Genomic DNA, 72,089 nt, shown 5'->3' on the forward strand with positions numbered 1-72,089 from the left:
ACAGTACAAATGCACACGAGGCCCATGCTTGAGAGAGGGTCACTCTGTGACCAGCAACTTTTATTCCAGCACTGAAGTGATGAAGGTGGATGGAGCTTCCCCTTTTATACCTGAAAGACCAGGTTAGGAGTGTCTCCCACAAGTTCACCACCTAGTGGTCAATGTTCTCACAGTGTACAACTAGTCAGTTTACACATGGGTTACAATGACAGTTAAATACATGACATCAGCTCCCCCCCAAAGTCTTATTGGGATCAGAGGTTAAGTCTCTCTGGTTGTTTACACTCCCTTGTAGAGCGCCTGAGTTGTGGCTCCGGTTGTTGGGCGCTGGCCTGAGTGTCTGCTGTTTGCGGTGCCTCAGGCCTGTCCGGACTGCCCACAGTGACTGGGCTCTCCTCCACTTGGTTCCGGTGTTCGGCCATCCGTGGAGGAGTGAACTCTACATCGTGTTCTTCCTCTGCTACTTCTATGGGGTTGAACCTCCTTTTTGTTTGATCCACATGTTTGCGGCAGATTTGTCCATTGGTAAGTTTAACTATCAGAATCCTATTCCCTTCTTTGGCAATCATAGTGTCTGTGAGCCATTTAGGCCCTGCAGTGTAGTTGAGAACAAAGACAGGGTCATTGACATCAATACATCGCGCCCTCGCATTCCCGTCGTGGTAGTCACATTGTGACTGGCGCCTGCTCTCAACAATTTCTTTCATGGTGGGGTGTATAAGGGATAACCTTTTCATTAGCAGCTCTGCGGGTGGGACCCCTGTGAGCGAGTGTGGTCTGGATCTATTGGCCAACAGTGTAAATGTAGATTCTTTTCTCTCAATCGGGTTCAGCAAAATTACTGAAACGAATACCGTTTGTGCTTTAAACAAAGCAAGCTTTTATTTAAAAAGCAAATCCCGATCGGGGACCTTATCAGACAGAAGGAATGCAAGTCTGTTCGAACGCACCCACTTCCTACGGACAAAGTGATGTTACATTGTAAAGGGACGACGGTTATACATTTTCGGCAAAAGATAACAAGATAGGGCTAGAGTGACATCCTAGTTCAGCCTATCCTCTTAGATCCCTCTTTCCCTTTGTCCACTCATAAGCCGACTTAAGTATGGTCTGATTTTAAACAAAGACCTTCTGTTAATGTTTCAGGTTAATAACATGATTTAATAAGACCTTGAGGTTTTTCTGCAAACTGTGGGTTTTGTTTCAATATGTGTTAGTGTTGTAACATTTCGCAGTCTCGAGTCTGAGATGTCGTGGCTATTCCTCCATGAATTCTTTGTCAGCTTATACTGTCTCTATACATTTTTAAACATTCACATTCCCCCCCCTTTTATCATTCCATGATAACACATAGGATCATTCTAGGAGTATCGCATTCATCCGTTCACACTCTATTTCCTGAATCATATTGTTGTTAGTGTCGAGTAGTTCTTTAGTTCGTTGGATCATAACTCGGGAGCCCTTGACCACAAGAGGGTTTGCTAACCTTGCCATCATTACTTTACAACAAAGGTTAAGGCAACCAACAATTAGATAGGATCTCCAAGATCCATCTAATAGCCAATCAAACCCGCTAGATCCTTCTGCTGGTGTGGATAACTTCTTCACCTCCCTTCTTATGTGATCAGCGAGATTGGTTATGTTTTCTGAACTATCAGGAATGTAAGTGCAACATTCAGATCCTATCAGGGCACACGTTCCCCCTTTCTCAGCTAACAGGTAATTGAGGGCCATTCGGTTTTGTAATGCTACGGTCCTTATTGCTACCATTTCAGCTGTGATGCCCTCCAGAGCTTCAGCAGTATTGTTAGCTATCTGTTCCAATATCGTCTCTAGGTTCTGTACTTCGTCCATGAGACGTCTTATCCCGATTGGGAACATTATGACCCCAAAGAACTTGTCGGCGGGGGTGATGGCTCGCTTGTATCGGCTGGAGGCATGTGCTTCCGCCAGGGTACGTACTTGCCGCACAAATGGCACCACATATCCCAGATAACAGGACCCTGTCCATCGCCTAGGCAACCAAGGATATGCCTTATGACCGCACACGAAATACGTGCCGTTAAAAGCTGCTTTCTGATATATTGCTTCCGGGTCCCAGGACTGGGCCCACAAACCTCCACCTGTTTTATTCGGAAGGTGAGAGAGGATGGTGACTCGTGCACCTGTGGTGATGTTGAGACTGTTTGGGCATTTGCTGTACCCTATGATATGTCCCTTGTTACTGGTATCATTTCGGGTTAGACATATGTCCCCGGTTGGCCTCCCAATCCCCGAGGTATTGGTCAGGGCTAAGAATGGGGGTTCCATTCCACGGTCGTAGGTTGGTTGTTACCATCCCTGGAACGTCTGACTAATGGGGTCTCCAGCAGTCTCCCACTTGGTGACCTCCCCGTGGTCATTCATGTGGTAACGGTATGATACTCCTCCTGATCTCCGTGATCCCTCTTTTGACCCGCCTTTCCTCTCTCGTATTTGTATTGACCCCCCTCCTCTCTTGATAGTTTGGCTCTGAATCCATCTGACAGTCTCAGTTAGGGTTAGTGGAACGGGGCGCAAAGGAATTCCCCCTTTGGAATGTATAGGGAATGTATAGGGAATGTAAACACACCCAACATCTAGAAAAGTTCCCATTTTGCGCATAAACATAAGACATGTACAAAAAGGTGTTTACATGGAGCTCTTGTCTCTGTCTCCCCTCCCATGCGCCGAAACTGTCATATATCAACACTATTATACAGACTGTGGCATACAGACACAGTTTCATCTTATGGCTCAGGATTCAGATAAATAGTCCAATTATTTTGCTGATTAAAAGAGTTCAGTTTTCCCGTCTCTCTTCTCAGGTCACCGTCGGTGTAGCTGGCTGTCTATCACTATGGGTAAAAGTTCAAACTGGTCCACGTTCCAATTAGGATGCCAACGGCCTTGTTCAGCTATGGAGAAGAGGAAGTCTGGAACAGAAACAGGAGTTAGAATAACCAGTAAAATAGGCTCGTTAGAGGGTGGTGAGCTTGCAGTGGTGCAGGTGAACCCAGGCACTTTTCCCCTCAACCTTGGCTGCAGTGGGGGTAGTGAGTAACACTTGAAAAGGCCCCTCCCATCGTGGCTCCAATCCCTTCCGAATCCACCTCTTAATCAGGACATACTTCCCAGGTACCACGAGGGACAATTCGGGTAAAACTGGGAGGTCAAAGTGAGCCTCTCGAACCTGGTTGTGAGCTAGTCGCAGAGCCTGAGTTAGAGGAAGAATATAGGTGGTCATCAGTTGAGCTGAGATACCATATCTAGGAACAATTTCCCTCATTAACACCTTAACAACAGTTTGAGCCTTATTGTCCAGGGTAGGGTAGGCTTCAATCCATCTGCTAAACACATCTACTATTATTGACACATATTTGTAACACTGAACTTTTTTGCAACTCAATGTAGTCCAACTGAAATGTCTCAAAGGGACCTTCGGGTAGGGGCGTTTTACCCCAATCACAGGGGACTCCCTTCCCTGGATTATGTTGCTGGCAAACCAGGCAACGACTACTGATGTTCTGGGCGAGCGCCTGTAGTCTAGGGTGCCACCAAGTAGCCAAAAGTGTGTCACTCGTGGTCCTTGCTCCACAATGAGTAGCAAAATGCATACATTCAATAACCCATAGAGCCAACTCGTCAGACATGCAAGTCTGTTCCGCGGGAGTGGTCCAGAGTTTAGAAACATTGTCATAAGTACATCCATAATATTTCCACAACAGTTTATCTTTTTCAGGAGCGTCCTCCTGTGCTTTTATAACATCTTGGATGGTTGGCATTGGTTTTTCCGAGGCTAACTTATCCTTCGCAGGACTTTTAGTCTGACTCATCATTTTGGGCACTACCATCTGTTGGTCATGAGAGGCCTGTTTAGCCTCTTTGTCAGCACAGTGGTTCCCTATATCAACCGGGGATTTTTCGGTGGTGTGGGCGGTACATTTAACAACGGCAATGTGCTTGGGGAGCATGAGGGCTTGCAACAAATCAGATACTAGTTGCTTATGTGATATCTCATTCCCCTGTGAGGTTAGGAATCCCCTATTTTTCCATAATTGTCCGAAATCATGGGCCACCCCAAAGGCATACCTAGAGTCGGTATAGATATTGACTTTGAGATCTTTGGCCAAGATACAGGCTCGGGTGAGGGCGAATAGTTCAGCTTGTTGGGCAGAATAGGCGGTTTCAAAAGGCGATTCCAAGACCTGATTCTCCTGTTTTACTATGGCGTATCCTGAGATTCGTGTACCTTCTGGATTAATAGAAGAATTTCCGTCAACATACATAATACAGTCTGGATCTTCCATTGGTACATCAACTAAATCTTCCCTGACTGATGTGGCCTCTTAAATTAAAGATAAACAATCATGACTGGGTTCTTCCTCATCTTGGGGTGGCTCAGTAAGAAAACAGGCCGGATTAATGGCAGTACAGTGCCGAAAGGTCAGCTTAGGATTGCCTGTGATTTCAGTGGGTTCTGTCGGATAGAGGGCCAGTCCACATTGCCCTGCACTGGGATCTCAATCGGATCAATGGGAGTATAACCCACTTGGGAGGGGTCCTCTGCCCACACATGAGGATCCACATAGTCAGGTATGCCAGAGCCAGTATGATGCTGCAGAGTCGTTAAGACCTTCTCGGGGTCCCCGTGGAATTGGACTGTTCGGCCATGTTTTACAATTTGCACATCCCGGCTGGTAGGGTCAGCCTCGTCTATAGCCTGGCGCACCATAACTCCCAAATCTTTAGCGTGGTGGGGAGGTAATACTTCACGAGTAATATGTGGTGCCACCATTGGGGGCTGTCCATTTCCACAAAATCTGCCTTCCCTTCCGGTCCAGTCACTCTAGCCCTTAATAGAATTTCCTTCACTTCCCCTTCGTGATCCTGATAAAAGTTCTGCAGGTCCTGATTCTTTCCACTGGGATCGTATGACTTGTCCCAGGAATCCTGACAGTCCCTGTGTTTCAGTGAAGGCGGGGAGTTTAAGCTTTGATTGTACAGAAGACATGAAGGCTCCCGTATCTATCAAGAAGGGTTGCCACTCATTCCGAATTTTTAACAATATCATCGGTTCGTCATCCGGGGAGGGTCCCTGCACAATCAAGCTGCGTAGTCAATACGAATCGGGGGACGGTTGGCCAAAGGGGTTGTTCTGGGAGAAGTTAGTTAAGATCCCCGTCCTCTCCCCCCTTGCCCCCCTCCTCTTCCTTTTTCGTGCTGACGGGAGGGACAATTTCTATTCCAATGTCCTTCTTGCCCACAAATAAAGCATCCATCTCGTCTTTCCCAGCCCCGACCTCTTCCCATACCAGGTTGGGGACAGTAGGGCGGTCCGTAATTAGCAGGGCCCGGGCCATTTGGGTGTTTGATATAACCGTATCCCCGTTTATCCACCCAACCCTGCACACAATACTGCGGTTCCATCTGGTATCCCCTTGGGTCAGGTTTTGGTCCTTCCACCCGAGGCGGCTCCATACTGATGGGCTTCTGAAGGGTCGTGGTGAGAGCATTAAAGATAGCGTTTAGGCGATCCTGGACACCGTTAGGGTGAGCAACCACCAATGCATCATGAGTAGCACGTCCTAGGTGAGTTAGAAATCGGGCATGCTCAGTTGGGCTCAGGGTTTGCTTTACCACAGGTCCCTTGATTCTGCATTATATCCATGCATGTCGAGGTCACTCCGTGAAATCGGAGGTCAGGGTTAAGTTGGGTTTGTGGATCCCTTTCAGCTTATTTATCTTAGCCTTTTAACTCTTCAATTTGTTTTGTTTGAGTATCTATTTCTTTATTGTATCAGGCAAGTATTATTACATAAACTAGTTCTGTTTTTATTTTTATTCTGACTATCGCACCATTCCTCTGTTAGGTGAGTCTTTTTTCTATTAAGAAATCCAAATTGATAATGTTCAGTATGAAACGGCTTTCAATGGAAAGGGTTAACTCCTTTACAGGTTTGTAAGAAGACCTGATGTCATTACGTGACTTCACGTAACCATCTGAAAAAAATCTTTTCATCAGGAAAGACAGCATTTGATTAAACTCCAATATTTTTTTAACTTCTTATTCAAGTACTTGCCAAAGATATATTTTTTTAATTGATTTAAAACGAGACCACACATTTGTTTACTGAAATTCAATTTCGTCATCAGCCTCAGTCAACGCAAAGCCAACCATTTTAACTAAGTCTTCTATCGATACATTTCTCAGAGGTCCCAGTGGAACTCTGAGTACGTTTCTCGTGCGTGCACTCTTTAAGACGTCTACGGTTTTTAATATGTCCTCCTTCTGTCAATGAAAGTCTGTCCTCCTTCTGTCAATGAAAGTCCTAATTTAATGGAGTTTTTCTGCCAACTCGACAGGAGTGATTTTTTTTAGACTGCAGTGGAATTTTTCTCATAATTTAAAATCTCAGAACATTTTTTTTTTCTTTCAGCACCTATTTCGTACGTTACTTTTTTTTTGTCTTTTCCATAACTAGAGAGAAGTCTGGCACGTAGGCTGTGGACTGCTTTTCGTTATCTCAATTGTTCCAGCCTCAAGGTCGTGTTATTTAATATAATATTTTTTTTGAATCCTTTTGAATCCATCTCAGTTGTTTTGCTGTGCCTTCTCTGAATGTTTTCTTACGACAAGTAAGTGAGCATGTCAAATCCTTTTTTTTTACCACCGGGACCATGTATTTTTTTCTTTTTTTTTACTCAACAAACCTATCCTTTGTGCATTTCCTGGCTCCGTAACTTATCATCCGAATATACGTAATTCAATAAGGTTCACACACTTAAACTTCCCACATACAGGATAACACTACGAAGGGTTAAAAAAAACTTTCATTCTGTTTGAAAAAGTGGGTGGAGCTAAAACAAACCACAACTCCCCGGCTTTTTTTTTACACAGTAAAAATCACACAAGCATTTCTCATTTAAAACAAACATTCACAAGAGTCTCTTTTCTTTCCTATTAATTTTTGGATCCATGATTGATCATCTATCCCAATCTAGCTCTAACTATCCCTACTTTCCGTGTCGCCGCACGGATCTACTTGGGCCTCGAACCCACACAGACACTGGGCCTCGAACCCAGGCAGGCTCTGGGCCTCGAACCCAGGCAGACTTACCTATTCTAACCTATCTTTCCAAGTCGCCGCTTGGTTTGCGTCACCGCGCAATTTCCCTATCTCTATCCCTATTCTAAGTTTGAAAGGTATTCACCAGATTGTCCTGGATCTCGTTCAGACACTACCTGAGAACCAGCGAGTGGCTAAACTTTCCTCAGACTTTTGAAACCGGGGGAAACTGGAGCAGTATTGAAATCATACTCACTCCAGTGGCCACTTTCCCCTCGTCTCGTCCAAGGCTAGTCTGGCTCTTAATTCGCAAGTTTTCGGCAGTCGTCCGTTGAGATCCCACTTCTGACACCAAATGTTGATTTCTGGATTCTTTTACCTCAAAAGATAACAAGATAGGGCTAGAGTGACATCCTAGTTCAGCCTATCCTCTTAGATCCCTCTTTCCCTTTGTCCACTCATAAGCCGACCTAAGTATGGTCTGATTTTAAACAAAGACCTTCTGTTAATGTTTCAGGTTAATAACATGATTTAATAAGACCTTGAGGTTTTTCTGCAAGCTGTGGGTTTTGTTTCAATATGTGTCAGTGTTGTAACATTTCGCAGTCTCGAGTCTGAGATGTCGTGGCTATTCATCCATGAATTCTTTGTTAGCTTATACTGTCCCTATACAATTCCCACATTCTCAACTTCAATGTCTCTATACATTTTTAAACATTCACATTAGGAGGCGTGATAAGCGGCTTTGTAGGGAACTCCCTTGGATTCTGAGCATCCCCTGTTTGATTATCTGCACTGCTCGTTCTGCCTGGCCGTTTGAGGCCGGTTTGAATGGTGCCGTTCTGACATGGTTGATACCATTTCCTGCCATGAAGTCCTGGAATTCAATGCTTGTAAAGCACGGGCCATTGTCACTGACCAAGACGTCAGATAGACCGTGGGCGGCGAATATTGCCCGTAGACTTTCTACCGTGGCCGAGGATGTGCTTGAATTGAGAATGTCACACTCGATCCATTTGGAGTAGGCGTCTACTACAACCAAAAACATTTTTCCCATGAAAGGACCTGCGCAGTCCACATGGATGCGTGACCATGGTTTGGCGGGCCAGGACCAGGGCTAAGGGGGGCTTCCCTGGGCGCACGTGTTGCACCTGCGAACACAAAGTTCCAGGTCTGTAGCTATCCCTGGCCACCAAACGTGTGACCTGGCAATTGCCTTCATCATGACAATGCCCGGGTGCTCATTGTGGAGTTCTCTGATGAACACCTTTCTGCCCATCTGGGGCATAACTACTCGGTTTCCCCATAGTAGGCAATTGGCCTGAATCGAGAGTTCATCCTTGCGCCTGTGAAATGGTTTGAATTCCTCAGGGCATGCCCCGTATGTGGCTGCCCAGTCCCCATTCAGGACACATTTCTTGACTAAAGATAGTAGCGGGTCTCTATTTGTCCAGGCTTTGATCTGACGGGCTATCATGGGTGAGCCTTCACTTTCGAAAGCTTCCACAGTCATGATCATCTCAGCAGCATGCTCGGTTGCCCCCTCGGTGGTGGCTGGTGGGAGTCTGCTGAGTGCATCGGCGCAGTTTTCGGTGCCCGGTCTGTGCCGAATTTTATAGTCATAGGCGGCTAACGTGAATGCCCACCTCTGTATGCGAGCCGATGCACTTGCATTTATGGCCTTGTTGTTGGCCAAAAGGGACGTTAGGGGTTTGTGATCTGTCTCCAGCTCAAATTTCCTGCTGAACAGGTACTGGTGCATTTTTTTTTAAAAACAGTATATACACATGTAAGCGCTTCCTTTTCTACCATCCCGTAGCCCCGCTCTGCCTGGGACAGACTTCTGGAGGCATAAGCTACCAGCTGTAACTGACCCTTGGCATTAACATGCTGCAACACACACCCGAACCCATAGGACGACGCGTCGCACGTTGAAACAAGTTTCTTACATGGGTCATATAGCGTTAACAGATTGTTGGAACATAACAAATTTCATGCTCTATCAAAAGCCTTTTCTTGGCTGTCCCCCCAGACCCATTCGCGACCTTTGCATAGGAGCGTGTGCAGCGGCTCTAACAGCATGCTCAATTTGGGAAGAAAGTTACCAAGATAGTTCAGGAGCCCGAGGAACGAACGCAGCTCCGTCGTGTTATGGGGTCTGGGTGAACATAAGAATGTAGATGACACTAAGATTAGTGGGAAAGCGGGTTGTGTAGAGGACACAGAGAGGCTGCAAAGAGATTTGGATAGGTTAAGCAAATGGGCTAAGGTTTGGCAGATGGAATACAATGTCGGAAAGTGTGAGGTCATCAACCTTGGGGAAAAAAACAGTAAAAGGAAATATTATTCGAATGGGGAGAAATTACAACATGCTGAGGTGTAGAGGGACCTGGGGTCCTTGTGCATGAATCCCAAAATGTTAGTTTGCAGGTGCAGCAGGTAATCAGGAAGGTGAATGGAATGTTGGCCTTCATTGCGAGAGGGATGGAGTACAAAAGCAGGGAGGTCCTGCTGCAACTGTATAGGGTATTGGTAAGGCCGCACCTGGAGTACTGCGTGCAGTTTTGGTCACCTTACTTAAGGAAGGATATACTGGCTTTGGAGGGGGTACAGAGACGATTCACTAGGCTGATTCCGGAGATGAGGGGGTTACCTTATGATGATAGATTGAGTAGACTGGGTCTTTACTCGTTGGAGTTCAGAAGGATGAGGGGTGATCTTATAGAAACATTTAAAATAATGAAAGGGATAGACAAGATAGAGGCAGATAGGTTGTTTCCAATGGTAGGGGAGACTAGAACTAGGGGGCACAGCCTCAAAATATGGGGGAGCCAATTTAAAAATGAGTTGAGAAGGAATTTCTTCTCCCAGAGGGTTGTGAATCTGTGAAATTCTCTGCCCAAGGAAGCAGTTGAGGCTAGCTCATTGAATGTATTCAAGTCACCGATTTTTAACCAATAAGGGAATTAAGGGTTACGGGGAGAGGGTGGGTAAGTGGAGCTGAGTCCATGGCCAGATCAGCCATGATCTTATTGAATGGCGGAGCAGGCTCGAGGGGCTAGATGGCCTACTCCTGTTCCTAATTCTTATGTTTTTATGTTCTTATGGGTCATGTAAGCTGAGGTTAGGTCCAATTTTGAAAAAAGTTTGCCACCGGATAAAGTCGCGAAGAGGTCCTCCGCTCTCGGTAGTGGGTGCTGGCCTTGGAGTGACACCCGATTGATGGTGGCCTTGTAATCACCACATATCCTGACCGACCCATCCGCCTTGAACACCGGCACAATCGGACTCGCCCAGTCACTGAATTCGACTGGTGAGATGATGCCTTCCCTCAGCAGGCGGTCCAATTCGCCTTCTATCTTTTCCCGCATCACGTACAGCACCGCTCTGGCCTTGTGGTCTTCTGGCCTGGTGTCCAGGTTTATGTGAATCACTATCTTGGTCCCCATGAAAGTGCCAATGCCGGGCTGAAATAGTGAGTCAAATTTGCCCAGGACCTGTGAGCATATTCGCTCCGCAGAAGAAATTGCATTGACATTGCCCCATTTCCAGTTCATGACAGCCAGCCAACTCCTCCCCAGTAGTGCGGGATCATCCCCCGGAACAATCCAGAGTGGCAACCTGTTCTCCGAATCTTTGTGGGTCACGACCACCGTGACGCTGCCTAGCACCGGAATGATCTCCTTTGTGTATGTCCGTATCTGTGCATCAATTGGCAATAATTTTGGCCTCCCGGCCTTGGACGCCCACATCTTGTCGAACTGTTTGATACTCATCAGGGACTGGCTGGCCCTGTGTCTAGCTCCATTGATACTGAGATGCCATTGAGGAGCACTTTCATCATTATCGGTGGCGTCCTGGTGTATGAACTGTATATGTGCTTCACATATGTGTTTCACACTGTCACCCAGCTTAGTGTCATCTGCAAACTTGGAGATGTTACATTCAATTCCTTCGTCCAAATCATTAATGTGTATTGGGTTTGGGGACTACTTTATCCGGTGAAAGGTTGTGTTGTATTGCACACTCTTGTTTTGAGTTTCGAAGACCTTACTCATGGAAAATGTTACAAATTCGGCATGCAAATGATATAGACAGGTTAGGTGAATGGGCAATAAAGTGGCAGATGGAGTATAATGTTTGAAAATGTAAGGTTATTCACTTTGGTAGGAAAAATAGAAAAACAGAATATTTTTTAAATGGTGAGAAAATAATTAAATGTTGGTGTTCAGAGAGATTTGGGTGTCCTAATACAAGAAAGACAGTTAGCATGCATGCACAGCAAGTAATTAGGAAGGCAAATGGCATGTAGGCCTTTAATGCTAGAGCGTTGGAGTACAAGAGTAAGGAAGTCTCGCTACAATTGTATAGGGCTCTGGTGAGACCACACCTTAACCACTATGCATAGTTTTGGTCTCTTTATTTAAGGAAGGATATACTTGCTTAGAGGCAGTGCAATGAAGGTTCACTAGATTAATCCCTGGAATGAGAGGGTTGTCCTATGAATCCAGAGGAATTAAGGGATATGGGGATAGGACAGAAAATGGAGTTTAGGTTGAAGGTCAGCCATGATCTTATTGAATGGCGGAGCAGACTCGAGGGGACGGATGGCCTACTCCTGTTCCTAATTCTTATGAAATCACTGAACTTCAGCTTCCAGCTATTTCCCCCAGTGTCCATTTGGCCCCGTTGGGCTTACATCGGCCCAGTCCTCCTAGTACATCAACCTGGCTGCAGGCTTCCTGCACATACGCGCCAAGTGACTGCTGACGTTGCAATTTCTGCAGGTGTATTGCTGATACCTGTAAGCTCTGGCTGTGTGTTTGCCTCCATACCTATAACATGAGTCGTTGTTGGAAACAAAAGGCCCATTACCAGTCGATCGTCTCTGACTGTCTGTGTAACTGCTTTTAAGCACACCATTAACAGATGTTGATGGCTCCATTACTGGCCGCATTGTCCTTTGCGATGGCGTGAATCGCTGTTCAGCTAGCCATTGTCTCTGTTGAATTCCCCTTTTGGATTCGACTACATGCTCGGGCATGTCCGATTGCCACTATCTGCCTGGGGAACTGTGTGCCGCGTTAACAATGTTGACTCCCTGTTCATTTGCTGCATTTAAACCAAGAGTTTTGTCAAACATCATTCTGGTCTCTTGCTCCCCTGAGATAAATGTCTGCGCCATCAAAGCCGCTGTTTCCAGGGTCAAGTCTTTGGTCTCGATCAGTTTCCTAAAAAGCCCAGCGTGCCCGATGCCCTCAATAAAAAAGTCTCGCAGCATCTCCGCTCTGCCTGCATCTGGGAACTTACATAGGCTTGCCAGTCGCCGGAGGTCTGCCACGAAGTCTGGAACACTTTGCCCTTCTTGTCGCCGGTGCGTGTAAAACCGATGCCTCGCCATGTGCATGCTGCTCGCCGGTTTAAAGTGTTCCCCGATCAACTTACTGAGCTCTTCAAAAGTCTTGTCCGCCGGCTTCCCTGGCGCTAGAAGGTCCTTCATCAGGGAGTACGTCCTGGACCCACAAACCGTCAGGGGATGAGCCCTGCGTTTGTCGGACGAATCCTGTCCCAGCCATTCCTTAGTGACGAAGCTTTGCTGTAGTCTCTCAATAAAGTCGTCCCAATCATCACCACGCAGTACCTCTCGTCTGTGCTGCTAGTGGCCCTGCTCGCGTGGTTTAAATCCCAGTTTCTCGTCGCTAATGATATGTCCTTACTATACAGTACAAATGCACATGAGGCCCATGCTTGAGAGAAGGTCACTCTGTGACCAGCAACTTTTATTCCAGCACTGAAGTGATGAAGGTGGGTGGAGCTTCCCCTTTTATACCTGAAAGACCAGGTTAGGAGTGTCTCCCACAAGTTCACCACCTAGTGGTCAATGTTCTCTCAGTGTACAACTAGTCAGTTTATACATGGGTTACAATGACAGTTAAATACATGACAGTTACAATTCACTTCTGCACCTTCCCTCACCCTGACATAACTTATTGTTTTCTACACTTTAGCCACTGTCTTATCCATTTCCAAAATTTCTCTTGGAACCCCACAGTTTTAAGTGTAACTAATAGCCTTTTCTGTGGATCTTTATCTAATGCCTATTGTAAGTGATCATGTAACTACCGGATTGTCGGAAAAACCCAACTATTTCACTAATATCCTTTAGGGAAGGAAATCTGCTATTCTTACCCAGTCTGGCCTATATGTGACTCCAGACTCCAAGCAATGTGGTTGAATCTTAACTGCCCTCTGAAATGGCCTAGCAAGCCACCCAGTTAAGGGAAATTAGGAATGGTCGATAAAGAATGTGAATAAAGAAAAATAAAGTCTAGGTATGCATATCTTAATGTTTACACCGTCCAAGTAGGTTTTCACTTCCTCAAAGAAGTCAAGGAAGTCTGGTCTGATTACAATGCAAAAACAAATCAGGAGGGTGCAAAACCAGCTGTCGAGTTACACTACTGCCTAAGACCAAATTCCCCCCCACTGAGTCTACAGTTGCCATTGTCATTTATATCCTCGGATTCTACTTTCTTGGCATACTTTGAAGTTATAATCTGGGTTTCTTTTATCCATCTGTCCATTTTAACTTATGCTCCTCTAATCTTCCCTCATTGCTTATCCTTTTGGCTATGAGAACAGTTAAATGAGCTGAGTCAATTTGAACTCCTACAAGTGCCAGGCTTCATTATGCTGTTATGTGGCACGTCCTTTTAATTGATCCATTGTTATGTAGGGATGATTCTCAAATCACATGAGGCATCATAGTACAATTCTAGATAAATGTTAAGCAATTTCTCTTACACAACTTAAAGCAAAACAAATGGATATGGAATACTTATGGAATGAAGGATAAACACTTTCCCTGCAAAGAAGGATCTTGCTCCTCTATAACACATTTCATAATCTCAAGGTATCCCAAAGTGCTTTAAAACCAATAAAGTATTTTTCCTTTCAAGTGTAGTCACTTCCCTTTGCCTGAAGAAAACCAGGCCCTCAAAACTGCCACCAAGCTCATGGTCTGCAGGGCTGTAGTAATACCCGTCCTCCTCTATGGCTCAGAGACATGGACCATGTGCAGTAGACACCTCAAGTCACTGGAGAAATACCACCAACGATGCCTCCGCAAGATCCTACAAATCTCCTGGGAGGACAGACGCACCAACATTAGCATCCTCGATCAGGCCAACATCCCCAGCATTGAAGCACTGACCACACTTGATCAGCTCTGCTGGGCAAGCCACATCGGTCGCATGACAGACAGGAGACTCCCAAAGCAATTGCTCTACTCGGAACTCCTTCATGGCAAACGAGTCAAAGGTGGGCAGAGGAAATGTTACAGGGATACCCTGAAAGCCTCCCTAAAAAAGTGCAACATCCCCACTGACACCTGGGAGTCCCGGGCCAAAGACCGCCCTAAATGGAGGAAGTGCATCCGGGAGGGCGCTGAGCACCTCGAGTCTCATCGCCAAGAGCATGCAGAAATCAAGCGCAGGTAGTGAAAGAGCATGCGGCAAATCTGTCCCACTCACCCTTTCCCTCAACGACTATCTGTCCCACCTGTGACAGGGACTGTGGCTCTCGTATTGGACTGTTCAGCCATCTAAGGACTCATTTTAAGAGTGGAAGCAAGTCTTCCTCGATTCTGAGGGAATACCTATGATGATGATGAGTCACTGTTGTAATGTAGGAAATGTGGCAGCCAACCTATGCACAGCAAGATCTCACAAACAGCAATGAAATAAATGACCAGATCATCTGTTTTAGGTTGATGTTGTTGTATATGGAATTTCAAAAGGCGATTGATAAAATACCACGTATTAGGCTTGTTAACAAAATTGAAGCCCATGAAATAAAAGGGGCTGTAGCAGCATGGATACAAAATTGGCTAAGGGATAGAAACAGAGAATTGTGATGAATGGCTGTTTTTCAAACTGGAGGAAGGTATACGGTGGAGTTCCTCAAAGTTCAGTACTAGGTCCACTGCTGTGTATGACATACATTAATGACTTGGACTTTTGGATACAGGGCACAATTTAAAAATTTGCAGACGACACGAAACTTGGAAGTGTAGTAAACATTGAGGAAGATAGTAATAGACTTCAAGAAGACATAGACAGGCTGGTGGAATAGGCGGACACATGATAGATGAAATTCAATGCAGAAAAGCGTGAAGTGATACATTTTGGTAGGAAGAATGAGAAGAAACAATAGATGCTAAATGGTACAATTTTAAAGGGGGTGCGAGAAGAGAGAGACCTGGGAGTGCTTCTTACACAAATCTTTGAAGGTGGCAGGACAGGTTGAGCAGCCTGTTATAAAAAGCATATGGGATCCTTGGCTTTATTAATAGAGGCATAGAATACACAAGCCAGGAATTATGCTAAACCCAATAAAACCCTAGTTTGGCCCCAGCTGGAGTATTGTGTCCAATTCTGTGCACCACACTTTAGGAAGGACCTGAAGGCTTTGGGGTGGGTACAGAAGAGATTTACTCGAATGGTTCCAGGGATTAGGGATTACAATTACATGGATAAACTGGAGAAGCTGTTCTCCTTAAGAGTTGAGAAGGCTAAGAGGAGATTTGATAGAGGTGTTTAAAATCATGATGGGTTTAGATAGATTAAACAAAGAGAAATGGTGTCCAATGGCTGAAGTGTCAATAACCAGAGGGCACAGATTTAAAGTGATTGGCAAAAGAACTAGAGGCGACATGAGGCAAAACCTTTTTACGCAGCGAGTGGTTAGGATTTGGAATGCACTGCCTGATAGGGTGGTGGATGCAGATTCAATAATAGCCTTCAAAAGGGAATTGGAAAAAATCTTGAGGGAAAAAAAGGATGAAGAGATATGTGGAAAGAGCGGTGTATGAGACTAACTGGATTGTTTTTGTAAAGAGCCAACGCAGACTCGATGGGCCGAATGGCCCCCTTCCGTGTTGTGCTATTCTAATGTTCTATGATTCTCGGTGTTGATTTGAGGGATAAATGTTGACAAAGACTGCGAGAAAATTCTCCTGCTCTTCTTTACATGGTGCCCTTGGATCATATATGTCCACCTGAGAGGACAAACTGAGCTTCAGTTTAACATCTTAACTGAAAGACGGCACCTCCAATAGTTCCACTGAAGTCCCAGTCTAGATTACGTACTTAAGTCTCTGGAGTGGAGCTTGAACCCACAACCTTCTGACTCAGAGGAAAGAGTGCTACACTGTTTGTCTAAAAACACCCCAAGTTGATTCGAGGGCACAGTCAAAAAGACAGTAGCATTCCGTGAAGCTGCAGCTGACCTTTTCTTTTGGTCAGCCAGGTATCTGATACACACAAAAACTCATCAGCATACATGAGTGTTCCAACCAAACTGTCGAGAAATTCACATAATCCACAAGCTTTTGTTTGCTTGGTAATGCAATACAACCCTCTCTATAGCAATGACAAAATAAACATCTTGCCTTTCACAATATCAGCATATCCTCAAAATACTTCACAACAAATGAATTACTTTTTGTAGGTAAATATAGCAGCAAATTTGTACAGAGCAAGGCTCCACAAACAACAATCAGAAAAATGATTGTCACTTTAATTCCCTGCTCCACTCTCACTCCGACATCTCCATCCTCGGCCTCCTGCAATGAAGCTCAACACAAGCTCAAGGAACAGCACCTCATCTTTTGTTTAGGCACTTTACAGCCTTTTGGATTTAACATCGAGTTCAACATTTTCAGACAATATTATACTCCATGCTCTCCTTTTTTTAAACAATTCCCCCCCGCCATCTTATGGTAATTTTTTTCTCTCTGTCTCCAATGGCAGCTGGTAATTATCCCGCCATTCACACCCTATCTGGGCTAACCTTTTTCTAACTTCTGCCATTACCATCTCAAGTCGGCCCATCAACCCTTTTGTCTCTCTAATCTCTCCTGTCTTCCACCCTATCACAGACCTTCCCTTTTGTTCTTTCCTCCCCTCCCCCTTTCAGTGCTCCTTAAGAATCTGTTCATTTCAAACATTCGCCAGTTCTGATGAAGGGTCATCGACCTGAAACACTAACTTTGCTTCTCTCCACAGATGCTGCCTGACCCGCTGAGAGTTCCAGCACTTTCTGTTTTTATTTCAGATTCCAGCATCCGCAGTATTTTGCTTTTGTAGAAAAATGACCAATCTGTTTTGGTGGTATTGGTTGTGGGTCGAATGTTGGTCATGTAAAACTCCCTGCTCTTCTTCAAAGCTGGACACTCAAAATGGTTAAGCACCAAATCCTGGATGCATGAATACTTATCCTCATTCCTGGTAATACTTTCCAGGAGCTGTCTACTCAAGCCTCAGAATTTCTTCATCAGTTCCATGGCCTTCTTACTGAGAAAGTTAAAAGAATGGTAAACGATAATGATGAATCCTGCTATCAAGGAAAGGGCCATGAGAACTACTGATATTGAAACACCCCAATGATAAACTCAACCCACCTAAGAACAAAGCCACTCTCATTCAATTAAGCAGTTACTAGTTTATCACAAAAGCTTTTAGATGCTTTTCGTTGTCATGCTAAAAGGTCAATTAACTTCAAAATACTTCCAAATTCTGGAATTTCACTACATCTAGTTCATATAAAACAACTATGTATTCTGAATGCCAGGCAACAATTATGCAATAGATTACTGAAATGAGACATACTGCCATCTAACAATTTGCGGTTCACTAGAGTTTACAGATCTGTCTTTCACAGAATTCATGCAGCTGAGACGGATGTCTTGTTGGTTTTGAAAACGAAGATCACTGCTTGTGGCGACTGCACGCTATCGAGAACGCCCCTCTTATCAATAGCTTGCAAAGTAATTCTGCGTTTGTGAGGACGCTGAGAGAAAAATAATATTTAATGACAAGTCAATCATTAGCGATCTCCAGCAGCTGAATGGGCGTGATTTACAAGGCGCCACGTGATATCGCAGGAGCCCTGAAACAACTTAAAAGTCACCCTCAGCTTCGTCCTTGCACTACACAAAGGTTCCCTGCAGCTCTACCGGTTGATCGCTGCCACCATGACTGACATGACAGAAGCCGACAAAGGACACATCCGCATCATTTGGCAGAAGCTCTTCGTCGATCCCGAAGCAAACGGCAGGACAGTTGTGCTGAGGTAACGATCCAGCTATTTTCCCTAGTGCTGGCAGTACACGTGTATTCGCACCCCTCTCTCCGGGAATTAATGTCACTTCTTTCTGTCAGGACATAATTAATTTCGCAAAGTGCCCTCGGTGTCAAGATCTATTTTTAGAGGTGTGTTAAAGAGGACGCCTTGTAACCTCAGTAAAGGTATACAGCAACTACATTTGTCTAAAAACGATTGAGCTGACAGGTGTACTTTAGTATTCATTGGACTGTGCACAGTTTCTCACAAATAATAATTTTTGTTGAAAATATTTAGCAAATCACAAATACCCAGTGGTGCAAGAAGCAATACTGACTGTGCTGAAAAGGGCTAGAATGGGGATACAACAGGCTGTAACTTCAATGTGAGAAAGAAAGACTTGCATTTAGATAGTGCCTTTCAGGACGTCCCAAAGCGCTTTACAGCCAATGAAGTACTTTTGGAGTGTAGTCACTGTTGTAATGTGGGAAACGCGGCAGCCAATTTGCACACAAGCTCCCACAACTGCAATGTGATAATAATGAGATAAACTGTTTTTTGTTTTGTTGATATGTTAATATTTTATCTTGCTAAGGTAAAGGACACCAAAATATGTCCTGCCTTGCGGGGAGGTATTTACATTTTCATTTAACTTTTCTACGTCTGTGTAATCATGCCAGCGTGAGGCTCTATAGCAGGGGTGGCCAATTATTTGAGTTGGAGGGCCACGTAACAAGTTTTTGTGAGCTGTTGTGGGCCGCCCACTAATGTTCCCCTAAGGTGGCCGGGCACCAATCGCAAGGTCCCGCACACCAGCTCCTGTCGCTGGAAGCGATACCGTGCAGCAAATTTAAAGGGACGGCGTACATTGGTGAGAGGAAAGTGTAAAATTGATACATTTGAAACAAGCCAACTCATCGTGTTGATGATCAGTCCCATTTCTAGCCTCCGAATAATTTATAAACATAAATTCAGATAGCAGTCAAATACTAGCTTAAATACACAAAATGTAGTGTAAAATAGCAAAAACCTTCTGTCACTAAATGAATGAAATGATTGATCAAGCGATCGATTATATGTTGTACTGAAAGTCTACGTGACTGTTTGTTTGGCAGAGTTTACAGGGCCTCCGATGTGAGGTGTTCTCCTCCTTTTTAGTGTACTGAGTACGGGAGCCCAAGGCTTCGCAGTCCCTGAACTACAATCACGTTCCGCTACCTGGGGTCCTTTTGCTCCCTGATTGCAATGAGAAACCCCTGCTGTCATACTCTGGCTACCAGGAGAGGAAAGACATAGAGCTGGTCCCTTCCTTTGGTAAACGAGTCATCGAGATGAGCAGTCATGACTCGACTTTGACTAATGTGCAGCTCAAACTCCGGCTCGCATTTTATTTCTGTCCCGTCCAGCGAGCCGGTTAGAATGAACTAGTGGGCCATATTTTGCCCATCACTGGGGCGAGAAGCTCCCTCGGTCTTTACTGAGGAACTCCCAAACAGCAGGGACCCAACATAAATGGGTGTGTGTCAGAGCCCACTGGGAGACTGCAGAATTTTAAAAAAGACTTGCATTTATATAGCGCCCTTCAGGACCACTGAACGTCCCAAAGCGATTTACAAGTCAATGTAAGAAATGCGGCAGCCAATTTGCACACAACTCTTTTTGAGTAAACAAAAGAAACATTAGATCAAGTGCCCCCCGATCTGGGGGACACTACAAACATTTCACGGCCCTTTTTTTTTTGTGGTAATTTTTGTGTTTTTTTGGGGCATAAAATCATAGTTTTTTCTCCAAGTGCCCCCTATAAAAGGGGAGGGGGACACTAAAAACACCGGCAATTAAAACAAATTAAACTTTAAAACATAAAATCAAATTAAAATTTGGTTGCCGGGGTGATGATGCACTCCAGTCCCTCCGGCACCCACCTCTCGCGGAAGGCCGCGAGCGTACCGGTGGACACCGCGTGCTCCATCTCTAGGGACACCCTGGCCTGGATGTAGGCACGGAAGAGAGGCAGGCAGTCAGGCTGAATGACCCCCTCGACCGCCCGCTGCCTGGACCCAATTTGCACACAGCAAACTCGCACAAACAGCCATGTGATAATGATTAAATAATCTGTTTTAGTGATGTAGTTTGAGAGATAGCTATTGGCCAGGACACCGGTAATAACTTCCCTGCTCTTCTGCGAAATAGTGCCATAGGATCTTTTATGTCCACTTGATGAGCAGACAGGGCTTCAATTTAACGCCTCCTCCGACGGTGCAGCACTTCCTCAACACTGCACTGGCAGTGTCAGCCTAGATATTTGTGCCCTAGTCTCTGGAGTGGGTCTTGAACCCAGCCGCTTCTGACTCAGAAGCGAGAGTGCTACCCACTGAACCATAGCTGCCAACACCTTTCACCCAATTGCACCAATAAACAAAAATAATATTTTATAACTCACTAGAATAAAATCAAGCCGAGGACTAATTTTGAATTCGTCGCTTAAATTCCTTCAGGGACGAGCTGAGGCTTAAAAACTCGCTTTTTAAAAAGTTCCAAATAAACAATCTTCCAATTGATTTGATTGTGTCAATTGCGAATCATGCTGCCAATCGTGCATTTATCTGGAAAGTTTGCACAGATTTATGGACCTTAACTCACATTTCACGTTGCAGAAACGGAGGTTTTGGGTGTGATAATGACACATTGATGCACCGGACGGCAGACTCCATTTGCCCGCCGCTTTTTGGTTATTGCTCCCCTGTTGCCTCGGAGACAATGATCCGCCTCCGGACATTACGTGGGGCGGGATCAGGTTAGGGGTCAGGTGCGGCGGATGTTCAGCCTCGAAGCCAGGCTTTGACGGGGCGGATTCTGATTCTGATATTTTGTCCACCACTGCTCGATAGCAAGTAGTTCAGATTACTCCTTCTAGAAGCTGGAGCTAATTATAGGCCGCTTGTGAACTAAGAACATGGGGATGACTTTTTAAAATCTGTTGCAATTGTATTCAGACAATCATTTTAATATATTTGTCCTTTACGTTGGAAAACTATTTGTGATAAATTCCTCAAAGTAGATTATGTGCAATCTAACATCCATCTGGGCAATTGAGTGGGTAATAATGTAAGTTAAAAGTTTGCAGTGTTATAACAGGCATTACATAGTATTTGAATTGTGAACAACTTTATCTCTTGCCACATTCAAGGAATAATTTTGAGCCCTCTCTTTGTACCACTGGTGTGGATCTTGAAGCAATGATGTCCCAATGATTGATATGCAAGAATTCTGATCTCCCGCGTGCACCTACTACCACAAGAAAATTCTCCTCCTGTCCTGTAGAATCTTCACCCACTTTGCCTTTCTGTTATAATTCTGCAGTTAATTCACGTTCCCATTCCTTCCATTTTTCCGTTGATATCCACATATTTTCCTCACATTTCATTTCTGAATATCCAGTTCTTTCCCCATGTGTCTCTCTCCCTCAGTACATATTAACTTTCACTGCTTTCTGCTTCCACTTAAAATTGATCTCATTGGCTTCTCACGATTCCTGTCTCTTAGAATTTTCTTAATCTAATTCTCTTGTCTATTCTTGTTACATTTCTCGCTATCTTTATTGATGCTGTTCCGCTCTGTCTTACTGCAATTGACATCTTCCTCTAGGAACCACACCCTCTACAAAGTCCACAATATGACCTACTGAACTGCTCTCCTCTACTGCCAACACCCCACAGTGTTACAGGACCACACCAAGTAAAAAAACTTCCCAAGTATAGTGCCGCACCAGTACCTCAGCCTCTACAATGGTAAGTTCCATTCCCTCCCCCAAAAAAGATATTATAAAGAACAACAGATTTGTAAATGTTAATACACAATTTCATAGTTTACTAAAAACATTCATGAGTTGGAATCCAAAACTCATTCACATCTGTACAGCTGTTGAGATCATCAAAACCATGTCTCAGTTTGTTTTCTTTTGGTAAGCTGTTGACTTCTATCTTTTTATATTCTCATTATCAAACGTTGGTTGTAATGATTGTTATGGGATTTTTTTAATGCTGGCATACTGTGCGCCTCATTCCTTCTATTTTCATAGAATCATAGAATGATACAGCACAGAAGGAGGCCATTTGGCCCATCGTGCCTGTGCCGGCTCTTTAGTAGAGCTATCCAATTAGTCCCCTCCCCTGCTCAAACAAAAGATTGATCGTTACCATGGGTCAGGAACAGTCGCTGTGTTGGTTATTAGGCCCAATGTAATTCTGTAAAGAGTGTGTACTTAGATATGCAAATGAGCTCAATGAAGAAATACAATGGATTATTATCAAGTAAATTACATTTTTGGCTTCTATATATCCATTGTAAATTCAAACTAGCTATATTACAGTAATAAAAAGCATGTTGTTACGACCACTGAGGATTAGTATACTCTCATGCTAGGAATTCACAATAATTCCATTAGTATAGCAGGATGTTCATTTAATTTCATGGCATTGAGCTACTTTGTACTGTAGTCAGGTTAGCACTGCGTTGCAGCTCAGTATGAGGTGAAATTGTGCGACATGTTATCAGAGCAAGATGGTGCTGAAGTGTTTGTATGAAATTCTTGTCTTTGCTGTTCTGTTAATCCACTCAAAATAAACAAGCTAATGCCCATTAAGAACAGTCAGAAAAATGTCAGACTATTGCTTCTATGCTAATTTCACTCCATTCAAGGCATAAAGCAGTCATCTCCAGCATACACCGCATAATCTCCAGGCAGATGCCAGAAGAGACATTGTGTTCAGCACTTGGGGGAAGAATTCCTCTGTTCACCATTTGTAATTAAATTGTAAGTGCATTCTTATATCCACTAGAACATAACATGTAGCATTGCTTATGGTGAGCCAGGGGTTATGCCATTTATACGGAGGAATGTATATGTTGGAATGCGGAACGTATTATTCTGGTGGTATGTTGGCTGAGTTAGGAATATAGTAATTAGTGGATATGGAACCTGAAGTCAAAACAATAAACTGAAAAATTAATTTAAAAGATTTTCAATATACAAGAAATAGAGGGGTTAGCTTAAAATAACTTAAATGTTAAATGGATAAAATTGTATATAAATGTATATTTACATATGATTTAGAGTTCACGCCTTTCAGATCCCTGCCCGTCTCTCCTGCACTTCCCTGTTTGAATTCCTCCCAAAACTAACCTAACCAAAGTAATGAATGATATTCTCTCTGACTGATCATGGTGCATTTTCCCTCCTCAACTTCTCTACTGCCTTTGACACAGTTGACCACACCATCCTCCTCCAACACCTCTCCTCAGTAGTGCAGCTCAGTGAGATTTCCCCTACATTGTTTCACTCTTGCACGGTTACTCAAGCATCCATCCTGATTCCTCTCCTCTTCCTCAACTGCATGCTGCCCCTTGGCATCATCTGCAAACAAGGGGTCAACTTCTACAAGCTACACTGATGACACCCAGCTCTAACTTTCCATCACCTCTCTCCACTCTATTGCTTATGCTATCAGATTTTGTCCAACATTCAGTTTTGGATTAGCTGCAATTTCCTCCAGTTAGTCATCACGAAGATTTTCATTGTCTTCGGCCCCTGCCACAAACTCCATGCCCCACCCCACCGACACGGTCAGGTTGAACTAGGCCAATTGCAGCCTCTCATATTCCACCCCAAAGCTAAGCTTCCAAACCCATACCCTCACCATCACAAAGACCGCTTACTTCCATCTCTAACACAGCCTGCCTCTGCTCCGACTTCAGCCCAACAGCCACTGAAACCCTCATCCATGCCTTTGTCATCTCCAAACTCATTACTCCAATACTCCTAGCTGCACCCCCATTCTTCACCCTCCCTGTTGTGCATGCATGCCTGTTTACTGTGTGATGTCTGTAACACTGTTATGCCACACTGAATGTACCCTTATACTGTACACCAGAGGGTGCTGCTGCTGGAGACCTAAGGGTTACCTGCACACGGCAGGTAACCCAGTATAAAAAGGAACTCTCAGCTTGTTGTCCTCACTCAGGAGCTGCAAATAAAGGACTACAGGTCAACACAGTTTAAGTATCATACCCTGCCTCGTGGAGTCATTACTAAAGGTGCCTACATACACAACAACTGGCGACGGGAATACGAGGTTACGAACCACACACTCAGCATGTCGAATTTCAGCAATTTACCGATGGGAAAGATTGGGACGCTTTTGTAGAAAGATTGGAACACTTAAGGAGACTGGCTGCACTGTGCGACTTTGGCGAACACCTAAATGAAGCACTAAGGGACTCTAAACCGACGAGAGCAGTGCACCGCGTTGATACTTCTAAGGGCAGAAACGCAGCCCTGAGTCCCGCAACCCTGAGTCCGCCACATGGGGCAAACCGGCTAGTCCCGTGCTGGTGCTGTGGAGGAAACCACAGGGCCCACCAGTGCTGCTACAAAGACTATTCATGCAAAGAGAAAAGGCACCTTCAAAGGATGTGTAGAAAAAGCTGTACTCCCCGCGTCTCTGAGTTGGCTGATCAATGGGGCTCCGACACAGGAAGGTGAAGTTGCTTAACCCCTGGAAGAAGAGTATGGAACTCATACCTGCTCCACCGAAAGTTCTCCATGGACGATGAAAGTAGATGTCGACGGAGTCCCAGTTTCTATGGAGAGCGACACAGGGGCGAGCCAGTCTGTGATAAGCCAAGCGCCCTTTGAATAACTTTGGATGAATCCCGCCAATCAACCACAACGGCATCCTGTCCAAGCGAAGCTGCTCCCAGGCCTCCGGCCTCTGGCAATCGACCTCGAACATGGATCCATCGCTGCATCCAGAGATCCCACGATCCAGCTCGATGGCGCGGCGACGACGCCATAGCACCCGGCAAAATCTCCAGGACTGAGGATCAAAATCCCACTTTCTGGGCCGAGGCAGCACTCCAAGAGGTGAACAGCGTTGAAAGAAATGGATTCCCGATGTCCAGGGTCGAACCTTTTGAAAGGAAAGACCACCACAGCCTACCTGCAGGAAAGCCAGAAAATGACAGCCATAGCACAAGGAGAAAATCTTGTAATCAAAATGGCCACGGCATACCACAAGTGAGCATGGAGGAGCATCACGTGACCCCGAGCGGTCAATCGGATTTGAAGGCTCCATTAAAGAAGACCGGTAACCAAAAAAATGGAAAGGGGACGTTTCAGCTTTTTTAGTACAAGGACTTTAAAGCTAAAGGATGCAAATATGAAAATGTATGCAATGTAACCATGAATTGTGATGCTGGTTTGACTAATGAGATGAATGCAGGTGTCAGTAAGGTTAAGAACAAGTTCATTATGCTTAACAATAATGATAGAGAATGTGAAATGCCTAATGTTACCATGTCTGTTGAAACCAGGATACCCAAAAGTGATGCTAATGCTAGAATGTATAATGCAGGCTTGACTATGTGTGATCAGAGCCAAGGTGCCATGTATACCGGTAGGACACTGCCAAAGGACATTGGGTCCTACAGGGACTATGCTGATGCCAATGGAATCCCCCTGTGGGAGACCCCCACGTCCAGCAGGTTACCTGACCATGTAGCCTGGACCTTTGGAACGAATGTGATGCCCCTTGCAGGACACACACACAGCCAGTGGGAGTGGACCCACTACAGGGACAGTGGTCAATGGGCAGCCCAGCCACTACCAATGGCAACATGCACCAGAGCAGCCCCACAACCCTTGGCCACCAGGGCCAACACTAGGAGCATGAGGCCAATACCCTCCAGCTTCCCTGGCAAACCCTGGGATGATCTGACCCTCATCCCAATTGGTGGACAGGGAGCCCACCCAGTCTTGTGGCCCTGTCCACCGCCGCCGTGGCTATCACCCCTGAGGGATCCCACAACAGTGACACCTACTTGGTCTGTGTGTGAGGGAGGGGAAATGTACAAGGCCAGCCTCAAGCACAGGGGTCACATCTGTCAACCACACAACCCTCACCACCTCTCCCATAGCCCACCACTGATCACCTCCCCTGCTCATGACAATAAGGATATGAAAAATGCTTAGGGGGAGTATTGTTGTTTATGTATGCCTGTTTACTGTGTGATGTCTGTAACACTGTTATGCCACACTGAATGTACCCTTATACTGCACACCAGAGGGTGCTGCTGCTGGAGACCTAAGGGTTACCTGCACACGGCAGGTAACCCAGTATAAAAAGGAACTCGCAGCTTGTTGTCCTCCCTCAGGAGCTGCAAATAAAGGACTACAGGTCTACACTGTTTAAGTATCATATCCTGCCTTGTGGAGTCATTACTAAAGGTGCCTACATACACAACACTCCCTAAACCTCAGCTCTTCCAAAACTATCCTATCCAGCCCCGAGGTCTGCTCGTCCATCTCACATTAGCTGACTTACATTAGGTTGCAGTTTCCCAATGCTTCAAATTTTTAATTCTCCATAGCCTCTCCCTAACCTGCTCCAGCCCTACAATCCACCTCTGAACTCGCTGTTCCTCCGACTTCAGTCTCTTGTGCATCCTCCTTCCTTTGTCTCACTACTGACATCCATGCCATCAGTTGCCTTGTCCTCATCCCTAAACCCCTCTGCTTGAGGGGTGGGGTGGGGGGGTGTCACAGGTGTTTGTAAGCAGTGAGGAGAAGGCCTCGGAGCCTGTTAGCACTGGTGATGATGTCCCTGGGTGTCGCAATTAACGTAAGTAGGCGTGATTATGTCACGCATGGGTCCAATTCAACTCTGGTATTTAAAGGTGGTAGTAGTGTTGTTACCTGATGTCTCACACGTCACCGGTGAGCAAGAGCTGATGGTGCAGACAGGGACAGCAGTGGAAAGTCCTCGTCAAAGGGTGCAGGGTGCTCCATGCTCTGCTCAGCTGGACGCAGAGGCTGAACCTCAGGGGCCTTTTGACAAAGAAGATGCAGCAAAAAAGCATGAGGATCTGGCCGGATTTCCAGCCGTGATCTATTCGCACGGAGAATGGAGGAGTCCATCTCCAGCATGACTGGCATGATGTTTTCGTCCATGGAAAAGGTGGCCACCTGCATGGAGCATCAAACGTGGCATTCAAATAAGTGCATGCTTGCTTTCACCACAGATTGCATGCTCTGAAAGCCACCTTAACAAGGATGGATAAAAACCTAGACTTTGCCATCCATTGCCCCACTGATGTGTAGCAAAGTGCTCTCCAGCTCATTGATAGCAGGGAAGTGTGGTGGGCCATGAGAGGATGTTCGTGAAAAGGGGACATAGAAGTGGGGACACTGCTCAAAGCACTTCCACTTCTCACCCATTTCTGCCCGCCCCCAGTCTGAGCCCCACATGTTGCCTCATGTCCCAATGGTGGAGTCTGACCCTGCACAGGTTCAGGTGGAGCCGACTTTGGCGGGGATCTCACAGGCTCCAAAACCCAGAGGATGTCGGCCAAGAGCATCTCAGCAATCAGAGCAGGGAAGTGACCAGCCTGCCTCTACCTCTGCTGAAGCCAGAGGGTTTACACAATGCAGAAGTGGTGGGAAGATGATGAAAGAATTTTAGATGCACCAGGGTATGCACGTGTGTGCTACGCAATGTTGCACTGTGAAGGTAATGTTGATATTTGGAGCCACATAAAATTATTTATTTGCACCACTTTCGCGTCTTGCCCATTTTTGCTTGCTACCTGGCAAGTGGCCTTGTCTTTTGTAATGAACGGTAAGACATGAACAAATCTAGAGCCCCCTGGATAGCAAGGGACATACAGGGTAAGATAAAGAAAAAAAGGAAGCTTATGACAGATTCTGAGAACTCAACACTGCAGAAACTCTAGAGGAGTATAAGAAGTGCAGGGGTGCAATTAAAAAATATATCAAGAAAGCAAAGAGAGAGCACAAAAAAATATTTGCAAGTAAAATTAGGGAAAACCCAAAGATGTTTTATAAATACATTAAGAGTAAGAGGATAACTAGAGAGAGTGGGGCTTATTAGAGACCATAAAGGAAATCTGTGTGTGGGGGCAGAAGACATGGGTATGATTCGTAATGAATAATTTACATCTGTTTTCCGAAAAGAGAGGGGCGATGCAGACTTTGCAATGAGGGAGGAGGAGTGTAACATATTAGACGAGATAAGCATAGTGAGAGAAGAAGTATTAAGGGGCTCAGCATCTTTGAAAGTGCATAAATCCTCAGGTCTGGATGAAATGTATCCCGGGCTGTTAAGAGAAGCAAAAGAGGAAATAGCAGAGGCTCCAACCATCATTTTCCAGTCCTCTCTGGCTGCAGGTGTGGTGCCAGAGGACTGGAGGACTGCTAATGTTGTACCTTTGTTTAAAAAGGAAGAAAGGGATATTCTGAGTAGTTACAGGCTAATCAGCCGAACCTCAGTTGTGGGAAAATTATTGGAAAATTGCTGAGGGCCAGGATAAATCTTCATTTGGAAAGAAATGGATTAATCAAGGATAGTCAGCATGTTAAGGGAAGGTTGTGTCTGACTAACTAACTTGTTTGAATTTTTCGAAGAGGGTCGATGAGGGTAGCGCGTATGATATAGTGTGTATGGATTTTAGCAAAGCTTCTGATAAGGTGCTACATGGCAGACTGGTCATGAAAATTAAAGCCCATGGGATCCAGGGCAAAGTGTCAAGTTGGATCCAAAATTGACTTGGAGGCAGGAAGCAAAGAGTAATGGTTGATTGTTTGTTTTTGTGACTGGAAGGCTGCATCCAATGGGGTTCCGCAGTACTCAGTGCTATGTCCCTTGCTTTTTGTGGTATACATCAATGATTTGGACTTGAATATTGGGGGTATGATTAAGAAGTTTGCAGATGACATTAAAATAGGCTGTGTGGTTGATAATGAAGAAGAAAGCTGCGGACTGCAGGAAGATATCAATGTACTGGCCAGGTAGGCAGAACAGTGGCAAATTGAATTCAATCCGGATAAGTGTGAGGAAATGCATTTGGGGAGGTCTGACAAGGCAAGGGATTACACATTAAATGGTACAACACTGAAAAGTGTAAAGGAACAGAGTGCAGGTCCACAGATCCCTGAAGGTAGCAGGCCAGGTAGATAAGGTGGTGAAGAAGGCATACCGATTGCTTGCCTTTATTAGTGGAGACATGGAATACAAGAGCAAGGAGGTTATGCTTGAGCTGTATAAAACACTGGTTAGGCTGCAGCTGGAGTACTGTGTGCAGTTCTAGTCACCATATTACAGGAAAGATTGCACTGGAAAGGGTGCAGAAGAGATTTACAAGAATGTTGCCTGTAGTGGAAAATTTTGGCTATGAGAAAAGATTGGAGATGCTGGATCTGTTTCCTTTGGAACAGAGGAGGCTGAGGGGAGACCGAATTGAGGTGTGTAAAATTATGAGGGGCCTGGATAGAGTGGATAGGAAGGACCTGTTTCCCTCGGCGGAGGGGTCAATAACCAGGAGGCATAGATTTAAAGTATTTGGGGGGAGGTTTAGAGGGGATTTGAGAGGAAATTTCTTCACCCAGAGGGTGGTGGGGGTCTGGAACTCACTGCCTGAAAGGGTGGTAGAGGCAGGCACCCTCACCATATTTTAAAAATACTTGGATCTGCACTTAAAGTGCCGTAACCTGCAGGGCTACGGACCTGGAGCTGGAAAGTGGGATTAGGTTGGACATGATGGGCTGAAATGGCCTACCGTGCTGTAAATGTTTATGAACTTAACTGTGAACAATGGGTGTCTGTGAAAGGAATGGTTTAATCATTGTAAGAATGCTTTGTGGTTGGGAAGTGGAAGTGGGTTCAGCATCTGGGTATCAGATGGATGCACTGTTGCAATCTAACTAAATCATGCAATTAAGAGGCCATCTTCCGATTCCAGGCAGCAATGTGTGCCACTGCAGGTGCTATGTCCACATCACGTTCCTCCTCCTGTTCCTCCTCCTCCTCCGAAGTGGCTTTGTGTTCTGCACCTTGCTCCAATCCTCGCTACTGCGCTATGTTGTGTGACGTGTAGCATACCACAATCATTCTGGAGACCCTGGTTGGTGCGTATTGAAGGGCTCCACCAGATCTGTGCAGGCATCTGAAAGTGCATCTTCAGCATTCCGATTGCTTGCTCTAATACACATCTCGTCATCATTTGACATTGTTTGTAGCGCTCTTCAGCCTCATTGCTTGGCCTCCTCAAGGGTGTCCTTAGCCACGTCATCAGTGGATCGCTTTGTCTCCTAGCAACCAGCCGATAAGGCTGGTCGGAGGTGTGAAGAGCTGAGGGAGGGTGGACTGGTGCAGGACGGATGAATCATGATAGCTTCCTGGGACACATCTGCATGTTGATCTTTTTGTGGTTGCAGACGAGTTTCACATTGAGGGAGTGGAAGCCCTTATGGTTCTCGAACACTCCTGGGTGATGTGGGGGTGCCTTGATGGCCACATGTGTGCAGTTGCCCTTCACCAGTGGGAAGCCAGCCATACCCGCAAAGCTGAGCATCTGATCATTCTGACTGGCTTGAGCGGTGGCAAAGTATACATAAGTGCCTGCCCTGGCAAACATGGCATTGATCACTTGGGTGATGCATTTTTGGGTGGCCAACTGCAAAATCCTGCAAATATCTCCTGCAGTGCTCTTGCTTTCACTGGCGAAGCCTGGGAATCCAGTGCACACACAGTAAAACATGAAACCCCAGGTAAAAATGGCTCTTAATAGCCTCTTAACTAGCTCTAAATTGCTAACCTGCCTCTCCCGGGGAGGTTTCTCGCTCACAGCCGAACGTGTTAAATGCGGAAGCCAGGTGGGTTGAAGCCGGCCTCCCGACGTGTTGTCAATTTCAGTGCATTTAACCTCCCACCCATTCCTGTTAAAATTCTGGCCCTTATTACAAGATATTGCCCTCCTCCATCATTTTTGAACAGTGCAAACAGAGGCAGTCTAAGAGGTTCCCTTCAAATCTCAGACAAAGTCCTTATCAATCTACCATTCCTTCAATAATAAAATCTGAAAATGCTGGAAATACTCAGCAGGTCAGGCGGCATCTGTGGAGAGAGAAACCGAGCTAACCTTTCAGGTCGATGACCTTTCATCAGAACCTGAAAAAGTTAGCGATGCAACAGGTTTTTAGCAAGTACAGAGGTAAGGAAAGGGGAGAGGACAGGACAGATTAAATGACAAAAGGGATGATGGTGCAAGGCTAAAAGAGATGCCAATGGGACAAGTAAAGAAACACACAAGATGGGTCGAGAGGAGGTGTAAATGGGAATATCAGAATCATATATTCTCAAATTACATATGGTCTGTTTGCTGTAACAGCAGCTTCTGCCTTCTCATTGGACAAGCAAACTTCCCAAATACAACTGCACCTCTTGTCCATGAGATCAGGATAGGTTTCCCTATCTAATGCAGCGTTCTGTCAGAGAAAGCTGTGGTAAGAACTCAAAAAAAAAACCTGACTTATATTAATCACTGTGATGCCCGAAGGACCCATTGTTATCTCCTCTGCCATCGCTCTTCCATTGATCTTATTTTCCAGTTGTCTCCATCTGACACTTTAATTGCTCCTCTCCACATATAACTATTTGGAGTTATGCAGAGTGTAATCAGCTCCTACTTTCTTTCTTGATAATGATTCATTGCTATTTTCTACTTTGCAATATTAACTATCAGATTGAGATAAAAATTATTTCTGTAAATGTTAATGATTTTTTTATCTTTATATTGGATTGAAAATAATAAGAACATTTTATTTTAGTTAAAAGAAAACTTCAAGACTATATACTTCCATTGCCAATGAATTTAAAAATCTTTAATTTGTATGAATCAGATTGTTCACAGATCATCCTGAAACAAAGAAGTACTTCAAGACTTTTAAGAGCATATCAACCCAGGAAGAAATGCAAAAGTCAGCTCAGATCAAAAGACATGGTAAGGCAGTGATGAACGAGCTGAACAAGATCATTGAGAACCTGGGTGATTGGAATGCAGCCTGTGACATTCTGACAACCATGGCAGAAAGGCATGTTCATGTGCATAAAGTAGAAGTGAACAACTTTCAGGTACGTCTCTGATTCATGTAGTTTATATATCTCTTTACTCTTCCTTTGAATTCACATTGAAAACTAATCTATATATTTTGAGGAACAAAAGATGACAAATCCCACCATAGGTTTTAATTGGATAATGCTGATCTTGTGTTACAATCATGTTTGAAAATTACAGTGTAAATGTACACTTTCTAGTAAGCGCCAGCCAGATTAGGTTAATAATATGCAAATGTTTAATTATAAATCTCAGATAAACCATATATGGTTGGCTAAGAACATTATAATACCTTCTTTAGTAAACCAATGTCGTCACTTGAATATGTTAACTTTGCATCATGATTTGGTAGTACTCTAGCACACATTCCCATGGAAAATAGTAGCTACAGTTAGTAGATAAATAACAGATTAGTAATTATATAGGCCCTGAAATCCTGGTTCTGAGCTTCTCGCGGGCAGTCGCCCGAAAAGAAGAGAAAAGATGCGTACTTACCTTTTAGCTTGGGTGCCCACCAGCGATTGCGGTTTTAAGCCGAAGGCATGCGCAGCGGAGCACATGCACGTCTGAATGGACGTAGAGCTGGAGCTAGAGTCACATGGCCTGGACACCCAATCAAGGTAAAGTATTTTCTCATTTGTAATAATGGGAACTCCGTAAGTAGGAGTTATTATTATGAATGAGAACCCCCCCCCCCCCCCCCCATCCAAACACCTAAATGCACCTAAACACAAATTTAAAAAAAAACACCACACATATTTAAATTAAATGTGTTAGGAAAAAAAATATTTTTCTGATTTTTTTTTAAGTTTTGCAATTATGGTTTAAAATAAACTTACCTTAGTGGGCAGGGTTTTTAACATTAACATTTGTTTTTAAATTTTATTTTTATTTTTATATGTTTTAAAACTCTTACACTGGTAAAAGTAGGCTATGCTGGGCAAGAGATGGGAAAATAGCGCAAACTCACCCATACAAATGTCCTTGCTGCCGAGATGCATTGGATCTGTCAAGCTCCAGCTTGACAGATCGGAAAAGCCATTTTTTGACGCATCCGCATTGTGCGCCGAAAACCGGCTTTTGTGATGCTTTCCCGGGTTCGTACACACTCCGTACAGACCTGGGGAGGCTGGAATTTCAGGCCCATTGAGAGTAATGGGTATCTCGGAGTGATTGCAAGGCAGTAACTTAGTCCACTTTAGTTGGCATCCTAACTGGTGAGTACAAGCTCCAAATAGTTTTAGTCATCTGAAAAAAAAATAATTACTGCCTAATTACCAGAACATATGCTCCATTTGAAAACATACTGTTAATTTAATGGTGTGGTAGTTTACTTTATAATTTCCGATGCAATCCATTTCATTGTCTGTACTGCATGATTAATTATGCAATGACTTTACTGGGAAATTCTATGATGTGTTATAGGAACAAAATATACATAACAAAAATGTGTTTCTTATTATAATAATACAAATGTGCTATGAGTACAAAGAATATGAAAAATAGTATTTTAAAAAGCCATTGTACAGTATTTTAAGAGTAATGCAACCATCTTAATATTGTGTCAGCAAAAGGTTTATGCTGATGAAGAGCAATAATAAAATAGTATCTATAATGACAAATTAAAATAAAGAGTTATTAGGGTAATGCAATTTATAAGAAATGATTCAGTGTGGAAGGGTGTTCCAGGAGCAGTATCAGGTATATCTTAAAATGAGATATAAATCTAGCTACACTACCACACAGGACTTCCTGCACACAACACCAAAAGTATCAGGATATAGACAGAGCTAAGTGGCCCCACAATCCATAGATGTGAGCATAATCATGTCGCCCTTCCACATCCCATCAAAAGTGGTAGTGGAACAATCAACAGGAGGAGTAGGCTCCATGAATATCCACATCCTCAACCGTGGTGGAGCACAACATGTAACTCTAAAGGACAAGGCTGACGTATTTGCAAGTGTCCTTGGCCAAAAGTGCTGAGTGAATGATCCTACTTGGCCTTCCCCCAAGGTCTCCACCATTACAGATGCCAATGTCAAACCACTTTTGTTCGCTCCATGTGACATTAGAAAGTGGTTAAATACAGCAAAGGCTATGGGACCTAATAGCTTCCCAGCTGTATTACTGAAGACCCAAGAACCAGTCACTTCCCTATCCAAGTTGTTCCAGCATAACTATGACTGGCATTTTAGAATCAGGGCTCAAGTTTCGGCCTGAGTTGCTCCTATTTTTTGGAGCAACTAGTTTAGAATGGAGCATCTTAGAAATTGCAATTCTCGGCATTTAGTTTGCTCCAGTTCGAGTCAGTTAGAATAGTTTCATTTTAGAACAGATTTTTTTTTTTCAAAAGGGAGCATGTCCAGCCACTTACGCCTGTTTTTCAAGTTTAGGCAGCGAAAACTTACTCCAAACTAACTTAGAATGGAGTAAGTGTAGATTTTTGTATGCTCAGAAAAACCTTGCCTACACTTATAAATCAGGCGTAGGGAACGAAAGATAGGTGGTGGGGGGGGGGGGTTTACAAACATAAACACATCACTTTTACAAATAAAGAGCCATGATCAATAAATCAACCGATATATCAATCAAAAGAATTAAAAAATAAAATATTTAAAAAATCAATAAATAAAAAAATATTTCTGCTCACCTACTGCAGCACAGGGAGCCCTCTAACAGCGTGCTGCCCCCCACCCCCCTCCAGTGACTGTGTCTCTGTCTGTTTCTAACAGCGAGGGGAGGGGGAAAGGGTGGTGGGGAGAGGAGAGGAGAGGGAGGAAGGGAGGGGGAGAGAGCAGGAAGGGGGAGAGGGGAGAAGCTGAACAGGTTGGGCCGCCACCGCTGACACTTCGGGCAGGGCTCGCCCCCATGGAGATGCCAGGCGGGCTCCGCCGACGACATGGAGGGGGGGGGAGGGGGGGTGGTGGGAAAGAAGAGGGGGAGGGGGTAGAGAGGGTAAGAGGGAGGGGGGGGGAAGGCTGAACAGGAGGGGGGAGAGGCCGAATGGGCTGGGCTGCCGACACTTGGGGCGGGGCCCGCACCCAGCAAGATGCTGGGCGGGCCCTGCCAACAGCAGCGGGGGGGGGGGGGGGGGGGGGGGCTGAACGGGAGGGAGTGGGGGGAGGGAGCTGAACAGGAGGGAGGTCAGAGTCCCAATCTTCACCCTGTAAGCCCATTCGGCCAGGGCTAGGGTCGGGCCCCTTCCACGCAGCACTGTTTTCAGCGCCGGGACCTGGCTCCGCCCCCGACCCCTTGTGCTGTGCCACGCTGAGCATGAAGACGTCCTGAGGAGACTGGAGAATCACGAGGTAAGTTTTTGGCACCTTGTCGAGATGCGCTGTTTTTCTAGAGGGCGGAAACTTGCGCCCATTGAATCATACAGCACAGAAGGTGGCCATCCCATCATGCCTGTGCCGGCTCTTTTAAAAAGAGCTATCCAATTAGTCCCGCTCCCCTGCTATTTTTCCATTGTGTCAATAGAAATTCTCGCCATCACAATCCTGGTTCTTTTGCCAATTAGCTTAAATCTGTGTCCTCTGGTTATCAACGCTCCTGATATCGGAAACCGTTTCTCCCTATCTACCCTATCAAAACACCTCTATGAAGTCTCCCCTTAACATTCTCTGCTCTTAAGGAGAACAATCCCAGCTTCTCCAGTTGCTCCGCTTAACCGGTCCCTCATCCCTGGTGCTATTCTAATAAATCTCCTCGACAGCCTCTCCAAGGTCTTGACATCCTTTCTAAAGTGTGGTGCCCAGAATTGGACACAATGAGGCTGAGGCTTAACCAGTAATTTATAAAGGTTTAACATAACTAACTTGCTTCTGTTTCTATGCCTCTATTTATAAAGCCAAGGATCCTTATGCCTTTTTAACAGCTTCATCAACGTGTCCTGCCATCTTCAAAGATTTGTGTATCTACTCCCCCAGGTCTCTATGTTCATGCGCCCCCTTTAAATTTGTACCATTTAGTTTATAATGTCTCTCCTTATTCTACATTTGAAAGTGCACAAGTTCACACTTCTCTGCATTAAATGTCATCTTTCATTTGTCTGCCAATTTAACTCATTAGATTGCAAGTTAAATTAGATGCGGGCTGGGATTTTGCTCACCTCGGCGGGTCCGTGGCAGGCAATGTTGGTGACGGGTCCCGACCCTGCTGCTGGCTCCATCCCGCTCTGTGAAATGAATTTCTCCTGTTTGGGCTCTTTAAGCCCGCCCAGTGCATTTCCCAGTCAATTAGAAGAAGCGGGTCTGGTGACATAATTTGTTGCCATGCCATCAGCCGCTTTCCTTAAAGGGACCATGTCCAAATTTATTTTGACAGTTGTGCTGTCAGTGTTCTATCGCATTGAGGTGCTGCAAACACTGACCATCACTGCACAGAGGTGCAGGGCTGCACCCAGGCTCTCTCATGAACGTAAGGAGGTCGTCTTCCCTTCCCATGGGCGGAAGAGACCTCCCCAAGAAATCAACACAGCCTGGTTGCACATTGCATAGGAAAGCACAAGCAGGGATGTGGTCAGGAGGACCAGGCTGCAGTGCCGCAAACATTTCAATGGTCTCAGTAGATCACGAAACGTTAGTAGGCCACACTCAACCTCATTCTGCTGTGCCTCTCATCACTTCCCCATCACTCTGCCTTCCCTACCCTACTCCTGTACATCCTTATTCACACCAACTTACCACCCATTCCTCTGTCACTCTATCATTCCACTTCCCCATCTCACTAGCCACTTCTCCTACCCTCATCCTAGTGAAATCATACCAACTAACTACACACAAGGGTTGGCATTTGTGAGTCTTATGCAATGTTCATGTAAAGTTTCTGCTAATGTGGTGCCAAACATTCAAACCTTCATTTTCAACACTTTGCAATCTTGGACAGATTTGTGCACACCTTTGGAAGTGGCTTAGTGAGTTGCAGTGAATGGTGAGATATAACGGTACCCCCCCCCCCCCCCGCAATGGTGATGAGTATGAAAGGAATGGCTTGGGTATTGTAGGGATGGTTTATGGTGTTGGTGTGGGGTGGTGCCAACCTGGTCCATCATGTGGCAGCCAGAGTGTACAGCATCAGGTGAAGTAATTATGGCCATGGTGAGGCCATTCCTGGCTTCCCGGGCAGCAATGTGGTCCGGTGTTGACACCCTGTGTCCTGTGCAGCATCAGGTGATTGCGGAGAAGGTTAGTGGTGTTGGGGCTGATTGCGGTGGGATTCTGAGGACCAAGGTGAGAGTATAAAGGGCACCCATGCTGATGGAATAGATGGCAGGTGAAGTAGAGATGACAGAAGCGATCTGTCAATGGTGAGAGAGGTAATGAGGTCAGACTGGATGGAGACTTGTATAAATGCAGTGAGGCAGAGCTTGTGGCTGAGGGAGGATATCTATGCAAGGTGGGAGCTTTTACTGTATTTTTGAAGCTGTCAACTCATCAGCTGATTCAATTGCCACTGAAGTCCCGTCTCAACTTACAGCTGTGGTCCACGACCAGCGTGGACCCAATGGGTGAGATGTCAAATGCAGAAGGTAAGCTGAAAATCATTCTTGATTGGCTTGTTTAGAGCCATTTAGCGCTGACAGACCCGACATCGAGAAAGGCACGTGAGAACGAGTTGACAGCGGGTTCCCGACCGCTATCAAAAATATCCCACCCAAATTTCCCGGCCGCTGACCTCCCCAGAAAATTCCGGCCCAGGTGTTTTAAGGGTGTGGTTGAAGGGAGGTATATACACCACTTAAGGTGAAGTTAAAAATAAGTTAATTTTCCTTATTTTTCTTTCTTGTTCCTCTGAAGAACCTTATAATCTTTTTGTTTTTTGTTATTGCAGATTATATTTGCCGTAATCATCAAGATCATGGAAGAGTCACTGGGGACCATCTTTACACCAGAGATCCGTGAATCCTGGCTGAAGTACTTCAATATACTTTACAATTATCTCGCAGATTGCTACAGGAACCTTGAAGCTGCTTCCTAGATTGATGCCACATCTCCCGCACACGTTTGCCATTCCAACAATTGATGATTGAAATGCCTCATTACATTATCTCTAAACAACTGTATACTGTATTGAATAACATGATCAGAATTTGAATACATTTATTTGGCAGCAACTGTGTTTTGAAACTAATATTGGGAAATAACAGACTATGAATATCATTATCTATGAAATAAATTAAAATAAAGGTATCTGTTGATCATCTGTATTAAATTATATCAAGTAAGAAATAATTTTTTGGTTGATTTGGGCAACTAGTATACTCAACTAGCTTAATTTTAATTCTAAAATTTAAATCAGTAGTAAGGCAAAAGTACATTTTCAATCAATGGTCACATGTACACATGGATCAATTTTATTCTATTATTGTGGATGCTGGCCCAAACAGCTGTAGTGAGATATGCTCCATTTTAAATGTCATTATTTTGTTTTTAGATCTGTTTTGTCTAGAAATTGACACAATCCACATTTCCTCAAACCCAGTGACTTATCTGCTAGGACTTCCTCCAGCAATATTATGAGATCCTTCTATCTTGACCTCGCTCTCACAAGGCTTATAACTGCACACGGGATTGGGAAGAAGATGAATATCCTTACTATGGTTATGTCATTGAAACTAGGAAAATGCTGCTGGCTCCAAAAGAATAATGTACTGTCGAAAAATATCTGGTTCACATTTATAATGCTATTTGCAAAGATTAGTGTCAATGCTACCTTATCTTTCATGGATGGATGATAGTTTGGGGCAGTCTTGGACACCAAGATATTAGCCCCTGAACCTGCAGATGATGATTAACTCTATTCCCGATTTTTATTTCCATTCTGCAACCTGTTATAAATGGTTGAATCATTGGCAAAAGCATTTATAGGAAGAGAAAATAAATAATCAAAATTTAAAGCCTATTACAGAATCCACGAGTAAAAATATTATAAAATGCATAGGATGGAATGCTTTTTGGAACTGTGGCTGTATGTGTGGATTAAGGACACGCCCATGATTTGAGTAACCAGCCTTTTGTACAATGACTATTCCCTCATATGGTGCAAGATTGTATATTGTGGATGCGAAATTTGGCACGTTTATGCCAGACTGGTTTGGATGAAAAAATAGCGTCCGTCTCCCTTCCGCCCACTTCCGGTGGGTTCCGCAGCGGCCAGCATTTTGGACAGGTCAGCAGCGCTGCCTTGGCTCGCTTCAGATATGGAAATGAAGCAGATCGTGACGTCAATCGATTTGACATACGACCTGCTATTTTGGACGTCACCGCTCCATTCACTGCCCTCTCCAAATCGCAAATAGCTGAACATATGTTCAGCTGCAGGAAGGACCCCCACCAACGCTAGTTAAATGGATCAGCAACAACTTACAGCTATCTTGCTTTTTGATTTCTACTAGCTTTGTGTAAATGCAACTGTTTGGAGCTTTCCAGAGTGGTTTAAGTTGGTGAGGTGACAGGGAGTGTTGCTGCAAGTGGAGAATGCCTTGCTTCTCATTTAAAGGGTTCTGCTCACACCACTTGCTCCCAGTTGCGGGGGGCTCTACCTCGCACTCGAGTATGACAGAGAGATGGAGCGGAGGCAGCAAGGGGGGAGGAGGAGGAGGGGCAGGAGGGCTCTCAGCAGGAGGCCTTACACATCTTGGGTCTTTCGAGAGCACTTCTCCATCTTGCACTTACACCAGGAGCAATGTATTAGGAAGCTCCGCTTCACCAGGAGTTGGTCACAGAACTCTGCCACGTCCTGTAACCAGCCCTCCAGTACATGCTGGAGTAGATGTACCACTTTGCAGTGGTCTGCTGCATGCCCCACAAGTTGGCCACCATGAGGGCATAGCCCTTGCCACCATTGGTTCCGGGACCACGTCAGGAGGAGGAGGAGGAGGAGGAAGGCAGCAAATCCCTGTTCCGGACAGGCTGTCCGTGAGTGCCTCATCAGACTTCAGTTCCAGTGAATGAAACCCCAGATCCCCTTTGCTCACCACTTCCCCACCTTACCATCCCTCTGTCGCGAAACATTACAGCGTCCTCCTGGGCACAAACCTGAAATGACAGGCACCACAAAAGAAACATTCCAAAAACAATTTATAAATTCCAATTCAAAACAATAATGTCAGCTAATCATCCTTGTGCATTCACTTAGAATCTATCTTTCGTGTTCCTTTACCTACTCTAATGCTTCTACGCAGTGCGAACCCAGTGACTGCAGCATAGCTGGTGGAAGGCTGCTGACTTTCAACGGGGAAGACTGTGGGAAGACTGTAGATAGCCTTGCAGGAAAATCTTGCAGCTCTGGACCTTGAAGGCTGTAGACTGCACCACCTCAGCATGGGCGGCAGCAGTCTGGACTGGCTGGATGACCCTGAGCCACAGACACTCCCCTGGGGTGGCGCCTCAGTATTCCAAGCCATCTGTTGGAGGACCGATTGCTGCCCATGCCCGTTTTCGGGCCTAATCGAATTTCACCCCCTACAAATTTATATTTATGCTGGTTTTAAAACCTATTTCCTACCATTAATTCAAATTACTATTATACGAGTTGAGTATGCTAATTACTCAAATTATCCAACAAATTATTTCTTACACGATATCTCACAATACAGATGATGACAAAATGTCTCTATAACATTTATTTCATGAACATATTTTTAAAATCTACATTGCATCTTTTGAAATATATATTTGGCAAAACAGTACAATAGTAAATGTTATTTTATCTTAGCAACTGAACTTAGTTTATAGCATTCAACTTAATTTGTAACGTCAGTTCCAACAAGCCAGCTGCTGTAAGAGAACTTTTAGTAATAATTGTATTTACTTCTTCAGTGCAATAAAATTTGTTGCCCATAATGTTTATCTGCACATTGACTTCTTAAAATTCTTTGTGGTGCTGTAAAATATAGAGAGCCATGCTTAAGTCATAAAACTAGCTGATACGAATGAATAAAATTGTCTAAATGGTAAATAAGATGGCTGAAGCATCTGTTAAGTACTTCATAGTTTCATAATCTGCAGATGGTGATGGATAACTATTCACGTTGCATTTAACAAGATGTTATAAATTAAATGAAAAGTTTGCATGACATTTTAACTCACTAATACACTGGGCTTTAGTGCTCTGATGCTTGTTGGTCTGTATGTCAGAGTGGCTGGATGCAGTTTTTAATTCCCTAATCACCTATATCATGAGGTCTTGACCTCAGAGCATTGGGGGAAGGGAAAGTTCAAAAGTGAACGACTTCCTCAGTGTGAATGAAAACTCGAGTCCGTATAGCGCTAAAATTTGAGTCTTTCATAGATAACTTAGGTTCGGTGGTGTCAGTCATTACCGCAAGCAGATCTTCTGGAGTTGACTCACTGTTCAAAATCCATTAGTATGATAGTGTAACGCAGGGAATTTAACAAAGCATGTCTCTTAACATACAGACGGGATATTGTGTCATTTACATGTGCCCTCATGTGTGCTTCTCCAATTTTTCAGTCAGTGGAATTGTTCATATTTTAGTGAGACAAGGTCACAACAAACCATTAAACTGTTTTATTTTTCAGACTACAAATTAACATACTGAGCAGACTCACTTCAATCAGTACAATTTGTCTTTGCATAAAATGTAAAATAATGAGTAGCGATGCTTCCCTGCTTGAGTAGGTCACCTTGCTTGACTTAAACTAAATAGCTTCAACAACCCTCCTTCCTGCATTCTAACCTTGTGAGCCTGGGTGAAAGCCTGGCCTAGCAGACTGTCAGTGCGTATTTCTCCCTGGGTTCAGAACCAGAGGGGAAGACCTACGACAGATAACTCCTGCCAAACCCCTGGGAACAGGGACTTACCAACAGTGGGTGCGAATTGTTTATTGATTACCAACACAGGCTAACAAATTGTTTACATATGGTCGTTTATGAGAAATAAATACAAAGTGTAGCATTTTAACCTCATTGCTTTTCTATAAAGTAGGGTGGATCCATTTTGCTTAAAAAACCTGATAGAGCGGATAGAGAAAGGCTTCTTCCCTTTGGCAAGTGGGTCAATAACCGAAGATCATAGATTTTTAATGATTGGCAAAAGATGAAGATAGGAGATGAGAAGAATTTTTCAATCGGATAGTGGAACGCTCTAGCTGAAAAAGTGGTGGAAGCTGATTTCATAAATAATTTTATACGGGAGTTGGACAGGTACTTGAGAGCAAGGAACTTGTAGGGTTACGGATGTGGGACTAAGCACGACTGCTCTTTCAAAGAGCCTGATGGGCCAAATGGCCTCCTGAGCTGTAAGTTTCTATAATTCTATGATAAATGTAACTCATTTCCAACAATTTTCAAAAAATCTTGAAATGTGACAGCTTGTGCCTCTTAGGAAGCTTGTAGTGGCTAGTTGGAATCTGGTATTAATGGAGCCAAAGTATAGAAACTAGTTAGTTGACATTTTTGCTGTGTTGGTGGTGGGGGGGAAGAGGGATTGGGGGGGGCATGCCAAATGTTGAAAAAATGGTACATGGTGATTTGAAAAATAAAGTCACATCAACCGCACAGAGTTTTACTTGTTAGTAAACTTGAATTTTAAAGAGGAAGAGAAGTGGATGCACTTCAATCCAATTTACAAGTAGTATATTCTTTTTTAAATACAGACTATAGGGTAGATTATAAAAACCTGCCCTTACAGTATTGAGTTTTGCACATAAAGAACACGTTGGGAATTCCAGTGCAGAGGTCAATAGGCCTCACAAGATTTTCTATTTGGAAGTCCATTTGCAAGCTGAGCTATGAACCGGTTCATTTAGGTCGGCAGTTACTGATAATATTTAAGTGACCCTGATAGCAATGAGTGCTGCTAATATATTGTCCTGAAGGTGGAAAAGACACAGTGGGCTGGATTTTCCGAGGGGTCAGCAGGCAAGGTCGGCGGTGGGTTGAATGTGAAAGTTTTTTCCCCCAGCGGGTCGGGACCCCGCGGTGAACCCGCCGCCACACGCCTTTCCCCTGAGCAGACCCCACACACAGCGGTGAGTTCACAGCGGGGGACACAATTCAGGTAATTCGTGACTTGTTTAGAGCCACTTAAGAATGAATTTCAGCTCACCTTCCGCATCTGACAGCTCGCCTGAGGGGCCCACGCCGGTCATGGACCACGTCTGTCAAGCTAAGGTGGGAGTTCAGTGGTCATTGAAACAGCTGTTGAAGGAGTCATAGGAGAGCTTGAAAATATTGCCTGCTCCAGCCTGGAAGGGACAAGACGCATAAAAATTCATAGTTGTACTCACCTTCACAGCCACTGGCAATGTTGTCCTCACCCTGCTCTGAGGCTGCAGTTCTGCCAGCAACAGGTGGCAGATTTCAGTGAGCACCTCCTTAGTGAAGTGAAGACTTTGCATAAACTTCCTCGCTTTGGCTGAGGTAGGAGAATTTCTCCCTGAAGACCCTGATGGATATGGCCTCCTGCTGAGAACTCTTCACCTCCTCCTCTTTGAGCAGCTTGTTGTCCTCTGTGACGCCTCTGCTCATTCTCCCTGTCACTGCAGGCCAAAGGCGATACAAACAACTGCACCCATGTCTGGGAACAACTGATCTGAGCAGAAGCCTTGAAGTAACCTGCTACACCAAGCCCTGGATACTTCAGCAACTTCAAGTAAGATAACAGACCATCAGACACCTCTACAAACTCACCAATAGCCAGTAGAAATCAACAACAATAGCAACATCTTGTATTTATATAGCGCCTTTAACATAGTGAAATGTCCCAAGGCGCTTCACGGGAGTATTATGAGATTTTAAAAATTGACACCGAGTTGCGTAATAGAAATTAGCGCAAGTGACCAAAAGCTTGGTCAAAGAGGTAAGTTTTAAGGAGTGTCTTGAAAGAGGAATGAGGTATAGAGCAGGGAGTTCCAGAGCTTGGGGCCTAGGCAATAGAAGGCATGTCCACCGATGATTGAATGATTACAATCAGGGATGCTCAAGAGAGCAGAATTAGAGGAGCGCAGACATATCGGGGGATTGTGGGACTGGAGGAGATTACAGAGATAGGAAGAGGCAAGGCCATGGAGGGATTTGAAAATAAGAATGAGAATTTTGAAATCTAGGCATTGCTTAACCGGAAGCCAATGTAGATCAGCGAGCACAGGGGGTGATGGGTGAGTGGGACTTGGTGCAAGTTAGAATCAGCAACTAAACTGAAAGCTGTTGATGATTCCTTTAAATAGCGCTGGTGGGGTTCCTTAGTGCTGCTGAATGCATGTTCAGCTGTGCGTGTTTAAGAAAAGACGTTAGCTGGAGCGTTGATGCCAAAAAGCATTGCACGCTGATTGACATCACGATCTGCATACTCTGCGTACCTCCGGCGCACACTCCCAGCACCCGCGTTAACTTCTTACCCAAAATAGCGTCGAGCGTGGCCTGCACCAGAAGTGTGCACACAAGGCTAGGATGCCAAAATGGTTCCAAAATAGCATTCATAGGGCTGAAAAATGGGCGCTACGGTGCTGAATTTAGCGACTGGTCTGGATGGGCTGCATCCTAGGGTGCTGAGGGAAGTAAGGGGGAAATGGCAGTGCCTCTGGCCACAAACTTCCAAAATTCCTTAGATGTGCAAGTGGTTCCAGAGGACTGGAGGATTGCAAATGTTACATCCATTTTCAAAAAAAGGGAGAGGGATAAAACCAGCAACTACAGGCCTGTCAGCCTAATGCCGGTAATGTGGAAATTTTGAGAGACATTAATCCGGGACAAATTTAATTGTGAGCAGGGGGGTACGGTATCACGCAGAAACCTGGAAGTAAGTTCAGATAAGACTGGGAGATCATGGATATGTCTACAACAATGCCCTGGAAGGATCCTGAGGCAAGGAATTTGAGGGCAGTGGTAACTTTGACAGGCACTGGTAAACTGTGGCCACCAGGTCCAGCAGGGAGCAGGCCTTCTTCTAGGGGGCCACCTGAGGTGACAACTTGAGCCTCATGAGCACTGCTGTTCTGACATATCAAGGAAACACAGCCTCTGCCTGTACAGCCTGTGTCGTCGATAGTGCCTCCTCTGAGCTGCACCCCTCGATTGATTTTGTCTCTGCAGGTCCCCTCTCTGATGTTTAGCTGCCAATCTGTCATCAGCTGTCTGCTGCTGCTGGTGCTGGTGTTGGTCATATTGGTCCTCGTCCGAGGTCCAATCTAAGGCAGCCAAGGCACCACCCACCCTGATGCGCTTCAGAAAACCTCCCAAGTGTAGAAAGTAAATTCTCAGCAGAAGTAATGTGTACAAACCCTTTCCCACGAGCAGGAGAGAAAGCAGCTGAGAGTACTCGTGTATTCCTTGTCGTATTTCCAGAAGTATTACTCAGCCTTCTCAATTGCCGCTGTCGTCGCCTTGCTTTCAATGGTGCCTTTCAGGAAGCGCGGGGAACTCGTGGACGCGACATTGAATTTAAAACTGTGTTGAAATATCGCTCCAATTGAACGATTACAATATGTTGACAGGCAGCCTGCCTCATCAGATGGGATTGTGTGCAACTAACCTAGCGCGCTCCAGTTAGAAGTGGAAGTCAGCGGGTTGGACTGGCTTCCTGATGCACTCGCATTTTTGCCGGTTTAAACCTATTATGTTCCTAACACAGATGAGACTGCACACAGGGAGGTTAAAGTAACAGTGGCCTCAGTCTTTATTTAGACACTCCAGAGTGAGAAACAGGCCTTAGGGGCCGGCTTATATACAGTGCTCCCAAGGAATGCTGGGATCCCTTAGGACTTCAGGGGATGCGCTCCGTGGTGGCGGAACATGGGAGTGCATGCTTTACAGATACACAACATCACTGCCCCCAAAGTCAAAGTGAAAACTATTGACAAGGGGAGGCGGTCGGGAGCCTTTCTTTCCCTGGTGGACCGCCTTGGTACAAATGTCTGTTCTGGTGTGTTGTCTGTGCCCTCGCTGGGCTGGCGTGTTCTTGACCCTGCAGGGCTGTTGCGTGAGCCTGGCCTTGTTGGGTTGTTGGGCATGGTGGGTTCGATTTCCAGGTCCGGGATGGTGTCGTTGAACCTTTGGGTGTGTGTTGTGGGCTCGAAAAAGGCGGTGTCTGCTGTGGGTTGTTCAGGGTAGTCTGTGAACCGCAACCTCATTTGTTCCAGGTGCTTTCTGCAAATTTGTCCATTGCCTAGTTTGACTACAAACGTCCTACTCCCTTCTTTAGCTATCACCGTGCCCACGATCATGTCCATAGTTTAGCACTTGGGACCATGTCCATAGTTTAGCACATACACAGGGTCATTCAGATCAATTTCCCGTTACATAGTGGCGCGACCATCATTTACATTTAGTTGCTGCCGCCTGCTCTCTACCTGATCATGCAGGTTGGGGTGAACCAGTGAGAGTCTGGTTTTAAGTGTCCTTTCCATGAGTAGCTCAGCCGGGGGCACCCCTTTGAGCGAGTGGGGTCTCATGCAGTAGCTGAGCAGTACTGGGGACAGGCGGGTTTGGAGTGAGCCTTCTGTGACTCGTTTAAGGCTCTGTTTGATTGTTTGTACTGGCCGCTCTGCCTGCCCATTGGAGGCTGGTTTAAACGGGGCCGAGGTGACACGTTTGATCCCATTGCGGGTCATGAATTCTTTAAATTCGGCACTGGTGAAACATGGCCCGTTGTCACTAGCCAGTATGTCAGGCAGGCCGTGGGTGGCAAACATGGCCCTCAGGCTTTCAATGGTGGCGGTGGCGGTGCTTCCCGACATTATTACACGTTCAATCCATTTTGAAAAAGCATCCACCACCACCAGGAACATTTTACCGAGAAACGGGCATAGTCGACATGGATCCTCAACCATGGTCTGGAGGGCCAGGAGCTCAACTGAGCACACACGCGGCATTGCCGTACACAGGACTCTAAGTCAGAGTCGATACCGGGCCACCACATGTGGGATTTGGCTATCGCTTTCATCATTACTAAACCCAGCTGTGTGCTGTGGAGATCCGGGATGAACATCTCCCTACCTTTTTTGGTAGCACAGCAGGCAGTCTGCCTAAATGGACAGCTCGTCCTTTCGCTGCTAGAATGGCTTGATTAGCTTTTGCCTTTCAACGGGGATGCTGGCCCAGCTCCCATGCAATACAAAGTTTTTTTACTAGCGACAGCAGAGGATCTTGGCTGGTCCAGGTCCTAATCTGGAAGGCCGTGACAGGTGATTTATTATTTTCAGATGCTTCCAAAGCCATCAACAAGTCTGCGGGCTGCGCCAACATCAACAAGTTTGCAGGCTGCGCCATTTCCACCCCCGTGGTGGGCAATGATAACCGACTGAGAGCAAATGCACAGTGCTCGGTGCCTGGCCTGTGGCGGATGGTATAGTTATACGCTGATCGAGCGAGTGCCCACCTTTGTATGCGGGCTGAGGCATTAGTATTTATCCCCTTTTTTTCAGCAAACAGGGATATGAGGGGCTTGTGATCGGTTTCCAGCTCAAATTTGAGGTCAAATAGGTACTGATGCATTTTCTTTACCCCGAACACACACGCTAATGCCTCTTTCTCAATCATGCTGTAGGCCTTCTTGGCCTTAGACAAGCTCCTGGAGGCATAGGCGACAGGTTGCAACTTCTCCGCAACGTTAGCTTGTTGTAATACACACCCGACTCCGTACGACGACGCATCACATGCTAGCACAAGTCTTTTACATGGGTTATACAATACAAGCAGCTTGCTGGAGCATAAAATGTTTCTGGCTTTCTCAAAAGCAATTACTTGTTTTTTTTCCCCATACCCAGTTCTCACCTTTACGCAATAACACATGTAGGGGCTCTAAGAGGGTGCTTAACCGCGATAGGAAGTTACCAAAATAGTTGAGGAGTCCCAGAAACGACCGCAACTCCGTGACGTTCTGTGGCCTGGGCGCGTTCCTGATAGCCTCTGTCTTGGCGCCTGTGGGTCGAATGCCATCCGCCGCGATCTTTCTCCCCAAAAACTCCACTTCTGTTGCCATGAAGATGCATTTCGACCTCTTCAGCTGCAGCCCTACACGATCCAGTCGCTGGAGGACCTCCTCCAGGTTTTGTAGGTGCTCGATGGTGTTCCGACCCGTGACCAATATGTCGTCCTGAAAAACCACCATGCGTGGTACCGACTTGAGTAGGCTCTCCATGTTTCTCTGGAAGATCGCTGCAGCCGACCGAATTCCAAATGGACATCTGTTGTAGATGAACAGTCCCTTGTGCGTGTTGATGCAGGTGAGGCCCTTCGAAGACTCCTCCAGCTCCTGCGTCATGTAGGCCAAAATCAGGTCGAGCTTGGTGAACGTCTTGCCTCCTGCCAGCGTCGCAAATAGGTCGTCTGCCTTAGGTAGCGGGTATTGGTCCTGTAGCGAGAAATGATTAATAGTTACTTTATAATCGCCGCAAATCCTGACTGTGCCATCACTTTTGAGTACTGGAACAATCGGGCTGGCCCACTCGCTGAATTCCACTGGGGAGATGATGCCCTCACGTTGCAGCCTGTCCAGCTCGATTTCCACTCTCTCCCTCATCATGTGAGGTACCGCTCGCGCCTTGTGGTGAATGGGTTGTGCCTCTGGGACCAAGTGGATCCGCACCTTCGCCCTGGAAAAGTTTCCAATGCCTGGCTCAAAAAGGGAAGGAAATTTGTTAAGAACCTGGGTACATGAAGCCTCATCGACATATGATAGTGCTCGGATGTCATCCCAGTTCCAGCGGATTTTGCCCAGCTAGCTTCTTCCAAGCAGTGTGGGGCCATCGCCCGGGACAATGCAGAGTGGCAGTTCATGCACCGTGCCCTCGTAGGTGACCTTGACCATGGCACTGCCCAGGATAGTGATAAGCTCTTTGGTTTACGTTCTCAGTTTCATGTGGATGGGGCTCAGGGCTGGTTTGAATGCTTTGTGGCACCACAGTCTCTCAAACATCTTTTTACTCATGATGGATTGGCTAGCGCCAGCATCCAGTTCCATGACTATGGGTAAGCCATTCAGTTTTGCATTTAACATTATAGGTGGACATTTCGTCGAAAATGTGTGCACCTCATGTACTTCAGCATCTGCCTCCTCTCTCTGAGGCTCGAAATTACTTTGATCCACCATGGACTGATCTTCTTCTGCCACGTGGTGGTTAGCAGGTTTTGCAGAGCTTGCAGCTCATCTGCAAGCTCGTTGCAGGTGCCCGTTGTTCCACAGCTCTTGCAAACATACCCTTTGAAGCAGCATGAATAGGCTGAATGGAAGCCTTCACAATGCCAACAAGGTGTGAATTGCCTTGCATTCATCCTTTGTTGTGGACTCAAGTCATCTGGGTCACCTGAGGCCTGCTGGCAGTTGCAGACTCGTGGGTTCTGCCCTGTACATTTCTGCTCACAAACATAGTTCCAGTTAATTTATGAACATTGCTAGCACTTGTGTGCTGAGAGATTTGTTTGGTGTTATCACTGGTGGACATAAGCGCCTTTGCTACCGCAATGGCCTTACTGAGGGTCGGTGTCTCTACAGTCAAAAGTTTTTGTAGGATGGTCTCGTGGCCAATGCTCAGTACAAAAAAGTCTCGGAGCATTTGCTCCAGGTAGCTTCTCGGCCTTTTGACTAAGATCATGCGTAACTGACCTGACAGGGGAGTAACCATGACCCCAAAGTGGTTCTCCCTGGATCAGGAAGGTGGTTGTCCTATGCTTTTTGGAAATAGGAGGTGGGTGGGGTGGTTTGACCCATCCACCTCCACGGAGGTGTGTGGGGGTGCTGACCCATCCACCTCCATGGCACGAACCTGGTATTGCAGTACTTCAAGGAATGGTGCAGTGGCTCTAGGCCTTTTGGCTAAGAGCATTGGCGCAGTGATCCTTGATGTGTGCAAGGTGACCTCTGGCGTTTGTGATCTGACAAAGAATTGGAAAGATTGGCTACGAAAAAAAAAAGAAAAAAAAAGAGAAAAAAATTGCTCCAGGTAGCCATCAAACTCACATTGTACTGCAAGTTGCCTTAGCTTGGCGACATAGCTCGCCACTTCCTGACTTTCAGATCGCTGGCACGTGTAGAACCGATACCCCGCCATCAGCACGCTCTCCCTCGGGTTAAGATACTACCGAACCAGTGTACACAGCTCCTCATATGACTTGGGTGGGTTTCACCAGAGCCAGAAGATTCTTCATGAGGCTGTAGGTCGGTGCCCCACAGACCGTGAGGAGGACCGCTCTCCTTTTTGCAGTGCTTCCTTCTCCGTCCAGCTCATTCGCTACAAAGTACTGGTCTAGCCATTCGACATAGGCTTCCCAGTCCTCACCCTCCGAGAACTTCTCCAGGATGCCCACAGTTTGCTGCATCTTTGTGTTGGATTCGTATACTCGTCGCCAGTTATTGTGTTCCTGTTGGGGGAGAGAGGGAAGGCTTCTTTTCCCACGAGCGGGCCCACTGATATAGAGGGTCGACGCTCGCCCCAGCCCACGTAGCAATTCTCGAAGTTAGCAGACAGAGACGGATGGCAAAGTATAACGATCTTTATTACAAACGTCCGGGAACAACCCGCATCACAGCTGCCTGTGAGTGGGGATGCTCCCCGAACAGCACAATCATACAACTTTTATACATTTCAAAAACCCCTCTGTTCCCGGACAAGACCTCCCTAGATCTCTAATTGGACTACCTTATCAGCGCTACTCCGGATTGACAGGTCATGAGCTCTGACTGACAGGCCATGATCTCGTGACCATCTTAGACTGTTCCCAGAATGGTATCATTACGTTGGGATTTGTTATACATTTCCTTTGGTGCCATGAAGTCTCTCTGGTCTCTTCTCACCGCCTTATCAGCAGTCTGTTTAGGTTCTCTCCTATTGACATTCCATGTTGGAATACTATCTGGTATCCCAACCCATAACAGTACCTTCTGGAGCCTTGGAGCTGGAATGTACAAGGCGTGAGAAGAGATACAAGGCGTGAGAAGAGATACAAGGCATCAGAAGAAAAGCCTTTACCTCCTTATGCAGGAACCAGCACTTTAACCCTTGTCCCGTTGGTACCCCTAATGCCAAATTTCTCTTACAGTTCCGAACACAGATGAGACTGCACACAGGGAGGTTAAAGTAACAGTGACCTCAGTCTTTATTTAGACACTCCAGAGTGAGGAACAGACCTTATGGGCCGGCTTATATATAGTGCTCCCAAGGGATGCTGGGATCCCTTGGGACTTCAGGGGATGTGCTCCCTAGTGGCAGAACATGGGAGTGCATGCTTTACAGATACACAACAAAACCCTCCCCACCCGTACCCAAACCCACGTAATCCTGCAGGTTAAAACTCCCCTCAATATCTCAAATAACACAACTATGTGTGTGTGATATATATCTCCATCTATATCTCTCTATCTATCTATATATGTAGGACAGCACATACTTACAAATACCCAGTAGATTACAAGTCATCTTCCTCTTGTTCTTTACTTTGGTGTGCCTTGCCATAACTGTAAGGGGCCAAATTGCCCGCCGCATGAAATGGGGCGCACCCTCCGTTTTTTTAAATTTACGTTGATATTCGGCATTTGGAAGTTTATTTTTGGTCAGGGCAGATGTTGAGGCGGCTGAGGGACGGAAGCGCCTTGCAGCGGGTCGGCTGTCCCGACCAGTCATCAGCGTCGCGCTGACGTGTCACAACATCTGCCCCCTTCAGTTAAAGGGGAGGGCCGCTGCAAGCTTTGCATACTTTTAAATTTAGTCCACTGGGCCACCAGCGAGGGTTTCGGCCGAGCCAGCGGCCTGGCAGCCAAGAGGGGGTTGCCAGGATGCCTGTTGGCAGCCCGGCCAAACCCGAGAGCATAATTGTCGGGGCCGACCTGGCAGTCGGCCGACAAAATAAATAACATGGCGGCTGTAGTAGTGCATCCTCCCCTTTAAGGGTGGCCGAGCTGCCATGCCACAGAGAGTGCACCGACAAAATAGCTGTCGGGGGCACCGATCGGCGGCGGGGACGCTCCCGCGGGGCAATACCAGGGAAAGGGCCATTTCCCGAGGGGCAATTTCGCGAGGCGGTCCCCACCAGTCGGTGAGGGGTTGGCACGTGCACGCCGCGGCGGGAAAACGGGCGGAGCAGTCTCGGCCACCGCTTCAAAAATCACGAAGAGCAATTTACAAAATGGCGGCCCCTCTGCGGAGAGTCGGCGGCCATTCTGTGCCGCCCTGTGGCCGCCGCTTTCAGGCAGACAGAGGCCTTATGGGGAGGGCAATTTTGGCCGCTAAGTCTGTTGAATATAACTGAGGAAAATTAGTGCTTGCTGGCAAAACAAAGATTGAAATACTTGTACAGTCTTAATGTAAACTAAGCTAAGGAGCTCGAAAGGTTAGCACAGCAGACCATTAAAGAGAGACCACAGCCAGACGCAGTGAAAAGTGAACATTCATTTGCATTTTTAAAGAGACAGAACACTGAAAACAAATGAGATCATATAGTCTTTTCATTTATCTTTATTCTCTCATTTCAATTTCTGTTGTTTGCTACTTTTACTTCATTCTGTGCCGATTTAAGATCTCAGGCTTGCTTCGGACTTCCTGTTTTGCACCTTGTTTACGAGCTCAGGAGATGTGGGTTTGTGTCTCCCAATGATGTTGTCAATGTTAGCGGCCCATTGGTCAGCGTCTATATCTTCATCCAAGTCTGGCGTGGTGAAGGTCCAGATAACGGTTTTGTAGACTTTTAATATCTTGCTCTTTTCCCTAATTCTTTTTATTACCTTTGACGTGGTTAACTAAGGGTTTTGATGTAACTGCTTTACAGCCTCTGCCTGCTGTGAAAGGGCAGATATTAACTTCTCATCCTCCTGCACAGTTTCCTTCATTTCATGACAATGTTTTGGGCAATGTTCTGGTTATTTTATTGGTGTGTGACAGGTTACATACTTCTTCCTTTCTCTGCTGCTCTTATTGTAGCAGTTAACATTTTCACATCTGCTGGGGGTGGAGAGGCATTTGGACACTGCTGCCAGACCATTTAATCCGTGGTTTCAGGGTCAGTAATGTTAAAATTTGGACAAGCAATCAACAGGGGCACTGATAAGGAATCTGAGGAATGGGACTTAGCACTGGGTCTGGGAGAATGGGACTTAGCACCGGAACTGGGAGAGTGGGACTTAGCACTGGGTCTGGGGGAGTGGGACTCCGCACTGGGACTGCTGGGTGGGACTTAGCACCAGGTCTGGGGAGTAGGACTTAGCACTGGGTCTGGGGAAGTGGGACTTAGCACTGGGAGTCCTGGGTGGGACTTAGCACTGGTCTGGAGATTGAGCTGCAGATGGTGTAAGCATGCACCTCTTACTTCCGCCCCCACCCACTTCCCCTCACCACAACCTCACCCTTTGTGGCTTTCTCCTTTCAGCTACCTAAGAACTGCACCTTGGCCAGGCTGTGACGGAGGAGCAACAGGAAGAAGCAACACCGAAACTCGATTTGACACTCAGCCATCAGCTCAGATATTAACACTGCACGTAATTTAGAAAATAGCTTAGAGGCGGGATCTGCATGTGGCGAGACACAGGGCATGAGTGGCCTGCAGCCAGGGCAGAGAGCAAGAGTTGTGTAGGTGGCAGCTTACTGGAACGCCAGGCCGCACACGAGTTCTGCTGAAGAGGACTCAGATGAGCACTTCGATGGGGCAGGCTATAGAAGAAGCACAATAAATGCTCAGTGCATTGGCAGGCCTGTCAAGTTCAATGTCAAGGAGCATGGAGGAGCCCAGCACCAACTTGGCACAGGGCTTTACGCAGAGTCCTTTCCAGAATAAAAGTCGTGGCCAACTCCAACAGCGCACATGCGAATCCAAGCATGATGCAGTGTCTGATGGCCGATGTCTCAGCTCCATTGCAGCACAAACAGCAGCTACCCAAAATCTGAGTGATACATTGGAAGCTCAGACTGCTGCCACCATGGCTGTGGATACCAGTGTGGAAAGGGGCTTACAGGATGTCACAATAGTCCAGCAGATTAATGGATTGCTGAGGTGCTGACCCAGGGGAGTGGTAGTGGCTCCGTGGAGCACAAACCTGCTGTCCTATCTCAGGATGACAGCATTCATCCTCCCACCACTGCCACTCTGTCAGTGCCCTTGCTGTTGCCTGTCAGCCAGCCAGCCCAGACTGCTGCCGCCCATGCCGAGATGGTGCAGTCCGAAGCTGGGTGTTCTCGGCCCAGAGCAGCTTGAGGTCGTCCTCCAAGGCCATCTGTAGTCACTTCCACTAACAGTCAGCAGCCTTCCAGCAGCCATTCTGCAGCCACTGGAGTAACACTGCGTAGGGGGCACGAGGGCAGTTAAAGGCATATGCAAGACAGGTACTAAAGGACAGCAAAGGGAGATTAGTTTACATTTGTAGGCACTATGGCATGCTTTGATTTATAAATTTGGTTTGGAATGTTTATTTTATGTTGGCTTTTATTTTTGCATTGTGGCGAAGCGAACATTGTGATGGTCTGTGCCAGATGGAAGGTAAGGCGTGGGACTGTTAGTGAATGGGGAATTTGGGTTGCGTTTACTGGTATCACAGTTGGATATCCTGGCCAAAAAGGGGCTGTGTAGGTTTCCTCCTCCCTTCCTCCTCCTCCTGCTGCCTCTCAGCTCTTCACCGTGTAGCTGGTGGCAAAGGTGGTGCACTCATGATGCGAGGTTGTGCAGCATGCAACATACCACCATGAATCTTGACACTTGCTCTGCAGAGTACTGCAGGGCTCCTCCAGAGCGGTACAGGCAGCAGAGGCATTGTCTCAGCACCCCAATGGTCTGCTCTGTCATATTTCGTGTGGCAGCACGGCTTTCATTGTATGCATGCTGCCCACATTTCATGAACCATGTCGTCAGCGGATAGCCCTTGCCGCCCAATAGCCACCCTCTGGTTTGTCATCATGGCTCAAATACAGATGGCACAGTGGACTGCCACAGAACGAAGACATCATGACTGCTGCCAGGATAACGGGCATTGATCTCCATGATTTGTGGAGTATGGTTGCACACCAGCTGGATGTTGAGGGAGTGGAATCCCCTTTGGTTGTGGTACATATCAGAGTTGACATGCAACGTGCGTGCAGTCAATGCACCCAGGAAGCCTGCAATCCTCATGTGTTTGGTCTGCCTGCTGTTCTCTGTCAAGAGAGAATGAAATGTAGTCAGCTCTCTTGGAATTGAGAGTCTCAGTGACCTCCCTTACGCATCATTGGATGGCAAACTGCGAGATGTTAGAAAAACTCCTACCTGAACCTCAGCGAGGAACAATGTGTGAGACGTCCGCACTTCAGTAAGGATGTCCTCACTGAAATCTGCCACCTGCTGTAGCCACAACTGCAACCTCAGAGCAGGGTTAGGACGGCACTGCCAGTGGCCATGAAGGTGAGCGTGGCCATGAATTTTTATGCGTTGGACTACTTCCAGGTTGGAGCTGGAGATATTTCCGTAATTGGCATCATGGAGACATGGCTCCAGGGTGACCAAGGCTGGGAACTCAACATCCAGGGATATTCAACATTTAGGAAGGATAGACAGAAAGGAAAATGAGGCGGGGTGGCATTGCTGGTTAAAGAGGAAACTAATGCAATAGTAAGGAAGGACATTAGCTTGGATGATGTAGAATCGGTATGGGTGGAGCTACATGAATACCAAAGGGCAGAAAACGCTAATGGGAGTTGTATACAGACAACCAAACAGTAGTGGTGAGGTTGGGGATAGCATCAAACAAGAAATAAGGGATGCGTGCAATAAAGGTACAGCAGTTATCATGGGTGACTTTAATCTACATATTAATTGGGCTAACCAAACTGGTAGCAATGCGGTGGAGAAGGATTTCCTGGAGTGTATTAGGGATGGTTTTCTAGACCAATATGTCGAGGAACCAACTAGAGGGCTGGCCATCCTAGACTGGGTGATATATAATGAGAAAGGGCTAATTAGCAATCTTGTTGTGCGAGGCTCCTTGGGGAAGAGTGACCATAATATGGTAGAATTCTTTATTAAGATGGAGAGTGACACAGTTAATTCAGAAACCAGCGTCCTGAACTTAAGGAAAGGTAACTTCAATGGTATGAGGCGTGAATTGGCTAGAATAGACTAGCAAATGAAACTTAATGGGTTGACGGTGAATAGGCAATGGAAAACATTTAAAGATCACATGGATGAACTTCAACAATTGTACATCCCTGTCTGAAGTAAAAATAAAACGGGGAAGGTGGCTCAACCATGGCAAACAAGGGAAATTAAAGATAGTGTTAAATCCAAGGAAGAGGCATATAAATTGGCCAGAAAAAGCAATAAACCTGAGGACTGGGAGAAATTAAGAATTCAGCAGAGGAGGACAAAGGGTTTAATTAAAAGGGGGAAAATAGAGTATGAGAGGAAGCTTGCCAGAAACATAAAAACTGACTGCAAAAGCTTCTATAGATATGTGAAGACAACAAGATTAGTGAAGACAAATGTAGGTCCCTTGCAGTCAGATTCAGGTGAATTTATAATGGGGAATAAAGAAATAGCAGACCAATTGAACAAATACTTTGGTTCTGTCTTCATGAAGGAAGACAAAAATAACCTTCCGGAAGTACTAGGGGACCAAAGGTCTAGTGAGAAGGAGGAACTGAAGGATATCCTTATTAGGCGGGAAATTGTGTTAAGGAAATTGATGGGATTGAAGGCCGATAAATCCCCGGGGCCTGATAGTCTGCATCCCAGAGTATTTAAGGAAGTGGCCATAGAAATATTGGATGCATTGGTGATCATTTTCCAACAGTCTATCAACTCTGGATCAGTTCCTATGGACTGGAGGGTAGCTAATGTAACACCACTTTTAAAAAGGGAGGGAGAGAGAAAACGAGTAATTATAGATCAGTTAGCCTGACATCAATAGTGAGGAAAATGTTGGAATCAATTATTAAGGATGAAATAACAGCTCATTTGGAAAGCAGTGACAGCATCAGTCCAAGTCAGCATGGATTTATGAAAGGGAAATCATGCTTGACAAATCTTCTGGAATTTTTTGAGGATGTAACTAATAGAGTGGACAAGGGAGAACCAGTGGATGTGGTGTATTTGGACTTCAAAAGGCTTTTGACAAGGTCCCACACAAGAGATTGATGTGCAAAATCAAAGCACATGGTATTGGGGGTAATGAACTGATGTGGATAGAGATCAGGTTGGCAGACATGAAGCAGAGAGTCGGGATAAATGGGTCCTTTTCAGAATGGCAGGCAGTGACTAATGGAGTGCCGCAGGGCTCAGTGCTGGGACCCCAGCTCTTTACAATATACATTAATGATTTAGATGAAGGAATTGAGTGTAATATCTCCAAGTTTGCAGATGACACTAAACTGGGTAGTGGTGTGAGCTGTGAGGAGGATGCTAAGAGGCTGCAGGGTGCTTTGGACAGGTTAGGTGAGTGGGCAAATGCATGGTAGATGCAGTATAATGTGGATCAATGTGAGATTGTCCACTTTGGGGGCAAAAACACGGAGGCAGAATATTACATGCATAGCGGCAGATTAGGAAAAGGGGAGGTGCAATGAGACCTGGGTGTCATGGTTCATCAGTCATTGAAAGTTGGCAAGCAGGTACAGCAGGCGGTGAAGAAGTGATAGAGAATTCAAACAGGCTGCATTCAGACAGGCTGTGAGAATTCACAGACCCCCAGTCAGTGAGTGGGAGCATGTTGCATTAAGTCATCAATCAACTTGACATTTTAGGACCTTTGGTAGCGAGCCAATTAAAGACTAACAGAATATCAATTGAGCCAATAAGGTCAAAGAAGGCGTGTTCTTTTCTGTAAACTGATCAGGTATATGAACAGCCATTTTGGCCATATGTTCTCAGTAAGATAAAGGAACTGGCAATCAGCCAGAAGCTTGTTGCTGCTGCCAGAATAAAATTACATTAAAACTACAACCGGAGTTCGCATTTCATTGAAAAATTAAGAGATCTAACAAGAAGGCAAATGGTATGTTGGCCTTCAAAGCTAGGAGATTTGAGTATAGGAGCAGGGAGGTCTTACTGCAGTTGTACAGGGCCTTGGTGAGGCCTCACCTGGAATATTGTGTTCAGTTTTGGTCTCCTAATCTGAGGAAGGGCGTTCTTGCTATTGAGGGAGTGCAGCGAAGGTTCACCAGACTGATTCCTGGGATGACTGGACTGACATATGAGGAGACTGGATCAACTGGGCCTTTATACACTGGAGTTTAGAAGGATGAGAGGGGATCACATAGAAGCATATAAGATTCTGATGGGACTAGACAGGTTCGATGTGGGAAGAATGTTCCCGATGTTGGGGAAGTCCAGAACCAGGGGACACAGTCTTAGGATAAGGGGTAGGCCATTTAGGACTGAGATGAGGAGAAACTTCTTCACTCAGAGAGTTGTTAACCTGTGGAATTCCCTGCCGCAGAGAGTTGTTGATGCCAGTTCATTGGATATATTCAAGAGGGAGTTAGATATGGCCCTTACGGCTAAGGGGATCAAGGGGTATGGAGAGAAAGCAGGAAGGGGGTACTGAGAGAATGATCAGCCATGATCTTATTGAATGATGGTGCAGGCTCGAAGGGCCGAATGGCCTACTCCTGTACCTATTTTCTATGTTTCGATGTTTCTATGTTTCTAACTGTGTCTTGACCACTCAGGAGGGGAGCTACAATACAACTCTGAGCAAATAGGTAAATTCGTGATCATGTGCTCGATGCTGCACAACCTGACTATCAGGAGGGGCCAAGAATTGCCAGAAGGCATTGATGCTCCACCTCGGGATAGAGAGGAAGAGGACGACTAGGGGCTGGATGCTGACCTAGGGCCAGACGATCAGGACGACTAGGGGCTGGATGCTGACCTAGGGCCAGACGATCAGGACGACTAGGGGCTGGATGCTGACCTAGGGCCAGACGATCAGGCTGGCTATGCAATCATGCCCATGATCCCCTCCAGACCGCAGGAAAGGGCCCATGGTGGCGACATAGCTGCAAGACTCTTATGTGAGGAGCTGATATCTGAACGATTTGCCTGAAAGAGCTTTGATATGAGTGACAATGCTGACACACTGCTGTGTGTGTGCAGCTCAGACATCAATGGTGCCCATCACCTTGGTGCCAGTTAAAGTTTACGTTGATTGAAGTTAAGTTGTATTTAACCCTTTCATGTTAAGGAATAATCAGTGTGTAACGGTCCAGCTATCTGAGACAATGCACAACAAGGTTATGTTCAATAAAAAACATAGAAACATAGAAACATAGAAAATAGGTGCAGGAATAAGCCATTCGGCCCTTCGAGCCTGCACTGCCATTCAATGAGTTCATGGCTGAACATGCAACTTCAGTACCCCATTCCTGCTTTCTCGCCATACCCCTTGATCCCCCTAGTAGTAAGGACTACATCTAACTCCTTTCTGAATATATTCAGTGAATTGGCCTCAACAACTTCCTGTGGTAGAGAATTCCACAGGTTCACCAGTCTCTGGGTCAAGAAGTTTCTCCTCATCTCGATCCTAAATGGCTTACCCCTTATCCTTAGACTGTGACCCCTGGTTCTGGACTTCTCCAACATTGGGAACATTATTCCTGCATCTAACCTGTCTAAACCCGTCAGAATTTTAAACGTTTCTACGAGATCCCCTCTCATTCTTCTGAACTCCAGTGAATACAAGCCCAGTTGATCCAGTCTTTCTTGATATGTCAGTCCCGCCATCCCGGGAATCAGTTTGGTGAACCTTCGCTGCACTCCCTCAATAGCAAGAATGTCCTTCCTCAAGTTAGGAGACCAAAACTGTACACAATACTCCAGGTGTGGCCTCACCAAGGCCCTGTACAACTGTAGTAACACCTCCCTGCCCCTGTACTCAAATCCCCTCGCTATGAAGGCCAACATGCCATTTGCTTTCTTAACCGCCTGCTGTACCTGCATGCCAACCTTCAGTGACTGATGTACCATGACACCCAGGTCTTGTTGCACCTCCCCTTTTCCTAATCTGTCACCATTCAGATAATAGTCTGTCTCTCTGTTTTTACCACCAAAGTGGATAACCTCACATTTATCCGCATTATTCTGCCATGCATTTGCCCACTCACCTAACCTATCCAAGTCACTCTGCAGCATCCTCCTCGCAGCTCACACTGCCACCCAACTTAGTCTCATCCACAAATTTGGAGATACTACATTTAATCCCCTCATCTAAATCATTAATGTACAATTTAAACAGCTGGGGCCCCAGCACAGAACCTTGCAGTACCCCACTAGTCACTGCCTGCCATTCTGAAAAGTATCCATTTACTCCTACTCTTTGCTTCCTGTCTCAATCCATGTCAGCACACTACCCCCAATCCCATGTGCTTTAACTTTGCACATTAATCTCTTGTGTGGGACCTTGTCAAAAGCCTTCTGAAAGTCCAAATACACCACATCAACTGGTTCTCCCATGTCCACTCTACTGGAAACGTCCTCAAAAAATTCCAGAAGATTTGTCAAGCATGATTTCCCTTTCACAAATCCATGCTGACTTGGACCTATCATGTCACCTCTTTCCAAATGCGCTGCTATGACATCCTTAATAATTAATTCCATCAATTTCCCCACTACCGATGTCAGGCTGACCAGTCTATAATTCCCTATTTTCTCCCTCCCTCCTTTTTTAAAAAGTGGGGTTACATTGGCTACGCTCCACTTCATAGGAACTAATCCAGAGTCTATGGCATGTTGGAAAATGACTGTCAATGCATGCGCTATTTCCAAGGGCACCTCCTTAAGTACTCTGGGATGCAGACCATCAGGCCCTTGGGATTTATCTGCCTTCAATCCCATCAATTTCCCCAACACAATTTCCCGACTAATAAGGATTTCCCTCAGTTCCTCCTTCTTACTAGACCCTCTGACCCCTTTTATATCCGGAAGGTTGTTTGTGTCCTCCTTAGTGAATACCGAACCAAAGTACTTGTTCAATTGGTCTGCCATTTCTTTGTTCCCTGTTATGACTTCCCCTGATTCTGACTGCAGGGGATCTACGTTTGTCTTTACTAACCTTTTTCTCTTTACATATCTATAGAAGCTTTTGCTTTCCGTCTTAATGTTCCCTGCAAGCTTCCTCTCGTACTCTATTTTCCCTGCCCTAATCAAACCTTTTGTCCTCCTCTGCTGAATTCTAAATTTCTTCCAGTCCCTGGGTTCGCTGCTATTTCTGCTATTAATACTATCCCTAATTTCCCTTGATAGCCACGTTTGAGCCACCTTCCCTTTTTTATTTTTACGCCAGACAGGGATATTCAATTGTTGTAGTTCATCCATGCGGTCTCTAAATGCCTGCCATTGCTCATCCACTGTCAACCCCTTAAGTATCATTCGCCAATCCATCCTAGCCAATTCACGCCTCATACCTTCAAAGTTACCCTTCTTTAAATTCTGGACCATGGTCTCTGAATTAACTGTTTCATTCTCCATCCTAATGTAGAATTCCACCATATTATGGTCACTCTTCCCCAAGGGGCCTCACACAACGAGATTGCTAATTAATCCTCTCTCATTACACAACACCCAGATGGCCTCCCCCCTAGTTGGTTCCTCGACATATTGGTCTAGAAAACCATCCCTTATGCACTCCAGGAAATCCTCCTCCACCGTATTGCTTCCAGTTTGGTTAGCCTAATCTATATGCATATTAAAGTCACCCATGATAACTGCTGCACCTTTATTGCATGCACCCCTAATTTCCTGTTTGATGCCCTCCCCAACATCACTACTATTGTTTTCAGGTCTATACACAACTCCTACTAATGTTTTTTGCCCTTTTGTGTTCTGCAGCTCTACCCATATAGATTCCACATCATCCAAGCTAATGTCCTTCCTTACTATTGCATTAATCTCCTCTTTAACCAGCAATGCTACCCCACCTCATTTTCCTTTTATTCTATCCTTCCTGAATGTTGAATACCCATGGATGTTGAGTTCCCAGCCCTGATCATCCTGGAGCCACGTCTCTGTAATCCCAATCACATCATATCTATTAGCATCGATTTGCACAGTTAATTCATCCACCTTATTACGGATACTCCTTGCATTAAGACACAAAGCCTTCAGGCTTGTTTTTTTAACACCCTTTGTCCTTTTAGAATTATGATGTAGTGTGGCCCTTTTTGTTTCTTGCCTTTGTTTACTCGGCCTTCCACTATTGCTTTTTACCTTTCTACCATCTGTTTCTGACTCCATATTACTTCGCCCTATCTCGCTGCATAGGTTCCCATCCCCCTGCCATATTAGTTTAAACACTCCCGAACTGCATTAGCAAATGTTACCCCCAGGACATCAGTTCCAGTCCTGCCCAAGTGCAGACCGTCCCTTTTGTACAGGTCTCACTTCCCCCAGAACTGGTTCCAATGTCCCTGGAATTTGAATCCCTCCCTCTTGCACCACTGCTCAAGCCACGTATTTATTCTAACTATCCTGCTCCCTCTACTCTGATTAGCACGTGGCACTGGTAGCAATCCAGAGATTACTACCTTTGAGGTCCTACTTTTTAATTTAACTCCGAGCTCCCTAAATTCGCTTCTTACCTATATTGTTGGTACCGACATGTACCACGACAACTGGCTGTTCACCCTCCCTCTCCAGAATGCTCTGCAGCCGCTCCGAGACACCCTTCACCCTTGCACCAGGGAGGCAACATACCATCCTGGAGTCTCAGTTGCGGCCGCAGAAACTCCTAACTATTCCCGTTACAATAGAGTCCCCTATCATTTTTTATGCCAACATTGGTCTGAAATCATAAGTATCACAGGCAATAACACCCAACCCCTGCTCACAACCCACTTATTCCACCATTGACAGCAATCAAATGTTCAACATGTCCAGCAACATAGAATACAAAGGCAAAGCAGGAGGGTGGTCCCCAGCCCCCATACATTGCAACAAATTGCATGCATTCAGATGGAGATATAACACAGCCATCACCTGCGCACATGCACCTCATTTTCCTTCCCCCCCTCCCCTTCTTCTCCCACCTCTACCCCTTTCCCTCCTCGCTCCATGGCACCTAACCGAGGAGCTCCTCAGGCGGTGCCTCATTGGGGCGGATGAAGGCAGATGCGGTGGTTGCAGAGGTATGGGAGCGGGGGGTGCTGAGGGGGCAACATTTTCTGATGCAGAAGTAGGATCTTGGTCCTTGCTCTCATCTGTCATTCACAGTGGTGGTGCGGAACCTAGGGGTGGAGTGCCGCGCTCGGGGACCACTGGGAGGCCTGTGCCAGCAGTATTCCTGGCTATCACATCCAGGGCCTCCATCATCCGCGGAATGTACTCGGTCATGGTGGCCAGCTGTCGGGATATGCCCCCCAATGCTTCTGTGAGCTGGTCACCAATGTCTACAGTCCTCCTGGACAACTGTACCATCTCTCCGCTCTCATGTGGCGCTCGTGGAACAGACCTGCCGCATCCACGAGACCTCTGCAGGGTCGGCGCCGTCCTGGGGACAAGTGGGTGCCCTATGGTGAGGTGCTTGGGGCCGGTACCTGCAGAGTGGAGGCGGGAATGACCGGAGGTCCACTAGATGGCCTTGAGGTGGAATGGTTTCTGGAGCATGGCGATGCAGGTTCCTTGAAGTCCATGCTCTCATCCGTGGAGAACAGACTCAGCGGATTGACGGGCGAGAATTTGAGCTCCTCAGCACCAGATGTAGGATCATCCAGCGAATCGGGCCCCACACCCTCTGTGGTCTTGTCTTGGGACACGCTGCTGGCTGAACTGCAAAACACAAATGAGGTTATTAGAGGAGAAGGGGGTGCTAGGGTCACAAGGTGAGTCCAGCGCTACACACAGCATATTGCATGACAAAAGCACCACCGCTCTCAAAATCATCACAGACATCACATTTCATGACCATCAACACATTTGCATTGCAATGATTTTCATTAGGCCATCATTATTTCTGACAATTTTAGAAATCATCTATCATATATGATTGTTCGGATATGAATGGGTGTGGCATCTATTAACTTTACATCACGCAATGGTGTAAGCTTCACTAAGTGGCATCGCTTCAGAGTCTGCAGATGCGTCCGTGGCTGTCCGGGTATGCTTCCCCATGAGTGCGAGTACCCGCTCCTCCATCTAAGTGGAACAGGGAATTATAGACCGGTTAGCCTGACATCGGTTGTGGGGAAAATGTTGGAATCAATTATTAAAGATATAATAGCGGCGCATTTGGAAAGCAGTGACAGGATCGGTCCAAGTCAGCATGGATTTATGAAATGGAAATCATGCTTGACAAATCTTCCGGAATTTTTTGAGGATGTAACCAGCAGAGTGGACAAGGGAGAACCAGTGGATGTGGTGTATTTGGACATTCAAAAGGCTTTTGACAAGGTACCACACAAGAGATTAGTGTGCAAAATTAAAGCACATGGTATTGGGGGTAATGTATTGGCGTGGATAGAGAACTGGTTGACAGTCAGGAAGCAAAGAGTAGGAATAAATGGGTCCTTTTCAGAATGGCAGGCAGTGACTAGTGGGGTACCACAAGGTTCAGTGTTGGGACCCCAGCTACTTACAATATACATTAACGATGTAGGCAAAAGAATTGAATGTAATATCTCAAGTTTGCAGATGACATTAAGCTGGGTGGCAGTGTGGACTGTGAGGAGGATGCTAAGAGGCTGCAGGGTGACTTGGACAGGTTAGGTGAGTGGGCAAATGCATGGCAGATGCAGTATAATGTGGATAAATGTGAGGTTATCCACTTTGGTCGTCAAAACAGGAAGGCAGAATATTATCTGAATGGTGACAGATTAGGAAAAGGGGAGGTGTAACGAGACTTGGGTGTCATGGTACATCAGTCATTGAAAGTTGGCATGCAGGTACAGCAGGCGGTGAAGAAGACAAGAGCATGTTCGCCTTCATAGCGAGGGGATTTGAGTATAGGGGCAGGGAGGTTTTCCTGCAGTTGTACAGGGCCTTGGTGAGGCCACACCTTGAATATTGTGTACAGTTTTGGTCTCCTAATCTGAAGGACAATTTTGCTATTGAGGGAGTACAGCGAAGGTTCACCAGACTGATTCCTGGGATGGCAGGACTGACATATGAAGAAAGTCTGGATCAACGAGGCTTATATTCATTGGAATTTGGAAGAATGAGAGGGAATCTCATAGAAACATATAAAATTCTGATGGGATTGGACAGGTTAGATGCAGGAAGAATGTTCCCGATGTTGGGGAAGTCCAGAACTAGGGGGTCACAGTCTAAGGATAAGGGGTAAGCCATTTAGGATCGAGATGAGGAAAAACTTCTTCACTCAGAGAATTGTGAACCTGTGGAATTCTCTAACACAGAAAGTTGTTGAGGCCAGTTCGTTAGATATATTCAAAAGGGAGTTAGATGTGACCCTTACTGCTAAAGGGATCAAGGGATATGGAGAGAAAGCAGGCATGGGGTACTGAAGTGAATGATCAGCCATGATCATACTGAATGATGGTGCAGGCTTGAAAGGCCGAATGGCCTACTCCTGCACCTATTTTCTATGTTTCTATGTTTCTATGTCATGGGGACTGGTGGCCCCCCACCCGTTTGCCTCTGCATGAACCTCATCATCGAGAGCTTCTTCTGTAAAAGGTGACAAGATGACATGGCATGAGATCATTGCGTGATATCATTGCTAGGTACTGTCACAGAGACTGATAAAACACATAACTGACAGATGTAATCATGCTTATTATGAAAATTATAGTTCTTTACCGTGACCGCAGGCTTTGACAAAAACATTCCCGGTAAAAGTGCAAGACCTCACATCTGCTGATAGTCACTCATGACTGTTACAAATCAAATTATATAAATACATAAGTACATGTAAATCAATGTAATACTTACTCTTGCGGATCCCACAAGGTCGCTCCATCGTTTACGGCATAGGGTGCCCTCACGAACTTCATTGTTCGCCGACGAGACCATCTCTGCTATCTCGGTCCATATCCGATGGTAGATCTTTGGGGTGGGCTTCCCACGCTCTCCCTGTGTCAAATCACCCCAGCGTAACTCACCCTCCTGCAGGAAGGAGGCACTTGCCTCATCCGAGCACTTCCTGGCTCTTTTGCGCCCTCCAATGTGCTCCTCTCCCACCTCACTGCTCTCTCCAGTGTCAGTCTCCACAGTGTGTTGTGATGCATCCTCCTCTCTCTCCATTAAAGGCCAAATTCAGGCAAATATGTGGCTGGTAACAGCTAATTTTTGTTTCCCTACTTGCTGTGCAGCTCTAAAGTCTCCCTCCTTCCTCACAAAGCAGCCACACCACACCCAGACATGCCTTCAGTCCCTCTGAGTTCCCTCTCTGTCTTCTCTTCTGCGCATCTCATGATGAACCTTGACCTCCTGAATCGCGGGAATCGAGCGTTGCCATGCCATTGCTAAGGACGGCGACACTTTACAGCAGAAGGTCAGAAAAATTTAACGCTACCGGCTATTATGTCTTTAATACTCTTATGAATGACTTCACGAGGTCTGGTACTGTACTTGAGCTGTTGTGACCTCACTCCCAATTATTGTAATTCCAGAGTGAGGCACAAGCATGGTGGGCAGCCTTTTATACTGGGCCCTGCACACCTATGCAGGTGACCCTCAGGTCTCTCACCGCAGTGCCCTCTGGTGCACACCTAATGTGACTATACAGTTCGTATACATGGTCTACATACATGACACCGCCCATTTCATATCGCTCGCGGTAACGCACATTTTAAAAATTGGAGACTAGGTATTTGAGAATGGGCGAGAAGCCGGCGATCTGTTTTACTGCCCATGCCGGAAATAACACCCATTTTTGGACGATAAGCACAAAAGTGTAAAATCTAGCCCATGGTCTCCCCCTCCTCCTCCTCCCTCTTCAAGCAGCTTGCCCTGCTCTGGGTCCCCTCTGCTCATTCTCCCATCATGCTGTATTCCAAGGGGAATTCCTACTAGTGCACCCATGTCTGGGAGCAAGTGGTTTTTCCAGAAGCCTTAAAATCAGGACAAAGTCCTTCAGCGCCTGCCACACCACTCCCTATAGACTTTAGCAACCTTAAAGAACTCTAGAAAACACTTATAGAATCGTAGCAAGAGCCTGTAGAAATCAATGAGCAACGAACCTGTAAGCAGTTGATGATCTCTTTAAATAGCACTGGTTGGGGGTCGTTCCTGCTGCTGAATGCATGCTCAGCTGTGCGAGCTTAAGACAAGGTGTTAGCTTCAGCATTGGGCTCCAAAATGGCAGCGCTGGCATCAAAACAACATTCCATGCTTATTGCCACAGTGATCTGCCTGCTCTACATATTTTCTGTGGACTTTCACTGTGCCACGCTAATGCCCTCACCAATAGGGGCACGACTGGCACCAGAAATGTGCGTGTGCCACGAATATCATTTTGGACCTCTAAGGGCACTCGTAGCTCCCAAAAAACGAATGCTACGGATTCCAAGGGCAGCGAATTTCTTGAGTGTATTCCAGCCAGTTTTCTGGAACAATGGGCTAGATTTTCAGTTTTCAGCGAAAACGGTAGTTTTACGCCAACATTACTGTTTTCGTTGTACTACCGTTTTCAGGCCTAACTTTCGACCTTTACGTCAGCAAAGTCGGTGTTGAACAACAATTCGCGGTGCAAACCACGAGTTTCGGCAACTTTAGTCCGGGGAAGGCAGCGCTGCGAGAGAGGCCTTGGGAGAGGGGGGGAAAAATTTGCAAAAAACATTCACAAAACCCTTACCTACTTAATCGCTGAAAAATAATTAAAAAGCAGAAACTTTAACTTACCTTTTTTGCAGGTCTTCATACTTACCGTTGCTGGCAGGGCTGCACCGACAGGTTTGACCCTGTCGGTATTCTTGGCGCGGTATAAGGGTCGGGAGATTGCTGAACGCACGAGGCAAACGCAATCTGCGTCGTTGCACGTTGGCGCACCTCTTCCCGCAGTACGTGGAAGCACCGCCGCAAAGAGATACCTGAGGATCCCGCAACCGGGTTTTCGCCGCAGAGGTTCAAATCGCGGTGAAAACCCGGTCGCAAACCTGCCGAAAATGTAGCCCATTAATATGTTCTTGTACCAACAAGTGAACAGGCCATATTAGATTTAATGATGGGTAATAAACCTGGATTAGTCAGCAACCCAACAGTGAGGGAACACCTCGCTAACAGGGGCAAAACATGAAAAAACTTGATTTTAGGTTTGGGAAGGAACCAATGTTTTAATCGGATTTTGGTGAGGTGGGGCTGGAATTGACTGCAATAGACTGGCAGAGCTGTTAACGGATAAAAAGACAGGCCAACAGTGGGAGGTGAACAAAAAAGTATTTGGTAGAATTAAATACCTGTACAAACCCCTAAGGGCAAGAGCCCTACTTGTGTAATTAAACAATCTTGGTCAACAAGGGAAGTGAGAGATTAAGCTAAAAGAAAGGTTTTATACGAATGCAAAGAATGGTAGAGATTTCACGGACCGGGAGAGACATAGAATAGCAAAGAGGTATAAAGAAAGTGTAAGAGTTACAAAAGGGAATGTGAGCAAAAGCTTGTGAGAGATATCAAGGACAACACAAAAGATTTTTACAAATGAAGTGAGAAAGAGGGTACTTAAGAGTAATGTGGCACATTACTGACAGATGCAGGTGATACTGTAATTGGAAATCCGGAACTGGAGATGTACGAATCATCATAGGCAGTCCCTCGGAATTAAGGAAGGCTTGCTTCCACTCTTAAAATGAGTCCTTAGGTGGCTGAACAGTCCAATACGAGAGCCACAGACCCTGTTACAAGAGGGATAGTCGTTGAGGGAAAGGGTGGGTGGGACAGGTTTGCTGCACGCACTTTCCGCTGCCTGCGCTTGATTTCTGCATACTCTCGGTGATGAGACTCGAGATGCTCACTTCCTCCACTTAGGGCGATCTTTGATCAGGGACTCCCAGGTGTCAGCGGGACTGTTGCATTTTTTCAGGGAGGCTTTGAGGGTGTCCCTGTAACGTTTCCTCTGCCCACCTTTGGCTCGTTTGCCGTGAAGGAGTTCCGAGTAGAGCATTTGCTTTGGGAGTCTCGTGTCTGGCATGCAAACAATGTGGCCTGCCCAGCGGAGCTGGTCAAGTGTGGTCAGTGCTTCAATGCTGGGGATGTTGGCCTGGTCGAGGACGCTAATGTTGGTGCATCTGTCCTCCCAGGGGATTTGTAGGATCTTGCGGAGGCATCGTTGGTGGTATTTCTCCAGCGACTTGAGGTGTCTACTGTACATGGTCCATGTCTCTGAGTCATACAGGAGGGCGGGTATTACTACAGCCCTAGACCATGAGCTTGGTGGCAGTTTTGAGGGCCTGGTCTTCAAACACTCTTTTCCTCAGGTGACTGAAGGCTGCACTGGTGCACTGGAGGTGGTGTTGAATCTCTGGTGTCGTCAGTGTCTGCTCTTGTTGATAAGAGGCTCCCAAGGTATGGGAAATGGTCCATATTGTCCAGGGCCGTGCCGTGGATCTTGATGTCTGGGGGGCAGTGCTGTGCAGCGAGGACAGGCTGGTGGAGGACCTTTGTCTTACGGATGTTTAGCGCAAGGCCAATGCTTTCATATGCTTCAGTAAATACGTCGACTATGTCCTGGAGTTCAGCCCTTGTATGTGCGCAGATGCAGGCGTCGTCTGCCTACTGTAGCTCGACAACAGAGGCTGGGGTGGTCTTGGACCTGACCTGGAGACGGCGAAGGTTGAACAGGTTCCCACTGGTTCTGTAGTTTAGTTCCACTCCAGCAGGGAGCTTGTCGACTCTGAGATGGAGCATGGCAGCGAGGAAGATTGGGAAGAGGGTTGGGGCGATGACGCAGCCCTGTTTGACCCCGGTCATTTAGACTTATTAAAGAGCTGCTTTGTGTGTAGAATCTGCTATTAGGGATAGAGTGAATGAGCATTTGGAAAAATATGTGCTATCAGATAGAGTCAGCTTTTTTGTTAGGCAAGGGTTACTGAACCAAGGCGACTAAATGGAGTTACGATGCAGATGAACCATGATCTAACTGAATGGTGCAACAGACTCGAGGGAATAAATGACCTATTCCTATTCCTGTGTTTCTATTTACACAGACAGTTCCCATTACAAATGTAGACCTAGAAATTCATTGTGAAATAATTTACTAGGAACAGCACACAGGCACAAGGTTTTTAACATGTCGATCGACAGGGAAAGGGAGTAAGTGGACTGCTTAAAGAGACAGACATGATGGACCAAAGAGCTGCCTCCGGTGCTGATAACTTTTCTTCAAAAGTGAACCTTTCAATTATTTTTCTTTCAGACCGAAGATGTGTTTCACTGTAGCCTAAAGTGCCATTTAATGGGAAAATACAAATTAAAAGCCAGAACTTGAAATAAATTCCATAAGAAATATCCCTCCCCTCAAAATGATTATAATGTGGATATATCCGTGACCAGCAAAGTGCGAAATCTTTAAATGATTAAATGCGATGAATTGATGCATTAAAGTTTACATTTTATAACCCACCAGCCCCTCCTCCACCAACCGCCATGCTTTGGCCGAGATTGCAAACCGATTAGAATCAGCACCAATACCGAGCACACAAAGAGAAATCGAGGGAAGGCTTCAAGCTGGCAGCCAAAACTCCAGAGTGAGGCACAAGCATGATGGGCAGCCTTTTATACTGGGCCCTGCACATCTATGCAGGTGACCCTCAGGTCTCTCACCGCAGTGCCCTCTGGTGGCACACCTTATGTGATTATACAGCTCGTATACATGGTCTACATACATGACACCGCCCATTTCATATCGCTCGCGGTAACGCACATTTTAAAAATTGGAGACTAGGTATTTGAGAATGGGCGAGAAGCCGGCGATCTTACTGCCCATGCCGGAAATAACACCCATTTTTGGACGATAAGCACAAAAGTGTAAAATCTAGCCCATGGTCTCCCCCTCCTCCTCCTCCTCCCTCTTCAAGCAGCTTGCCCTGCTCTGGATCCCCTCTGCTCATTCTCCCATCATGCTGTATTCCAAGGGGAATTCTACTAATGCACCCATGTCTGGGAGCAAGTGGTTTTTCCAGAAGCCTTGAAATCAGGACAAAGTCCTTCAGCGCCTGCCACACCACTCCCTATAGACTTTAGCAACCTTAAAGAACTCTAGAAAACACTTATAGAATCGTAGCAAGAGCCTGTAGAAATCAATGAGCAACGAACCTGTAAGTAGTTGATGATCTCTTTAAATAGCACTGGTGGGGGGTCGTTCCTGCTGCTGAATGCATGCTCAGCTGTGCGAGCTTAAGACAAGGTGTTAGCTTCAGCATTGGGCTCCAAAATGGCAGCGCTGGCATCAAAACAACATTCCATGCTTATTGCCACAGTGATCTGCCTGCTCTACATATTTTCTGTGGACTTTCACTGTGCCACGCTAATGCCCTCACCAATAGGGGCATGACTGGCACCAGAAATGTGCGTGTGCCACGAATATCATTTTGGACCTCTAAGGGCACTCGTAGCTCCCAAAAAACGAACGCTACGGATTCCAAGGGCAGCGAATTTCTTGAGTGTATTCCAGCCAGTTTTCTGGAACAATGGGCTAGATTTTCAGTTTTCAGCGAAAACGGTAATTTTACGGCAACATTACTGTTTTCGTTGTACTACCGTTTTCAGGCCTAACTTTCGACCTTTACGTCGGCAAAGTCGGTGTTGAACAACAATTCGCGGTGCAAACCACGAGTTTCGGCAACTTTAGTCCGGGGAAGGCAGCGCTGCGAGAGAGGCCTTGGGAGAGGGGGGGAAAAATTTGCAAAAAACATTCACAAAACCCTTACCTACTTAATCGCTGAAAAATAATTAAAAAGCAGAAACTTTAACTTACCTTTTTAGCAGGTCTTCATACTTACCGTTGCTGGCAGGGCTGCACGGACAGGTTTGACCCTGTCGGTATTCTTGGCGCGCTTTCAGGGTCGGGAGATTGCTGAACGCACGAGGCAAACGCAATCTGCGTCGTTG

General features: G+C 45.9%; 1 protein-coding gene across 2 annotated transcripts; it reads left to right on the top strand.

Moving 5' to 3' along the window:
- The first annotated feature begins 17,813 nt into the window (after positions 1 to 17,813).
- LOC139281156 (cytoglobin-2-like) lies at positions 17,814 to 38,298 on the top strand. Of its 2 annotated transcripts, none has more exons than XM_070901158.1 (3): positions 17,814 to 18,221; positions 31,966 to 32,197; positions 38,016 to 38,298. In XM_070901158.1, exons 1-3 carry the CDS (start codon positions 18,124 to 18,126, stop codon positions 38,160 to 38,162), a joined length of 477 nt encoding a protein of 158 aa, XP_070757259.1. In that variant the 5' UTR covers positions 17,814 to 18,123; the 3' UTR covers positions 38,163 to 38,298. The 2 variants fall into 2 exon arrangements, with proteins under 2 accessions (XP_070757259.1, XP_070757260.1); XM_070901159.1 differs by lacking the exon at positions 17,814 to 18,221 and adding an exon at positions 21,031 to 21,317.
- The last annotated feature ends 33,791 nt before the right edge of the window (positions 38,299 to 72,089 follow it).

This window comes from Pristiophorus japonicus, chromosome 15 (assembly GCF_044704955.1).
Source record: "Pristiophorus japonicus isolate sPriJap1 chromosome 15, sPriJap1.hap1, whole genome shotgun sequence".
NCBI classification, from domain to species: domain Eukaryota; kingdom Metazoa; phylum Chordata; class Chondrichthyes; family Pristiophoridae; genus Pristiophorus; species Pristiophorus japonicus.

Bases quoted from the DNA above. Each gene is read 5' to 3' on its own strand.
- LOC139281156 (XM_070901158.1), top strand. From the start codon at position 18,124: ATGACTGACATGACAGAAGCCGACAAAGGACACATCCGCATCATTTGG. The intron at 18,222-31,965 runs GTAACGATCCAG...TGTATGAATCAG, and splicing joins GGCAGGACAGTTGTGCTGAG to ATTGTTCACAGATCATCCTG. The intron at 32,198-38,015 runs GTACGTCTCTGA...TTGTTATTGCAG, and splicing joins TAGAAGTGAACAACTTTCAG to ATTATATTTGCCGTAATCAT.